The sequence below is a fragment of the Amblyomma mixtum genome, chromosome 5 (assembly GCF_055824585.1).
Source record: "Amblyomma mixtum isolate Tamu chromosome 5, ASM5582458v1, whole genome shotgun sequence".
Classification (NCBI taxonomy): Eukaryota; Metazoa; Arthropoda; class Arachnida; order Ixodida; family Ixodidae; genus Amblyomma; species Amblyomma mixtum.
In genome coordinates, this window is record NC_143016.1 from 46,519,419 (window position 1) to 46,580,366 (window position 60,948).

At 46.4% G+C, this 60,948-nt stretch overlaps 2 protein-coding genes across 3 annotated transcripts in view; both read right to left on the minus strand.

The window, feature by feature from the left end:
• Positions 1 to 24,429, minus strand: part of LOC149341982 (arylsulfatase B-like) — a 26,613-nt gene extending 2,184 nt beyond the window's left edge. Inside the window, exons 1-9 of the mRNA XM_089544282.1 lie at positions 24,234 to 24,429; positions 18,138 to 18,246; positions 15,682 to 15,841; positions 13,192 to 13,304; positions 10,342 to 10,452; positions 6,186 to 6,311; positions 5,939 to 6,065; positions 5,405 to 5,698; positions 366 to 808 (exon numbers count right to left, since the gene is read on the minus strand). Of these exons, the coding sequence (XP_089400408.1) occupies positions 366 to 808; positions 5,405 to 5,698; positions 5,939 to 6,065; positions 6,186 to 6,311; positions 10,342 to 10,452; positions 13,192 to 13,304; positions 15,682 to 15,841; positions 18,138 to 18,246; positions 24,234 to 24,253 (1,503 nt within the window). The 5' untranslated portion in view covers positions 24,254 to 24,429. The remainder of the gene's footprint in view (positions 1 to 365; positions 809 to 5,404; positions 5,699 to 5,938; positions 6,066 to 6,185; positions 6,312 to 10,341; positions 10,453 to 13,191; positions 13,305 to 15,681; positions 15,842 to 18,137; positions 18,247 to 24,233) is intronic.
• A 7,649-nt stretch (positions 24,430 to 32,078) lies between these two features.
• Positions 32,079 to 59,192, minus strand: LOC149341983 (arylsulfatase B-like). Of its 2 annotated transcripts, XM_089544284.1 has the most exons (9): positions 58,974 to 59,192; positions 52,922 to 53,081; positions 48,158 to 48,270; positions 43,196 to 43,306; positions 42,117 to 42,242; positions 41,867 to 41,993; positions 37,671 to 37,964; positions 33,736 to 34,163; positions 32,079 to 32,346 (listed from the first exon to the last, which is right to left on the minus strand). In XM_089544284.1, the coding sequence occupies exons 1-9, from the start codon at positions 59,064 to 59,066 to the stop codon at positions 32,212 to 32,214; spliced, it is 1,587 nt and encodes a 528-aa protein (XP_089400410.1). In that variant the 5' UTR covers positions 59,067 to 59,192; the 3' UTR covers positions 32,079 to 32,211. The 2 variants fall into 2 exon arrangements, with proteins under 2 accessions (XP_089400410.1, XP_089400411.1); XM_089544285.1 differs by lacking the exon at positions 43,196 to 43,306.
• Between the last annotated feature and the right edge of the window lie 1,756 nt (positions 59,193 to 60,948).

Sequence of the window (60,948 nt, forward strand, 5' to 3'; positions counted from 1 at the left end):
AAATGCCTGCTTCTTGTACAGTGAACTTGTAAACTGTTTCCATTGTATATCTCTTTTGAAGATCTTGTAGCAAACATGTCAGTTTTCACCTCTTCCCTTCTGACCGGATGCATACGAACCGCACTTCCTGCTGTTATCAGGTTGGAATATGAATAAATCTCAGAACCGAAATGTCAGGTCACGTACTGCGACACCGTAAATACTGCATTTGCGACACATCCACAGGAGAATGCAAAGGAACGGTGCTACATTCACGCTCTAATTGTACTTGCAACAGTCTGCAGGGCTTCAATCAGGTAATGGACAAGCAGAAATGCCGTTGTATCTACAATGCGCCACAAAAAAACTGATTATTGGATGCTAACCTCCGGAAGAGAGTTGGCCAGATTGTTCAGTTCACACGGATCTTTCACGATATCGAAAAGGAACTCCGTGTCGTGCGGAGAAAAGTTATTCCTTGTCCGATGGCCGCACGTTAGGGTGGCTCGTTGCCTCCAGCCCCTCGGGAACTTCAGGCGGTCAGTCTTGTACAGATTCCTCAAAGCAGCCGCTGCTGTGGACTGGTCAAGCACTTTGTCGATGTCTTTGACAGGGTGGCGATGTCCAGGGGTTCTGTAGCGACCACTGTTAACGCCACTTTCGTCCAGGACGAATTTGTAGCGCGAGTCGCGTACTGCTGCCACCAATGATTCGGAATTCAGGAGGTCGATGTTGTAAAGCATATAAGTACGAGGTGACTCCCCTCCTGTCGACAGATGGTGCCACATGTCGACTCCGTCCAGGTCTCCCAATTTCGCCACATCGCCTCCTGAAAGCGCAGGCCGGGAAAAAGACAAATAGCATATAAAGAAAAAGTATCTGAAAGCTGCAAAGTGCTCAAATACTGCATACATGTACCTTGCAGATATCTCCATGATTAACGTAATGCTCGTAGATATGAATACTTCACAGAAGACGACCGACGCAGGGTAACTTGTTTACTTCAAGGCATGAGCGAATTATTTATGGAACACCGAAGGAACGATTAGGTGAAAGGGAAGGTCGCAGAACAGCACACGCACAAAAAAAAAAACAAAGGAATGATTTTGTCACCACTTGGACAACCATTTTAAATTCATTTTTTCTTACAGAGGCAATGACTGCTGATTTCAGTAGCCCCTGCCAAGTTAATTTACGTCTAACGCCACTGTGATTTCGCATCTGATCTGTGATTGTTGGCTGTCTGTGATCACAAAATTTTCAAGAAACCACAGCTGCGATCGACTTAGTGTGTTATTATTTATTTATTTTTCTGATACCCACAGCGCCTTTCGGCATTACAGTGGGGGGTTACAAACGCAAGAGTAATTAGCACAATGCAAAATGAAAAAAAAAACACGTCACATACAAGTGATGAGAATAGCACAAAACGTATGCAGCATAATAACAAAATAAGAAAGCAGACACGCGGTCATACAGACGAAAATGGGAACGTGCGCATGTGCTTACATACCAAGAGGGACAAGGCTGTCGACACATGTAATCGTTACGTATGCCAGGGAAGCCAAAGAAACTATGAAATGAGAACACACACGCATAGAAGCATAGGAAAATAGTTATCGCATCCAGGTGCAACCAGCAAACCCGTATCTGCAGTGAAATGGACTTTTTCCAGTTCTAGGTGTCATCAATAATATGGCGCACATCGGTGTAGTATGATCCATGGTGTTATTCGAACATGGTTCACTCAGACCAATGTAGTAACGACCGCATCAATTTGGTATCTTGTAAACAATGCCGTCCACAGATATAACGTAGTTATTTTAATGCTTTTTCTGATAACTCACGGGTTAATTCTCAGATGTAATCGTCAACTCAAAAAGATTGGCGTGTTTGTGGAGTCTGGAAAAAGTCAGTTTTACATTCATCCGCATAGAAGTGGTTTTAGAATTATTGAATGTTACGTGACTGTGAAATTTTGCTCATTAAACCGCATATTCTTTGCTCCTGCACCGATCACGGCATGCAAACTGCTGTCGCATATACAGCGGAAACGTTCGCAGTGAACCTTTTTTTTTTTCTCGAAGACAAGCATTGATTAGAATGGCATTCTCGAGTGCCTCTACCACAGTCGTTCTATATACTAAGACTAGAGTGAACTTTATTGCTTGAAAACTTCTGTCCTATTCTCCACTTTTTTTTCAAGTTTGTTGCCTTAATGGCTGCGGAGTTGGAATGATGTGGAGTAAAATATAAAATACCATTGCGCTAGGCGAACTCGGTGAGTACTGCCTGCGGAAGTATACTTTCGGTATAATAAGGGTGGGGATGCACTGTATGACGCCCGCGCGACGAGAACGAGCATTACCCGAAGTGCTAGCTGCTAGCAAGGCCCACGAATAAATCGGTCTTTTCATGACCAGGCTGCGCGCTGTTCTATCTTCTTCAATGACGATAGTATCAAATCCGGATATTTGATAATTAAAGGTCATTGTCGACCGCGTCTCCAAATTCGCGTCGCAAAGTACTGCTATAGAAACTTCAGAGGGATACCTAATTACATTACGTGTTGGCAATACGATACAGAAGCTCTTGAGCGTAGAAGCTCTAGAAGCTCTTCAGTGTAGAAGCTACAGAGTACAGAAGCTCTTAATGCCTTTGCATCGAGTTTTCCGTGATTCTTTCATAGTTGTTTGCGGACCCCTGACACGCCTGGTCTGCACACAGCCAGACATTTCTTCGGAACATCTAGCTAGCTTTTAATGTTTCCCCGATGGTGTCTACAGATGGCGACACTGACGCATTGAAGATACCTCTAAACATATAGTTGCCACATCTGGTCTGGCGGCATCACTTCTTGGGCAGGTTGTAATGGCGCGTTAAAGACATTGCAACGTTGGACAGGTTGTATTGACGCAACAAAGTCACGTGACCTAAGATGACGTGGCAAGGTCATCCGACCGGTCCATTTTCGACCATGGCGATCAGAACATTGTGCCCCAGGTTGGCCATAGAGTGGAAGCCCTACCCTACCTCGGCCAATTTTGCGCTCACAACGCCGACGACGACGCCGACAACGTCGGATTTTCTGCAGAACGGCAGCCTTAACGTTCTGGCGTTAATAATTTTCGACCTTGAAACGCGTTCTTCCGGTGTCAAATACGGCTATACTGCTTCAGGCGTGTCTGGCACGTTGTTTTCGTTATGCGCTTGCTCTGTGAGCTTAATTCCACGTTCGATATCATGAAACACAATATCGATTTGCCAATGTTAAAAACTGGGTTCACCTACGATGTTGAATGCGACCTACTCCGCCACATAATATTGTTCCTTAAAACTGGCGATTAACGGTTTTTGAGGCGATAGCATTAGAGTTCATATTCAGCAAAAATGGCGGCAAGTATCACGAAATTCGCTGATTGGTCGAGAGAGGTCATTCGAACTTGTGACGTCATCGCAATCTGCCCCCTGGGGTAGGTGACAACCGGCCCACCGCAATGAGAAATCCTTCGACTTCGTGACGTCATCATATGCTGCCAATCGGTGCAGGTAAGAAACAGCCCACCGGAGTGTGAGCGACCTGCCGATAGTGGCGAGTGGGAAATAAATTAATGATTCGTACAGACAGGTAGCATCACTTGGTGTGACGTGATCACAACCTGCTGGCGGAAAAAGCAGATGCAAGAAAAAAATGGTGGGAAAATCATGTCAGAACCAGTACTGGCCTTAGGCTACACCAGAGTATCCACACGTGGGATGTCTAAGGCTATCTCATTCCACTTTATAAGTTGCGTTAAGTGTTTCTGAAGTTTCTAAGAAATGATGTGCACATTTTAAAAGGAAACACATGCTATACGTGCAGCACGTGTGCATCTCTGTGGACTTCTACACAACGGTTCGGAGAGCTCGCGCTACTGCTTCAACCGTGGTGCGCCGCCAGACGCACGGGATAATCCGATAACAATATGGCGACCCACGACCCTCTTGCAAATGTATACGAGGTCTGTTAGAAAAGTATCCGACCTTTGGCCGTTGAAAAAAAAAACTTGCATAACTAGAGCGTTGCAAACCTAGTCATCTTTAAAGTAGTCTACTTGGGACTAAACACACTTCTCTCAGCGGTGCTGCCATTGTGGGAAGTATTCCGAAAAGGCCCTTTTCGGAATGGAGTTTAGCTCAGCTGTCGTTGCAGCCATAATGTTCTTCCTTGTCTGAAATCGCGCTCCTTTCAATTGCCTTTTGATTTTGGGAACCAGCCAGAAATCGCAGGGGCCATATCAGGACAGTAAGGAGTCTGTTGAACTACAGGAGTCTGGTTTTTCACCAAAAAATCCGATTCGAGTGCGAGGAATGTGCAGGAGGATTGGCGCGATGGGTGCGCCAATTTCCTGTTGACCTCAGCTCCGGGTTCTTGCGCCGCACAGCATCACGTAGGCAACGGAGGACATCCCTGTAGTACTCTTTGGTCATTGTTTGACCCTGTAGAGTGCGTACTCGTGGTCTGCCACACAGAGGGTGTCAAAGAAAGCAGTCAGCATCACTTTCACATTGCTGCGCAATTGGCGGGCCTTCTTAAGTCTTGGTGACGTGGAATGCTTCCACTCTGACGACTGGGATCTGGTTTCCGGGTCGTACCTGTACACCCAAGACTCGTCACTAGTGATTATGATGTTGATGAAGTCGGGGTCACTGTTTGCGGAATCCAGCACGTCCTGTGAGACTTCAACACGAAGCTGCCTTTGCTCCACCGTGAGCAGCTTCGGCACGAATTTCGCCGCAACTCTCTCCATGGCCAAATCTTCGGTGATAATGGAATGTGCGGAGAAATTGCTCATGTCCACCTCTTCCTCAATTTCTCGGATAGTCACGCGACAGTCCCGCACCACCATAGCGTTCAGTTCGGCAATGACCTGGTCATTTTGGCATGTTGATGGCCGATTGGAGCGTGGCTCGTTCTCCACCGATGTGCGGCCATCTTTAAAACAATTGTAACACTGCTTAAACTGTGTGCTGCTCATAGCATCTTCACCGAAAGCCGTCTGAATATTTCGAATGGTTTCCACTCGGCTGTCGCCAAGTTTATGGCAAAATTTGTTGCAGTAGCGCTGCTCCTTTCACTCCGCCATTTTCCTTGGAATAAAAAACCGACGAGAGCACTGCACACTGCCTCACTGAAACGCTGCTTCCCAGCGACTGACGCTATCGGCAGGCGGGAAAAAATTCATGCATGGGCATGAAGATTCAAGGTCATCTTATGCAAGCGCGCTTGTCTCATATCCATCAGGTGTTCGCAAAAAAAAAAAATAAAGTCGGATACTTTTCTAACAGACCTCGTATATGTTATTCAGCGTATAGATCGCATATGTCGAGTGTGTTCTGGGTTCTAACGTGTACCAACAAGCAAAAACGTGAGTGAAGCACCAACCGGCTAACTTGTACAGCGTGGTGAACCAGTCCGTGAGGTGCATGAGCTGATGGGACACCCTCTGTCTCCTGGCAAGCAGAGGACTCCAGACGAAGGCTGGCACCCTGGTGGAGCCTTCCCACACTGACATTTTCGTCCCGCGCAGTGGCCAATTGAAGCTGCGGCTGGAGTAGTCGCCAAACGGCGTGCCCCCGTTATCGCTGGAGAAGACGACGACGACGTTGTCTAGCATTCCTTCTTCGCCGAGAGTCTGGAACACTTGGCCCACTGACTGGTCCAATGCGTCCATCATCCCTGCAGTGGAAAAAGCGTGCATGCAAAGCCTATAGTGTCGCTGTGTTTTTAGGGCCTGAGCCATGCATGAGCCAGTCAGACAAAACACATGCTTTCGCAAGTTTACTACATTTCAGTATGTTAAAACACTCCCATTTTGTGCTCAGTACCCAAGTTGTTTTTTTTTGTGACTTCATTTTCGCTCCTAAGCAGTACATGTTTCCAGATGCAAGGCGACAACAAATTTGTTGACAAACTCACCTGCGTAAAGTTTCCTTTCTTTTTCTTCAATGTAAGGAAACTTGTCGACATTCTCCTTTGGCGCCTGAAGAGGCTCAGCACCTCCCGCTCCATGCGTTGCCTGGTAGCTCATAAGCAGGAACATTGGCTGCAGGATCAAAGAGAAAAACATCCATCCACCATACGTAAGCAAGCAATGATCGCAATAAGCAGTCCAACTGGACATATTGGCGAATGCTACTCTCGCTGCATTAACCAGTGTAATTACCTTGTCCTTTTGTCTGTTGCGGATGAGTTGCTGGGCCCTCCGTGTGTAAAGAGTGGTGGAGTACACTCCAGAGTCCGCCCAGTCGGGCTCCGTGCCTTTCCAAAAGTCGAGTCCAGTGTGGTTCTCCTGGGCAATCACACGACCAATAAACGCTGATCAGAGGTTCGAGTAAAGCGGAACTGCAGCATTGTTTTTGTTTCGAGTCTTTTTCTTGTTCCTTGCTTTTTTTGTACTGGGTACCAGCTACGTAGCCGTCCAGAGCTGTAACGAAGGCGTTCACGAAAACAAAAAACAAAAAAACATCGGCCGTTATAAGGGTAGGGAGCATTATGGAAACCGAAGTAAAAGGGAATGCTAGTCCTTTCGTTGATCGGAAATGGGATATCGTCTGTGAGGAACGAGCTGTTTTCGGCATTGTGTGTGGCAGCACGTAGGGCAGCACTGCCCTTATTCTTCCAGTTATTTTGGGTGAACAAAACGTGACAAAAAATGTGGAAATCTTGTTTCGAAGGATGCAATTCTCATCCGGATTTGTTTTGAAGTTATATTTTCATATCTTCCATTATTAGCTGGCTTACAAGCAGGTGCGTTCGTTCAACTTATTAGAAGTTACACATAGATACGGGTTGGACTTGAGAATTATCTTTTTTTGAAAATTTGGTGTACGTTTTTTGGTGTTTGTTTTATAAACCAACTTTTGTTTTTTTGTGACGAGTAATATTTTCTAAACACGCATTTTCATTTTCTTTCGGGGAAATATATGATGTTCCTGTGAGTTCAATAGAGACGAATAGCACATCTTGACATTCAGTTTTTAACCCGAGCGTCTGAAGCACCAGAAATTTGCATATGCTTGCAGAAGAGATGTTTACAATCGTAACAGAGTACAAACGTCGAAGGTAAATTATCGGACACTGAAAACGAAGGTAGTGTGAGTTTGCTCCAAAAATTCGGTTGCCATTTACAGGTTCTACTATGCGTTGGATGGGAAGGTGGTGCATCATGTGAGCCGTGTGCTGACGGCAGCGAGGGAACTGCCACTTAATTATCAGGGCAGCAGGTAGGTGGCGTTTTCGTGTCATTTATGCATGTTTTTGCTTTGATGGTTGCTGGCCACAGCTCCAAGAATTGCCATTGTGTCCATACATACTGTGGAAAAATCTACTTTACCTATACGAACGTCCTAAGCAGGTGATAAAAGTCAAGGCGACTGCGTTACGCCATAACTGGCAGCGCATACCTAGGATGTGGAGCCTCCAAATCTGCAACAACATATCTGAGTTCGCGAATTAATTGCTCAAGACTTATCACCACGCTAATAAATTCCAATGATCTTGTTCTAACCCCACGATTCTGGTTTAAGCACTTTCTTAATTCCCCTTGTGAACAACTGCAATTGTGACATGCATGGCAGGAATACTAAACCCTCTCGGTTAAAACTAGGTTTCAAAAAATAAATTTGGAGTAATTCTCATCTTGAGTTATCACTTCTCATCGGCATATCTGATATTATATTTTCATCACATGTGCCATTTCTAGTCGACTTTCACACAGTTTAGAGCACTGCCCATATTGAAATGGTCAAAAAGCGCTCACAAACACTTGGAATAGGCACCGGAACACCCTCAAGGCACTGGTTGAAGTTAGAAAAGGCGTGTTAGTGAGCGTCCTTTCATTATCTGCTTCTGTGTGAGGACCTCCCTCACCGCTTTACAGAGTGGCTGGCGTCCCTTTTGTTCGAAGTCGGGAGGCGAGCTTTTGGCGGCGTACTCGTTCAGCGGCATTGCCGGGTGTCCGAACTCAAGGAGAGGCCATTGAGCGCACCTGGGAACCCTTCGACATTTCATAGAAAGCAAGCCGGTGCGAATGTACGCGTGTCTCTGTGTTTCTTCTGTTCATTTGTTGTTTTTTTGTGTGTGTGCGTGTCGAAGCGCGCGGTTGTGAACGGCTCTGAGAAAACGAGGACAACAACGACAGTGTGAACTAGAGCGATGAGCGAGAAGCAGTTTGTGCGAGGAACTCGAGTGTGCAGACGCGCGAGCGGGATGCGTTAAAACGTCAACGTGTATTTAACTATGTAAGCCTGCTTTCTTTATAAATATACGCTTTACAAAACAAGCGGCAGGTTGATCACCTGTATTTTCGTGACACGCATTGACTGACGCCAGGACTTTTCTCATGAATGGTACTTCTAATGAAATCGTATTAAAACTGTCTGGTGCTCTACGGCGTAGCATCGTGCATACTTGTCACCGATGTCTTGGTAGGTGGCAGTAGACCCCTGCCACGGTTGGAAAGTGACAAACTGGGAAAGGAGAGGAGGGGAAACCGGAAGCTGGTTGCCAATAGAAGAACACCCCCTCCCCCCCCCCCCCCAAGAAAAGAAAACTGCAAAATTGATAATGACTAATAATGATTCGGTTTCGTTTATGGGATGTAACACCTCAATGCGACTCAGGAACGCCTTAGTGGAGGGCTCCTGATAATTTCGGTGACTTGGAGTTCATTAACGTGCTCTGATATCGCACACTACACGGACCTGTAGCATTAATGGACACAATGATAGAGCAGATATGAAAATGACTAATCATAAGTCGTCAGAAATTAACTACGAATGACTCAGCAGAGAACACAGCAAGATTGCTCATACCCAACAATTCTGGACAAAAGCAGTTTTGAACGGGAAAGAGTTTATCAGCGCAATCGTTTCTTATATTGTAAGATTTCACTATAACAGTGAATCTATCCGCTGATCTCCCGTCAGCATGCTTTTTCACTACACATGTTTTTGCTATCGTCAAAAGCATTTGGTTTTCTTTTGCAGTGTTAGGTGCTCGATGCGAGCGATAAAGAAAGAATTTGCTACGTATCGGAAGAATGAATTATTATCTTTAATGTTTCTACGCCAGTACCTTACATTTTTTCAAATTTTTTGTCCAAGAATGGTGTACATGGAGGAGTTGAAAGACAATGTGGAGACTGCGGTGTGGTAATTGTGATAACTGTATGAAAGTAAACAAACAGCAGTGATTGTGCGCGAAGAAAAACCTCTGAAAGGGGCCATTAACGCGATGAATGGAGGGGGGGGGGGTGGAATGCAGTCCATCTTTTCTATGATTAGTTAATTATACAGAAACACATCACCACCATCATCATCAGCCTGACTACGCCCACTGCATGGCAAAGGCCTCTCCCATGTCTCTCTAATTAACCCTGTCCTTCGCCAGTTGCGGCCACCGTATTCCCGCAAACTTCTTAATTTCAGGAGCAAAAATTTGGACCTCGATACGAATTGATGGTTTGGTTTGGTTTATGGGATTTAACGTCCCAAAGCGACTAAGGCTATGAGAGACGCCGTAGTGGAGGGCTCCGGAAATTTCGACCACCTGGGGTTCTTTAACGTGCACTGACATCGCACAGCACACGGGCCTCGAATTTCTCCTCCAAAGAAATTCCAGCCGCCGCGACCGGGATCGAATTGAAATAGAGCAAGCTGGGAATTTTTAAACTTATGCGCAAGCAACATTTTCTAGGAATCGAAGCAAGGCTACGTTAGTTCCCTTCAGTATGTGTGTAACGGCTTACCTGCATGTTGTTATTTGTATTGGACCGGTAGCTGACTAGCCTCATTGGCTGTTGGTCCAAATATGCGCGTAAAATTTCGTTGTTGTTATTGAATGAAATTTCTTGAATCTTCAAGCCTTAAAGAATAAATCGTCTGCACTACTAATATTCTATTCTACGTTCATTCGAGTATGGCTGAGGAAAGATAGGCCTCTATGGAGTCTTGCAGAGACCCCCATAAAGCGGGACAGTATGTCGATAATATCCATGGAGCTCGCTGTGAGGAGACAGAACTGGTTTCTGGCACGTTGCGCTAAGCTTTGTCCAGCGGTGAGATTTGCACATTCCTTAAGGAAACTTTGGCTAAATCAATCGAACTGCCATTCTTCCTCCTCATCTTCCGATGTTTACCGCGAAAGGTTCCTGCTATCTGTCGATGCCTCCATTACAAAGTTAACTGTTTCAACCCGACATTTCTAACCTTCAAGACCAAAACCAAACCAAAAATATTGCCCTCTCTGCACTAGGATTATCTGAGGCAAATCGCCATGGCATGCGGACTCAAGCTCGTTAGAGAATTCAGCCTACATACCACAGTGTAGCTGTGGCTGTAGTAATCTTCTTCTCCGTAGTAGAAACCGTAAAAGGTGTCGAAACCCCGGTATGTTGGTGTGGCGGCTTTGGTGTAACAGCCAAGATGCCACTGTAAGAAGAAAGGAGCATCAGCGCAGATGTGACTGTCCAGGATAAGCAATTTATCGGAGTGTGCTACGTATCGGAATATTCAATTTCGATCCAACACCACGCTGGTTTGTGTTACTTGTTCCTTTCCTGCCTTTAGTTCTTTTGCGCTGTTGCACTCAAAGGGAACTACTACGAAGTAGCCCAGTTGTCTCCCATACTATATGGCAAGATACATTTTTACATGGTTATCATCTCTTGCGTTTACACTCTCCATTTTTAGCCTCTCCATTTTTCATAGCCCAAATAGGCTATCCTAAACCGGAACTTTTTATCACAACTTCCATTCTTCATCAAGCAAACCACATTTACATTCGATAAATGCAGTTCGCACCAGAGTACGTCGTGCACGCAATGAGCTGAAATAGTTTTATATTGCTCAAAACTTATAATCTGGCATGACGCTGAGTTCTGAATAAGGAAGGAGGGCTGCACTCTGTCATAATTCTGGAACATGCACGCCATCCAACGAATCTCGTGATGTGAACAAATATGCAGGAAAAAAAAATTCGTGCAGACTTAAGCTTCGCCTTAAGGGGACAACATGGTAGCTTTAATTGGTCGCTTCTGCGGCCTGGGGGGTGGGGGGGGGGGTTATTTTTTATACATATCAAATCGCAGACACGAACACTGATGTTTAATTTATTATTTTATCTTTCTATTTCATCTGTTTATTTAAATTATTACTGTTTATTTACTATTTATTGTTCTTTTATTTACTATTTATTGTTCAATTTCTAATACCTTGATTGTTTTATTTAGTGTTTAGCAACCTTTTATTTACCAAAAGACACACAAGACCTTCCTTTAAGCAAATGCATCGAACGTCCCTCGATGGTCTAGGGTTAGCATTGAAGGAGGGCAAACAGTTGGGCAAGTTGGTAAACACTCATGATGGGTTCCAAAGTGCGTGATGGGTTCTTTGAGTTTTCTGTGACCCCTATTCATTCCCAGCGTTGCAATAAACGCTTTTTTATTGCTAGTAAGCGTTTGTCGTGTGTGTTCTTTTCCTTTCGTCTCCGTCTTGTCGCGCTTTGGAACCAATCATGGATAGGGTTAACATGTCTGAATCGCTATCAAGGGTCCCTGATTGGACTCCCATCTCACCAAATTTTTCTTTACGCCGCAGTTAATTTAGACGATAATCCTACATGTCATAATGACGTATCAGTCATGTTGCAACCGTATAATCACATATTATGTCATGCTCCAATCAATTTCAGTTCCGTTTGTCGGCTCGACAATGTGGATCATCGACCAACCACAATTTCCTTTCTCACACCCCCGGGGGTTGCCGCTGATCGCACGCTCTAACGCTATCAGATTCGCATCGCATGTGTGCCTCTGCAGTAGTTCCCAGCAGAGCTCAATCACAGTTGACCAATAGCAGCGGGATTGCGTTTTGAATTATAGATTTGTAAATGGTTTCTTCCTCTTTCGCGAGAAAGGACCCGTGTACAGATATTCCCTGGGAAGTACTCTTCCCGCTTCGGGTTCGAGTGATTCCTATATAAAAATGTGTAGTCTGTCTGCTCGTTCAAAAGTACAAGCAAGCACGAATTGCTTTGCAGGAAAGCCGTACCACAAGGGGAAAAGACTCATAGGCGGTGGTGGGTGGCCGCGTTTGGGTATGGCCGTTTACTTCGGCTGCAGGACGTGCCGTGGCCTTCACTCGTTTTGTTCCTCGAGCCTTGCAGCACGCGTAGTCTGCCCGGCAGCTTTCGCGGTGTGAAGAACCGCTTCTTTTCCAGCTGGACAGCGTGGTCTGTGTTCGTTGCCGCAAATCGCAAATCAAAATTCACAAATCGAACTGAACAGATCTTTCATTTCTCTTCTCCCTTTTCTTAATCTCCCTTTATCACTCCTCCACACGTGCAGGGTAGCCATGCGGGTGTTGCCTGATTAACCTCTGTGCCTTTCATTTTGTCCTTCTCTTCCTTTTGATGACGAGCGCGCTTATCGTTTATCGCTGTTTTCGTTGTCCCATGCTCAATCGCGATCGCCCGATCTTCGGCCTTGACGATTTGTTCGGCTTGATTAGTCGCCTTCTCATTTACATGTGCAGCTACAATATAAAGCCTTTTGTCGGTTTAACGCGCTCCATTGCATGGCCACTGCGTCGGCAGCATTCGGAATCGCAGAGCGAAACGTAGAAAGATAGCTCTCAAGACCATTTAGCCGCTTGCAGGGAAGTTTTCTTTTTTTTTTTGACGAAGGTTTACCATTAGAGTCTTGTGAATTTTGTGTAGCGGCGTCACTTTAGTGAGACATTAAAATGATCACCTAGCCTCAGGCCTGAAATGTTACTCCAGATGAGGGCGGATCAGGGCAGCGAGTTACAGGGACGATCGTCCTGGCACGATGGCACACATGCCATCAACACAGACTAGCGCCTCTGTTGTCTTTCTCTACTCTGTCGTCCTTGTGTTTTCTTTAGCGCTACTACTATGTCCTCTCAATCCAAACACCAACTAGCCCAGCTTTCGGCCTTAAACACATGAAAAGCAGATTTCGTAGCTTCAATGCGTCGACTCGCCTTCAAGAAATGTATCTTTTAGAGGCCGTTTTTCTTTTCATTTCTGACTACTCAGCGATGCTGGTAATAGAAAGTCGGACATTAACGCACTCTGGATCTAGTCAGTTGAATTTAATAAACGAGGGTAACATGAAGAAGGCAAGGGAAGAGTTAAATAGTCGTTACCTTCCCAACGAGGTGAGTTGAGTAGCCCAGCTCCTTGAGGTACTGAGGTAGAATTGGCGTGTCCAGTGGCAGACTCCGAGGTTCACCGTTTAGTATGGGCATTCCCTGCATGCCTAAACGAGATATATACAAGAAGAGAAGGTACCCGTCAATATTTGTGATACTGAAACTGGCTTTGCATGTTTGCTTCACCAAAACTCCAATCCTTCCACAGCAGCATCTGGTTTCTTCCAAGGCTATTTGATGACATCATGATCCAATGAGACACTTACTTTCTAATTAAAGCCCTCAAATCATTGTTGACGCCGTCTAAAAGAAACCCAAAAATTGGTGTATTTTATTATGGCTCTCTTAGTACGGACCCTGTCTGCATCTGTGTAGCCTATATATACGACAGACGTCAGTAGCCTTGCAAACCAACGCATTGCATTACTTTTCGAAGTCCTATAGACAGGATGCATGTTAACCAGAACCGAAACAAACTCATCTCCTATTGATAGAAACGCCAGGCTCACGCCATCTCGTCCTAGCCAAACTGCAGACGGTGTGACTGCATTCAATTCCTTCCACGCCAGTGTGCGACTTGTACAATGGCATTTTGATGACACAGCGGCCCATTGAGACTCGTGCCTAGCAAGTAATGCCTTCTCCTCTGTATGTGGCACTTTTAAAAATAGCCGAAAGGAAGCAGCTTTTCCTCTTTTTGCTCTGACTGTGTGGGCGCTGCACATGTGGATCCTATAAGTTCAATTCTCCTTAGTAGCCTCGCAAGCACTTACGTTGAATTGCTTTCCGATATTCTGTAGAAAGGAGGCATCTTGTGCAGAACCAAAATGCAGTAATGTTCGTGTGAAGCAAGCACCATACTAACACAGCCCAGACGCTAGCAAGACTACAGATGGCTCGGAACACGACTGGTTTTAATGAGGATGTGGTTCCGACATAGGTCTATAACAGCTGCCCTCGAGTCGAGGCAGGATGACTGAAGGTATTCCGTGAAACGTGTGGTTCGCCGTACGCATTCAGGGCGTCAGGAAAAGCTCATACTCAAGGTTGAAGTTCTGACCCTGAATACGAGGGGGTACCCAAAAGAAACCGGAATAATTTTTTGAATCGGCAAAGCTTCTGTGGTACCGCGTTTTGCCGCTAGGAGCGCATAGAACGAACATTTCAGAGTCAGTAAGCCGAGTGCCGTCGCTGATGGAGGTCAGACTAGTTTAGGCAGAGTTTTAGAGTGACGACTGTTTTGTGTGAGCGTCGTTTTTGCAATGGCTGATGTTCGTTAACAGCGTGGGCCGGTGAAATTCTGATTTTTTCTCAGAAAAAGTGGAACGGAAACTCTTGAAATATTCAGAAAGACGTTCAAGGACGATGCTATGGGGACAACTTAAGTGTTCCTGAATTAAATCCTGAACAAAGCAACAGTCATGCCAATGGAAAACTTCAAATTCACCTCGCCTCAAGAAAGCTCGTCAGGTGAAACCAAACCTCGAAACAATGGTGATTTGTTTTTTCGACGTGCGAGGAGTCGTCCATTAAGAATTTGTTCCGCAGGGTCAGACATTTAACCAGGCTTTCTGCTTGGATGTTTTGAAAAGATTGGGCAACAGTGTTCGGTGGAAGCGGCCTGATTTGTGGCAGACGGATGACTGGTTTTTCCACCATGACAATGCCCCTACTCACACAGCCCTGTCTCTACGACAAATTCGGACCAAAAATCGCATGACCTCTGTTCCTCAACCCTCATACTCACCCGACCTTGCCACGTGCTACTTTCTTTGTTTCGTAGAATGAAAAGACAGGTGAATGGAAAGCGTTTCGCTGATGTTGCTGAGGTGAAGAAAAAAACGACGGAGGGACTGTCAAGCATCACAAAAGATGAATTTAAACAATGTTTTGAAAAATGGAATGAAAGATTCGACAAACGTATTATTGTAAGTGGAGAGTACTTTGAAGGATATTAAAGGTCTGTGCTTAAAATGTGAACAAATAAGTTCAAACAAAAATAAGTCCGGTTTCTTTTGGGTACCCCCTCGTATGCTTCAATAGAACAATGAACTTCTCAAGATGAAGCTTTTGATGTGCGACACGTATGCGTTTCTAGGTTTTCTCGGCTGGGGCACTTCCAGCGGCAGAAATCACATCCCCTCCTTTGATGTAACAATGAAAAATGTGGCGTGTGTGACTCGTCCGCAGTTTAATTCACTAGTCTGGTAATGTATCGTTTGTATTTTTATCGTCGCACCTCACTTATGAGCAAGTGAAATAATTTATGTCGGGCTCATACAGTACGCTTCAGTTCCGTCTACCGTGTTGTGCACCCACTTTCTTAGTGCATTGCCTTCAGTGTGCGCAAAAATAAACGAAGTCATTAACTGCTACTTATCCTTCTGCTTAGTAGGAACACTGAAGGCTGTAAAGAATTCAGCCTTTCTAAGCGCTTTTGCTCTTGTGAAAATTGGTTGCCCTCCTTGTCTCTCGAAACCTCACCCATTCGTATTGGGTAGCGTCCGGTCATCAATGCCACTCTTGATGGGGTGCACGTAGGCAGGGCGTAGAAAGAGTTCAGTATAACGCCGTCTGCTGCTAGCGCATCCAAGTTGGGTGTGGGAATTTGAGACGAGCCATGAAAGCTCACATCGTCCCATCCCTGAAAAAGAAAGCGATGTCCGTTGAGCGTTAGAATGAGAGTGTTGCGTGCAAAGGTAACTTTAAGGATTCCGTCATGTTACGTTCCCTCAAGGAAACCCTGGCAGCACCACGTCGAAGTGCGTTAGGTGGGCGTGTCTTTTAAGCAGCAGACTTCGCAGTGAGTCAGCTTCCTTTGCACCGATGATGACACTGCATGACGGCTCAATGGCGTCCTGTTAGAACTGGTTTTGATGAATTGAAAGGTATCTGTGAAAGGCTTTGTCTGTGATAATCTCCGATTTTACGTTTACTGGAAACAGAAAACATGAAAGCGATGTCTTCGGTTCTATTTGCTACACCTTGGTTCGCAATCCTCATAATGTGCGAGCTGCCAAAGCACACGTTTAAGAACTGATGGCATTTTCAGGAACCTGCAGCATCACTATAGGCTCAACCAGGCGGACGAAAAACCAGTTCCATAGATTAAGGGTTGAAACTGGGCTCACATTTTTAAAACTATGGTATCTTGGCGTCAGCAAAACAAGTACTGAGCGGCTGAGCGCCAGTTATTTTGATTAACCTAAGCGGCGTGTTGTGAGCGACGTCACATAATGTTGTACGCTTGAGTGAATGGTTACTTAGCTTCTTACGACCTGCGGTGCAAATCTCCGCTTAGCCGAGCCATCACGACTCCCCTTCGGCGCTAAAAATATATTTTATTTTTGCGGGAAATGCCGAATCGAGCTCCATAAAGTTAATTGTTTGGCTTACTTATAGCACGCTTAGCTGCGGTCTTGCCTAAACCCAGCGGTGTTTGTGCAGAGCAACAGTGTTTCCCAGGACCACTGCTGCTTTTCGTCTAGGCTATACTGATCCTCTTTCTTCTTCTCCTCGTCCATTAATAAGAACGGTAAAAACAGCTCCCGTGAACGAAGACAAAAAGAAATGCAGAACGGCACCCGATAATTAGAAATTGAGAATGGCGATTCCTAAGCATCTATAATTGCGCATCATGCCTGTCCTTTCTCAATGCCCAGACTGTTATCACTTATGCTGTCGGATGTTTGAAACGAAGGAACAGACAAAACAAAGAAGGGAGCCCTTGCGTTGGTCCATCACTGTCACGTGATTTTGGTTGCGCAAGCGATCAGAGTGGTAAGTACCGTGTAAGCTGTAAAAAAACACTTGATCCATTGCGGAATACAAGAATACAGTAAAATATAATAGGCACAAATGCCCTTTTTATTTTTTTTTAATGACTTGGTAAAGAATCTTTTTTGCACAGGAGGCGCTGTAATGCAACACACGCCAATACAATACAATAGACCCTGCAGGAGGAAGTCGATAATATCAGGTACAGCCAAGAAATGCGACCATAAAATAAAATTGCTGCATAGTATTGTAAGGGGTGAGACCCACTAGGGGCCTCTCCCCGAGCACCTCTCTGTAAAATACTAAATAAATACTTTTCACCACCACCACCACCACTCTGACGTAACTTCTCCGATCATGGCTGGTAGAAGTTAACTTCTGTTTGCGAGAGCTTTGCACTGCTCAGCTTGTACAGGCATGCATCCGTGAGGACCTTCAGTGCAGTGAACGCCTCGCCGTATTACTACCTTCATATGCACATGTTATTATAATAAACTAACCAAGCATAGAAACAGTCTTAGCTTAATCACCAGTTGAGACTTATTGCTTTTAAATGGAAGAGAACATTTTAAGAATGTGAAGCGAAAGCATCAACAACAAGTATATATGCAATAATAAAGGTATACCACTTTTAATTTTGTTCTCCACTTACGTTCCAAACCATGTATCTGTAACTAACGAAAGCATTGATACTACGGCCCCGCTGCGGTGGCTCAGTGGTTACGGCGCTCGGCTGCTGACCTGAAAGGCGCGGTTTCGATTCCTGCCGTAGCGGCCGAATTTCGATGAAAGCGAAATTCTAGAGGCCCGTGTGCTGTGCGATGTCAGTGCATGTTAAAGAACCCCAGGTGGTCGAAATTTCCGGAGCCCTTCACTACGGCGTGCCTCATAGGCTGAGTCGCTTTGGGACGTTAAACCAACATAAACTAAACCAAACCAGCAATTGATACTTCGCGCATAAACTAGGCTAAGGTCGTTCAAGGGAGGACAGAGAGTTTCGCGATAACCGAGCAGGTGTCTGCAGAAGCGCTCCGTTTTTCACTTAAGCCGTCTGTCTTCACTGAGAGACGCATACATAACCACAAAGAACAATAAACGAATTACGCCTTCAGGCAACCATCATCTAAGTAGAGCAAAGGACTGGGTCAGAATCGCTCACTTACCATGTCATCAGCGAGGAGGAATACGATATCAGGCTGCGATTTAGTACACAGCACCGCTGCCATGGTCGAAAACAAAATTGCAAGACAAAACATTCTTCTCTCTGGGATCCTAAGGAAGGAACGAAAACAATGTATTGTCTGGCGACTGCCTGTCTCTTGCGATAGTATTTCGCAGTGTATTTTTGCTTGCGATTCTAATATTTTATCCCAAACGGCATCCTTTTTTCAGAGCTTCTCAAACGAGTATTACATGCGGGTGATTGCAGTGAATTTTCACAGCAGCAGTGTAGCGCACATACATATATAGGTGAACGTCCTGCAGCCGCTTGACCAAGTCTCGATAAGGACGGCCACCGTCAACTCGCACTCTCTATTCTTGATGCTACTTGGGGCTGCCTATTCTAAAGCTCGAATAATACCCCTGTCAGTCTAGCAGATTTAATGTCATTCGAACCGAATGGCATTCGAACCGCCGAATGTCATTCGGTCTCTTTCGGTGCTACACGGTAAAAAATAAGGTCATTCGAAAATGGTGGCCGTGGCGATCAGTGAAAAAAAAAAATATAGTGCAATTGAAAGACGTCAGCGCGCATGAAGATATTGTTGTGTAGTGTTTCAAGAGCGGGTGAGAACATTTCTGTGTAATATTATAAGCTTAAAATATCATTTCCGGCCATTCTGCACCACTTTAGCTATCAAAAGCCAAGCCAAGTATAAAGTCAACCACATATTAGACAAATGAAAACAAACAAAATGGCTGACACGGTGGCGCGCGAAGGAGCGCGGAGCGCGGAAATCACTTCCAAAAGGTGAACTTCTCAGCGACTTCTTTAAGTACTTCCAAGATAAACGAACATGGAGCGCCAGCCGGCAAGAAACACGCAACCCAAAATGATTGACGGTTGCGGGAAAGGCCCTGCTTCACGCTCGCCGCTCGCGTTGGCTGCTGCTGAGACCGAGAGTAAAAGCTATCCACAAGAGCCTGTAGGGTCAACAGGTCCTCACCAAAATTAACATTTTTTAGCAGAACTAAAAGAATACAATTTTTAACTTTGGCAGTGAGCTCATTATTTTTTCGCGTCGCTTTCTTCTGCTGCATATCTGGTGTCCAGAGCAGACATTCGGTTCGAGGTCGAATGCGAATGAGTTCCCCAAACTCATTCGATGGCGAATGACATTCGAACCTAATGAAATTAAATGTTCTCGTGTAGCAGCCGATTAATGATATTAGGAGCCAATGCCATTCGATGAGAATGGCATTAAATTTGCTAGTCTGACAGAAGTATAACCCCCTCTATTTCAAGGCGGAAGCCTTTAATGCTTCGTCGTTGTAAGCAGTTGTTGTCGACAGAAATGTCATGTGTTTCAATTGGTCGAAACGGTCGTGACGTCACAGTACGCGAATTTCAAACGGGCCAATTGTAGTTTGGCTAGTAACCATGCAACCAATTAAAGGAATCGTATAATGATGCTCCATGTAAGTTAGAATGAGTTTAGTTAATTGCTTAATCATCCAGTTAGCCTAACTAACCTGCCTAATCAGGCTAGATAAATAAATAAAACCGAGTAGGAAATTCGTCAACGTCGGGAATCGAACCCCGCTCTCCGGAGTGCGAGACGAGCATGCAAACCACTCCGCCATGCCAGCGCGATGGTTTGGAATGAACAAAGGCGCGTCTAGTGAATACAGTGTCTTTGTTCACTCCCATCTTCCTCCCTTCCCGTTACGGCGAGGTTCAGGTGTCCACCGAGGTATGCGAGACAGATACATTTCCTTCCCTCAAAAACCAATTTACCGTCGAGCAAGGCCTAGAACCGAACGGGCGATGGCGTTCTATAAACTCCCTGGCAGCGCTGGAAGACGCTGTCGCGTTTCACTCTTAGAGCCGAAGCTTAACATCTTAACAACACATCAGTGACACAAGCAGCAACACCGCGCTCAAGGATTTCGCCTCACCGCACTTTAGGTCAACAAAGTGCCCCCCTGAATTCTTTCCATGCTTTTTCTGGGCGAGTACGAACGACTAAGCCCACGCTGTATGTCTCAGTGTGGACCTCCATTTCTGCGTCGTCATCGAAATTCCTGAGGACTCTAAAGGGCTGTAATTGGCGCTAAAGTTCTCTCTATAGGCTTCACGTGGCAAATCATCCCATTTAAAAGCCTCGAGCTGTCTTCTTGCTGCTCCACTTCCGTTGCCGCCACCAGGTTCCCCGTGTTGGCGACACCTGCAGTGCAGGAAGAAGTCAGCACGAAAGTTTCAAGGCAGTCTGTTTACTGGGCGAGCCTGCGCCTTCAAATGAACGGAACTCGGCGGTAGGAGCAAGTGTTCTCGGGTGTCGTCGAAGAATAAAATCGCCACAGCTCTCGGGGGCGCTCAAGTTATAGCTCGCTAATAATTTTCGATATAAGTTCAGGAAAGCTCCTACAAAAATCTTGAACATCGTAGAAATAGTTTGAGCGCGGTTATATTCTTGTCAGAAAAATCTGGCTGCCTCGCGCTTCACAGAGTGATAAGGCTGAGAGGCGGTGGCATCGAGCACGAACAAACAAGCATCAAATATCCTCACGCCAATATAGTTGGGCTTGATTTGATGCAAAGTCGCCACGGAAACCACACTCCAATGTCCCGTGCACATCATGTGACTGCTTTCTCCCAATTCCACACTCTTTGACCAGCTTCGTATAACGCTAAGAACAACCAAGTTATCAATTATTATCTCTTTGCTGACTGCTCCCCTGTCTAAGCGACGCCGAAGAGACAAACGTCAGTCGAGTCTGCAAGCAAGACGGACGTTGACATTCCGTCACCCGCGCCTGAGTAATCTGGGTTAGTGTAGTCCGGGTAGGAAATGCTGGCCATGCCACGGTATACATGTTATATCGTAAGCAGTTACTTCAAGAATGAAATGCTTTTAGCTCTCGTTGTCGAAAAGATTAAGGCAAACATCACCCGGAAACCGCGGTAGGGCGTAAAACCGGACATGAGGTTGAACTTAGCCAAAAACTTAGAAATAACGATATCGCCACAACATCTTCCGCTTGCATCGGCTAACTCCTCCTTGGTCTTTCTTAAACGGAATCTTCAACACGTTCCTGCTCCATTGCGCGAACTTGCTGTCAGCTCTTTGACCTGTCCTCAAAATAGAGCTCGGATCTGGCATCTCGGATCCTGTTCAAACTTAACATCATAAATAACATTGAACCTTTGCAAAACAGTGCGCTACGTTTAATTTATTCCGACTGTTAACGTCATACTAAGCGCAAAGCTTTGAAAACACGCGCTCGGTTACCGGAGCTGTCTTCACACCGCAAACCGTCACGTCTTCTTATATTTCACAAGCTTTATCATCGCTCATCGCTTCATGTCGGTTTCTTTCAGGAACCCATCGGTAATTTTCCACGCCTTGACCATCCTTGCATTAGACAGTTTTAGCTGAGCGTTTTTACGGTCAGCGGGGCGGAGCGGACGAGCGGATACACCAGCGGGGAGGCGCGCGAGAAAAGACATTTGGCCGCACAGATCGCCGGTCTTCTCGAGCGGAGTAGAGTTGCTTGCTCTGCTACTCCACCTATTGGTCACAATTCGAGTTAGAGTGAAAAGAACATCAATTAGGCCTGCTAATATTGCGCTGAAACTGTTTAGTAAAGGTAGGTTCTGTGTTTTTAGTTAATGATTTGGTAAGTGTTGCGTTTTAGATGTACAAAAGAGGCTGCCATCTTGAATACCCATACACGCCCGCGCGCTCTTACGCTCAGCCTATCACTCCTCTGAAGAGGGCTTCCCAGCGGGCGTAAGCTTCGCTCCGTAAAAACGCTGGCCGACCCAGCGACGTGCGCATGCGCAGTAGCGTCTGAGCTGGTCCGCTCCTCTCCGCTGGCCGTAAAAAACGCTCAGTCAAAACTGTCCATTGTTAAGCGCACTGCATGCCACAGATCCCTTTTCACGAAGTCATTCATACCACCTACGATCATCGAATTGAACTATTTGCCATCAAATATCAGTACCGAATCTCGAACAACTATATTTCAAAAGCTAACCTACGGCTTGAATGAGATCTAACTATACCCACAGTTCTAACTGCCATTCTTTCTTTCGTATTTGTTTTTTTTTCTCATGAGAAGATGCTCTTGATGAGGCGAATCACAATACACCGCGAAATTATACTGCTACGCATCCGTTCAGTTTTAGTGATTTATCTGTTCTCATCATCGCATTAACGCGATAACATTAAGGAGCTGGCGTCGCAGAAAAGCCAGTGTCGGCGTTGTTGCCGTTTTTGGCACCTCCAAATACAAAAAAAGTCTTGTGTAGATACGTACAATCGAACCCACGTGTTTCAGATGGCGAGGGCAGCACGTGCAGAACACGCTACGAATGCTCATTGGTTCGTACTCAATAAAGTGGACCTAATGAATGCATTGTGGTCTTTGACTTTGTGATGTGTCTTCGTATACTGATACGTACATGAGTAATACCTTGGCAGCGCTGCAACACGCTGTCGCGTTTCACTCCTAAAAGCGAAGCTTAAGCGTCCTCCAATTTTTTTTGTTGCGCCAATGCTTGCGCCGTAATTTGAATTTCTTCGCAAAATATAGTATAATATTGTGCGTCCTTTCTTCTTTTATTTTTAGTGTTAGGTTGTAGCCCTGCAGCGTTCCGCGTCACTGTTGAAAATGGCACTTCAAATCAACGATTTCCTATGAGTACAAGCCAGGAGCGTCACAACCAAGATCACAAAGCTCACAATCTGTTTTCAGTAACCGGTTCTTTTCAGCTTTTTTTTTTTAAATCCGACCTAACCGAACCTATTTAAATTTCTATGCTTCACCCTTCCTGCTTAAACATCTCCCAAGCTGCACATAAATGAATTCCCCTTGTGAAACAAGACTAGAAAGCTATATTTACTCCTACTCTAAAACACTCATAACTAATCAGCGCAGCATTTAGCGCCCAAAGAGCCTAACGAGGTTGTAACTTAGGATGGCTACATTCGTCATTACACGCAATAGCATTTCTTTGATTATCGAAAGAGGCTAGCTTTACGCAGCAAGAGATGCATCAGGTAAGGAGAGCCGAAAAATACGTCGATTCGGTATACATACGGGCATGCGAATTGGCTTGGATACGTGTATAGGTGCAGGACGTCGGCGCAGATGGCACAGTGTCTAGTAAGCTCGCGTTTTCAGTTATGCGAGGTACCACTGCAGGACTTCTTTCGATACTTCTGCTCGATCCTGAGCTATCATTACGGTTACATACACTGTTGAAGTCCCTCATCAAAACAATGTGACGCTCAGATTCAAGAATATCCAGGTGTTCAAAGAAACGTTGCTCTCTTTACCTGATTACAGACAGCGTAAACGTTATGCAACCGCCACAACTCGTCATACATCCGAGAGTCGCAACATATGAACCGCCCCTCTGCTCGGTTTCTACTCGGTACACAAGATCAGAATAGGGTACGCCGGAAGACCCACAGAGTGTGACACACAAACACTGTAATCTGCTAGAAAAGGCTGAAATACTCTTTCTGTCATCGTCACTGTCTGCTGTATTCGTGTCCTGTACAGCGACGAGGTCGAGCCTACTGCTCCAAAAAAGGCGGGGCAGTTGCACCTGTTCTTGCCCAGTACAGAGTTCACAGACATTCAGAATGGCGAAGTTCAGTTGCTGGGCGGTCACCACAAACCCTAGTCACTTCTTTGCGAATAAAGGGGAACTTAGTGTATGCGTTTCCTTTACAACTGTATGCTTACGAGTAGGTGTGTCATTAGAAAGGAAGGAATCATTAATAAACCTGGCAACAGAGCTAACCATATGATGGTGCTTTCGAATTTGAAGCACGTAAAGTCTTAGATGCCCTCCCTAACTTTTTAAAAATCATGATCAGTTTTAGCTGGGACAGCTGGTATAATGGAGCTTCAGTAGAAAGGCTAACTCAGAGCACCATTTCCAATCAATTGTAACCCAAATTCGCCCTTTTAGAAATGCGCTAAGAATACAAATATCCAAAGCCTCTTCCAAGCAGCATCTAGGGCCAGAGATGTTTTGCAAAGAATAAAGTTCCAGCTCATTTACTCGCTTTTCCACTCACCCACTGAAAGCACCGGCCATTCTACAGGAGTGATTGTGTCTAGTTGTACTCTGCGCTTAGTCCCACAGGCGCAGATGTGCTTTGTGTTGTCGACCTCCTCTTGCTGTTGTCCACGACGTCTGGCGCCGCGCACGGTTTGAGTGAACGGCCACTTGCTTTACGAGAAAACGAGAGCGGCGTTATCAGCCAGGTCCATACGCACAGGGCAGGGACGAGAACGTTCTTTACGTAAGCCAATTACAGTTCGAAAATTCAGCGGGGCTTGCGGACACGCTGCTCCGAAACTTGACAGAGCTTATTCGGAACTGTCCATAAAGAGTCGAGGCCATTACAGCAGCCGTTTGACAGGTCGGAGAGCACATTCACAGCAGAAAACAATGATCGCTGCTTGCCGCTAACTAGGGCGTTCTTTGCCCATCTCCGGTCGGGTCTTAAAGAATATACCCGACGCGAAGTTTCAAACGTTTTCCGCGATGCCACTGACTTATGCCACAGTCAAACTCCTGGGTGGACACTCCCCTTTTATTAATGCGAAAGCACTACTTGACTATGCTCGCGGTTTCGTGTCCGCAAAAAGTGGACGAAAACGTGTCGGCAGCCCTTACGTCTTTCGAGGGAGAGAGTAAAAGAATGAGTTCGTGTGATAGAGGATGTTGAAATGTCGATGCACGTCAAGTTTGATTCATGTGGAATAATTAGTTAATTAGAGGCGACAAAGTCATTTAGCCGTCGATATAGCCATGGACGTCGATATAGTGGGTGGCTATCAAAACAGCCTTGTGGGTCGAAATTCTGGGAAAATACGCAACCAAGCCGGATGAAGGTTTGAAATGAAGTGAAAGATGATTAATTATCAATGATTAATGAAACAACACATTGAAACGTGTCAATTAACATAATCAGAAACCATTAATTAATGAAATGTGCCGAAAGAAAACTGGTACACTGCAAATGCGGTGGCGGCGAACTAACGGGGTTGTCTTGATAACACGCGACGTCATGCCGTCTCTTTGAAATGGGGTTACCGTGACGTCACAGGAGAGTGCGGCGGCGTGATGTGGTGTTCTGTGGCGCGATGGAAGAACCATGTAGAAAGTTCATGCGCGTCGACTCCGATTCGGGCGCTTCCGGCTTGCGTCAGTCGTTGCCTTGCCGCCGTCAAGTGCGCGCGTTCCTTTCGTGTGAGTCAAATAGTGCAATATCTCGTTCTGTCATTGCATGCGCGTTGACGCGTTTCCGGTCAAGGACGGGACACCTAAAGGCCCATCTCCATGGACGCATCGGAGGCGCACAAGCGCAGCGCTTACGCGCCCAGCGCCGCACCGCGACAAGCGTCGAAAAACACATGCAACTCGATGGCCTGTCGCGGCTACCGCGTTCAGCTGGGCTTGGCGAAGCAAACGGCGCGAAGGGGCGTACCGGATGCCGAGAGAACTACGTTCTCTGATTGGTTACACCGACCGCAAACCAGCGAGTCACTTCCGGCGCCGGCGCGAGCGAGGCGCGAGCGAGGCGCGAATATCTGACATGGACAGATATTTGCCAAGCGCCAGCTCCGGCTCGCGTCGGCGCGTCGCGCATGCGCAGTCCGGCTCCGGCGTACGCTGGTACGCGTAGGCGCTGCGCTGGTGCGCCTCGGATGTGTCCATGGAGATGGGCCTAAGTCGTCAGACGGCGCTCCTTCGAATCCCACCAAAACGTCAGCAAAAAAAGGAAACGTGTGAGCGAACGTGGGGGAACGTAATAACGAAGCAAAGCGTCTGAAACGTGCTTCGCAACTCAAGCGAAAGGAGCCCCAGTCCCCACACACTCGCCTCCGGAAACATGCCGAAGCAAGACGTTTGAAACGTGCTTCACAACAGACGCCAAGAGAAGCCCAGTCGTCTGACGCGCGTGTCCCAAATGAAGCAAAGAGAGGCAAAGAGTCCCAATTGAAGTTGGTTTGGTTTATGGGGTTTAACTTTCCAAAGCGACTCAGGCTATGAGAGACACCGTAATGAAGGATTGCAGAAATTTCGGCCACCTGAGGTTCTTTAACGGGCACTGACATTGCACAGTGCACGAGCCTCTAGGATTTCGCCTCCATCGAAATTGCACCGCCGCGGCTGTGATCGAACCCGCGTCTTTCGGGGTCAGCAGCCGAGTGCAATAACCACTGAGCCACCGCGGTGAACCAAAGAGAGGCAACAAATGTGGAACAGGCGACAATGCTCTCGCATTCCCCGAATGCGGGTCGCCGCAGTGATCTCTAACTTTTATTAATGTAGAAGTTATATTACCTAATTTGTACGCGCCGGGTGGAGCACGTAATAAATGCAGCGTTTATAATATGATGGATGACGAATTTTTAGCTCAAGAGCAGCTGTGGCCAAAGGGGACCACAGAGTCTTTTCTTCTAGTCAAGGCGGGGTCGAAGACCCATTCCAGAAGCATTTCATCCTAACGAAGGCGAGCACCAGGCACGGGAAATCTTGTGCCCACTGTATCACCGGTGGGTACCCAGCTTCACCGGGAATCGAACCCCGCTTCTCCCGCATGCGAGGCGGATGCTCAAACGACTAGGCCGCCGCTGCGATCGTGTATATATAGGTGTCATGGGCAACTAGCTGCTTTTAGTGCAAGGATACCACCGGGTCGGCTTTATAGGGTCCTTTGTCATTTCCACCCTTCGGTAACGCTATTCCAAAGGTGGTGTACAGACATTAGTCGACGTAGTCGCACCGACTGAGCGTCAGGAGACTACAATGGGCACTGAATACGCGAGCCTGCACACAGACCTGTTGCATACTACTTTAAATGACTGAATAATGCTCTGATGCATGTAGGTACAAGCGCGCACAAACACACGCATGCGCTGCAGGCACACGTCACTATCTCACGCACTATCATGCAAATTCGAAACTACCTAAACCTTAGTGGCTGATGCACCCCTGAAACAGGCTAGAAGATTCGGAGTCAGTTATTGACGCAACGCATACAGATATCTAAAAAATTATTCAGAAGGCTGTCTCCTAGACCGTAGAATGTAATAATCGGACGACCTGTAGTGGTAATAGTAGCAGTGTTTGTAAGTTTTTCACCGCCTGTAAAAATTCTGAAAAAGGAATATGAAAGAAAACAGACTTCGTTACGCGAAACGCCAAAGCATAACTGTGTTGCTGGCCAAGGGCACAATTGAAATCAAACCATTTTTCAGGCACAAGCTCAACGTACAGCTTCAGAGCTATGTTTGAAGATGGAGTGGAAGTGGAGCACGCAAATACATCCGCTGTGTTATCGACTGACGTTGGTCGTTCTCGACACTGACACTATAAAGGAATAGCCAACAGGATTGGCAAAATTGCTTTCCAGCCAGCAAAAAAAAGCTTTGACAAGTCTAACGCGGCTACGTGCGTGTGACACTGAAATGTACTTACATTGGCTTGGACTGCCAGTTGCGATGTGTCGTGGTTGAGGTAAATATTCAGTTATTCGCTTAACCGGACCAAAATTTCAGCTGCAATAATCATCGTGCACCCCGAAGCGCGGCTTCACATTGTTTTTGCCTCGGCAAAATTGCAGACTCCAATTAACACAGTGGGCGCTTCATAACAGCCCTTGTGTCATGCGTTCTGTCAGTGCTATCTCTGTTATGCAGCATCTGGACATCGGAGGCAGTCCACTGGACGCCATGAACGAATGGTCGTTGTCGTTTCATTATTTTTCTTTGCTTTTATGAAACACGCCTCGAGTAATGGCGCAAAGTTTTCGCAATTTAGAAATTGTCAGTTTTCATATTGTCCTGACCATGTCCAACTTTCTCGGAGAAACAAAATTGAATATTGCAATATTGTAAGGCACTGTTTTGTAAATATTGAAGGTAATGGTCCATTGTTCCGATGCGTAGCAAAATTTTTCTTTTGAAGTTTTTATATCGTTTGCATCGAGTATTTAAGACTGCCTGAGAAAACCAACGGGGAATGTTTGTGAGGATGACAAAAACATTAACTGCAAAAAAAAATGCAAGCATGCCGAGTTGAGATCTGCGGCTGTATTGATTGTTATAGTGAAATCTTACAATGTACGAGAAAATTGCGGTCATAAACTATTTCTCGTTGAGAAATGCTTTTGTCCGAAATAGCTGAGTATGATGTGAGGGGTGTTTAAAGTGAATGCAAAGCACTGTCTTGTAACGCTAGCGTAATACCGATCACTGTTTAAAAAAGCAGATCAAGCCACGTAGCTGTCGATATTATTCTGAGTGTCAGGCACTTCAGTACGGCGTGAGAGACAAGCATACGTAAAAATCCGTTGACCTCTACGAATGATTGGGCTATGATGTGTGGCTTGTGCGGCTTATGATAGCGCGGTATGAAATGCCATCAACTTTACTCATTAACTGAACCAGCGCCAGACAGCTAAGATTGTTAACGCTAAATTAAATCGCGCTGTTTTGTGAACGCTGGTGCCTCCTTTTTGTGTGAGGATGCAGACTAAAACGAGGTTACTGCTTTGGGGCTCTTTACGTAAGGCTTGCACATATTATTGTGCAAGTCCTAGAAGAACTCAGTGATCGTGAGAACTTAACTAAAATGGTATGAAGAACTTGACCTTCTATGCTTTCGTCCGTGTCATGTCCGTTGCGCTTTACTCTTCCCCAAAGGAATAAATCAAGTAACTCCGCCAGAGGTTTTTATTACATCCCTGTTTGTTCAGCGCAACTCCTCCTAGAGAACTAGGCCAACGCAACCTGAGTCGCAACAATTAAATGTCAGCTGCACTATTCACTTGTCAAACAGCAGACCCGTACGTTCCATGGCCCATACGACTGCGACGAGTGTCACCTACACTGGCACGGTTACTATCTGACATTAGCTTCATGTTCTGTCAGACCTCGCTAGTAAAAGTAGTTGATAAAACTGATTTGTATTGTTCTTTGCTCTGGCAAATTAATTCTCTGTCCTTGTTTGCTTTCGCCGCAGGGTTCTATTTTAGAGGGGTAAGCAGCCGCCAGTGAGATCCATGACAGGCAATTTCAACGGAGTAGGAATGGCGAGTTCATGGTTGCATGTGTTTTTTCGCTGTCAGCAATAAGCATAACGGTAGTAATCTTAGCATATAATATAGTATTCACCAATGCATCTTACCGCAGCGGTGGCCTAGTGGTTGAGCATCCGCCTCTCATGCGGGAGGTAAAGGGTTCGATCCCCAGTGCCGCCGGGTACCCACCAGTGATACAATGCGCACAGCTTAACTTTGCCTGGCGCTCAGCTTAATCACGGTGAAATGCTTGGGAACTGGGTCTTTCACCTCACCTTGAGCAAACGAAAATACCTTGTGTCATGGCACTCTTTGGCCGAAGATGCCCTTGGCCCACAACAATTCACTGTCATCATCACCAATGAATCTTAGGTGATTTGATATCGCGCAACTTCTACGTGGGAGTTTCGGTTGACTGCAGTTGGTCACGTGACTCCAAGGAGGTCTCCATGTCTCCTTACGCGTTGCGTCTTTTGCCTCGCACGCAGGCCGCAGCTGCGGCATCAGGCTGTCCTGTCAGAAGGCGAATGCTATGACCACCAATTTGGATACATTTGTTGTGGAGACGCAGTCTGAAGGGGTGTTCTGCTGGATCCTATTTCATGTGTAATGCTGATGCCGCTTGCAATAGGCTCTGGAATCTGGGTTGCGCAAAATAAATGAAATAACATTAAATGAAATAGAATATTTTATCCGCGTTCCTTGGCTTTGCTGCTTTCCTGTACACAGTCTAGAACCGGCGTTATACCTCCGCAAGCCTCTTTTTTTTATTGCGAAAGCAATACTGCTTGGACTTTCAAGAATGTGCCGTGACGCGGCGGTGCCATGAACCCCGTGTGACGTCATGCGTGACGTCACGCCGAAGAGCTGGGCGACCATCTCGCGCCGTCGGAGGAAGCGGCGTTGCCTTCACCGGCGCCTAGCTCCCGCGCTCTCCGCTAGGAGCGCAACAGTTGTGATGTCACGCCGATGAGCTGGGCGACCATCTCGCGCCGTCGGGGGAAGCGGCGGTGCCTTCACCGGCGCCTAACTCCTGCGCTCTCCGCTAGGAGCGCAACAGATGTTGTGATGTCACGCCGAAGAGCTGGGCGACCATCTCGCGCCGTCGGGGGAAGCGGCGGTGCCTTCACCGGCGCCTAGCTCCCGCGCTCTCCGCTAGGAGCGCAACAGATGTTGTGATGTCACGCCGAAGAGCTGGGCGACCATCTCGCGCCGTTGGGGGAAGCGGCGGTGCCTTCACCGGCGCCTAACTCCTGCGCTCTCCGCTAGGAGCGCAACAGGTGTTGTCACGTCACGCCGAAGAGCTGGGCGACAATCTCGCGCCGTCGGAGGAAGCGGCGGTGCCTTCACCGGCGCCTAACTCCTGCGCTCTCCGCTAGGAGCGCAATTGTGGCGTTACGCCGAAGAGATTAGGCTCAACTCACGTCGCTAGTAAGCAGTAGCTGTGCCAACCACCAGCGGCTTAACATTGCTTCGCGACGATGCCGCCCACCGCTAGGGAAGCTCGTCGCAATGCGCGTAAGAGACAGCAGCTCGAGATATTCATCCTTCTCTCAGGTGCAAAAACAATAGCCGTCTACGCAGAGCGGCGGTAGACACGGCGGATGCGGGCTGAAGAAACGGATGAAGTTGCTTTCGCAATTTCCGGGCTTAACCAAGCTGAGCCTCTGCCAATTTTTATAGAAAGGAAGCGGACCTGCATCAACTCGTTTAAGGCAGCACTACTTCAAAGAGGCAGATAAAGAAAGGCAGAGTAGAAGCCTCTATTAAGAGCTGAATTGCACGGTCTAGGCCTGTAGGTTTCTGTCCCAGTGTCCAAATTTGTGCACCGCTGGTCATACAACGTGCAACTAGAAAGGCGATTCTGGACTTTAAGCTGTGAGCGTTGTAGGTGACAAATGAGGAAATGCACGAGGCATTGCAAGTATAACTGATTGTAGAGAGAGCTGAGGAGGATATAGAGAATAGTTTAGTCTTCTCGCTGAAATCAACTGCTTTGAAAGCATCAAGCGCTGCGTCGTCCTTCAACGTGCGAACCCTGCGTGTGTTCTAATTATCTAAAACATGTTTCACTCGCTATGCTGTGTTCAGTCGAGTTCATTGGTGAAATGTGTTCCCGAGGCCAATTTCTGAATTGCATCAATACTTGTAACTTACTGTTGGGGATTTAATTTAGTTACTAAGAAAGCTGCCAACCTTTGTCATGATACCCAGCTCCAACGGGAATACATTTCCGGCAACAAATATCAATGCCATGATCTTGATCCCTGCTTCCACCTGTTAAAGGATACCGCCAAATTTAAGACATGCCCCTCGGCTGCTGAACAGAAAAACACGGTTTCAGTCCTGCCTGTGGCGGTCAAGTTTCGGTGAGGCGAAATGCCAGAGGTCTGAGTTCTGTGCGATGGTAGTGCACGTCAAAAAACCTCAGGTGGTCGAAATTCCCGGAGCCCTTAATTCACTACGTCGTCCCTCATAGCCTTAGTCGCTTTGGGACGTTAAACACCAATAAACCAATAAACCAAACCAAGACATGTCCAGAAACTGGGCTGTCATAAAAAAAAGCGTCTTCAGCAAAAGAGATCAAAATGAACAGCCAGCCAAATGCAATGAAATCAACCAGGCTACAGTCTGTAATTTTCTCTCCTACACGTAGAAAGTAGAAAAATATAAAACGCGGACACGTATGAAATTCAGAACGCATAAAGTGTTAACATTCAGATCATGTACACTTCTCAGAAGTGTTTCACAAACGTTCCAGGAAGCGTACCTGAAGCATTCTCAGTTGCTCGCGGAAAATTAATTTTTCAGAAAAAAAAAGCAACATGCGCCGGAGTGCAATATACGGATGCCGTGCTGTTGGGTGCACATGACACTGTCGTGAAAGTGTATATCTTCATGTCTTGACGGTTCATCGCTAGTCTTGAGGACGAGTAATTGGTCGAAATGGCTGCGTGCGCTACGATGGCTCAATCCACGGCGCCCAAGTCCCATTGTGTTTCTCAGGTAAGCTTGCAGGATCGAACGGCTTGTTTTTCGGGGGTACAGAGACTGCTGCGTATGCGTCTATGCGCTTCTTCAAGGCAGATACAACCTGTGAAAGAAAATCAACATACCACTATGAAAACGCAGTACGTTAATGTGAATGATTAGAAGCCCAGGGTGCACTCCAATTTCGTAACCACTGCTCAAATGGGTTTACAGTCAGCGTATATTGTGAGTGGAGAAGCAACTGCCTTTATATTGGGAAGTGCGTGAGGAGAGCTGTGGGCTAAAAAAAATTATGAGGCGCACCAGTTTTACTCAACGCAGAGGCACGGCGTTAATATGTGGTTCTAATGATTTGACGCTTGAAAGTAAATAATTCGTAGTTAAGAAAGAACTGATGCACAACAAAATTCTTCCCTGCAGTGAACCGGCTTCGAACCTGACTAGTTGCCTAAATTTCGACGCGACTTGTGCCCCTTCCTTGTTCGCTGTTTTGAAAGAGTGTTTTATTTAGCACGTCAATATCTGCAGAGGCACGGGCTTGTACTGCTAAATAAAGAAGGACCAATGGAAGAAGCAACATGCAGACTGGGCCCCTGAACTCTTTAAACACCGACTCGAGCAATACTCGTCATGGGAGATTGTACCAAAGTAACCAGGGACGAGGCACACTCGTCCTGCCCGATGTTGCGCTCCTCCGCCCACCAAAGACGAGTTACGGTCGGCAAATGCGTTGGTCGCAAATTTCGCCATTAAAGGACGGTAGTTGCCCAATGAAAAGTGTTTCGAGACTTTAGCGCGTGTTTTAAGCCTGACAGCAGTTATTTTCGTGAAAAATCGTCAAAAGATGTTGCTATTTTGGCACGCTTTTTGGGGAAATAATTTGGAGTTTAAAGGCTTAATACACTAGGCCGCCAGCGACTACATTTAATCAGTGACACGTAGGTACGTAGCAGCCACGTGTGACGTTCGAATACCGCACGTATGCATGCAGTACGCGAGGTTCCAGATCTTTTACTATTCTTATATCGGACAGCGTTTTTCATTTTTAGATTTTCTTTTATAAAGCATCGGTATTTCAGATAGAAATGTCCGAAGTTTTCATTTGCGCCTATTCAGTGATGCGAGAATTTCCTGTAACAGTCAGGCTCACATCTTTAGAGTAAAAGGCAGGATCCAAAAAGGCTTTCCAAGCAAATTACTTGTTCGGTTTCGAGCTCTCCGAGCTCTGCCACAAACGCGGTATTGACCTTCGTTTCAAGAAAAAAGCATTCAGAGTGCATTCAGCTTGTTCACTGTTCACTCTGAGCATTTGTGAAAGTGTCTGAACAAGGGTACAAAAAATAGGCCACTAGCAAAGCTTTAAAACTCACCTTAAGTAAGCGATACGAATGAACGCAAAATTGAGCCCTTAGAATCAACATTCATCTCATATTCAGTACTATTTGATATCAAGACACAAGCTGAAATGCAGCACATCGCTTTGGACACTGACCTCTGGAAGCGAGTCGGCCAGATTGTTCAGCTCACAGGGATCTTTGATGATATCGAAGAGGAATACACCATCAGCAGGAGAAAAGTTCTTGCTGCTGCTACGGCCGCAGGTAAGGGTGGCTCGCTGTCTCCAACCTCTTGGAAACCACAGGTGATCAGTCTTGTAGACGTCCCTCAGCACAGCTGCCGCTGTTGACTGGGCAAGCAGCTGGTCGAGGTCGTTGTAAAGGCGACGACCCCCAGCAGTCGGATAGCGGCCATTATCTTCTTCTGTCGTGTCCAGCACTAACTTGTACCGCGAGTTACGAATCGCTGCCGATGAGGTGTCAATGTTGTAAAGCATCTCCTTGCGTGGTGACGGCGCGCCTGTCGACAGGTGGCGCCACATGTCGAGACCGTCCATATTTCCGAGGCTGCCTGGGTCGCCCCCTGGAAGCACAGGTCCGTGACGTAGGAGGGAAGACAAGAAAATCTGTAGCGAGTTTCTAGACTGCATTTAGCATGGCAGCGCATTTGTCCCTGAAAGTGCGCACGCACGCATGCACACACGAGCACACACACACGCACGTACGCACAAACGCGGACACACGCACGAACATGGACTGATGGGCGGACGAACGGATGGAAGGACGGAGGTGCAGGCAAACGGGCGGGCAAACGGGCGGGTGGGCGGGCGGATGGGTAGGCAGTTGGCACCATGCTGGACTTACTTTCTTTATATTTCTTTAACTGCGAAAGAAATCCAGCTATAGATTCGCTTTTTTCTTTAAATAAATTTCTTGCACCTACACTTCTAACCTTAAGTCACCTCTGTGGTCTTGAGCCACGTATACTTCGAATAGCTTTTTGCTAGCTTCCGCCGCAGATTCATTCACATGACCATTTCTGCCTCTAAGCCTTAAGGCCTCAGGGAGAGTGACTGTGCCTACGTTGGCATCCGGATGGATGCCATTACATTCCTTTGGAAGACGTTCAATTCCTTCTGCAGATTTACCCCACCCTGCACATGTGTCATCTTCATGGTTTAATTTCTTTTTTTAGTTCCGCCTTCTAAGACACCCTGATCCAGCTTCAAAGAGTAGGGCTCTGCCTTTTGAGTTATCATAGAACGATTCCTTCCTGATGTGCCTTTTCCAGTTTTGGTATAGTTCTACGGTCCGCTTCTTTTGCATTGAATTAATCTAGTTTTTACCTTCTGCATTTTTTTACCCACCGCTTAAACCTCTACATTTTTCAGTGCGTGTTTGCTGCATACTTACTGGTTAGTTTCCTAGTCCTTTTCCGCCACTGCAACTCAACGTTCTTTCTGCATAAGTATCTAAATACCTTAGCTGCCAGCTGTTATTGTCCAGTTTCCTCCGGCGTTCTTCATATAGTAATTTACTTTGAACTTTTCCTGTTTTGAACGATGCCCAGCAAATATCGCCTTGTACTGCCTCGTTTGTGGTTTTGCCGTGGGCACCTAGTGCTTCTCTGATTTATTTTTAGTTTCGACAGAACTTTTGCTCTTTGGAACAAAACCGCATACCCGAAAGTAAGGCCTGGCATCATTAGTAAATCGCGCTAAATGTGAAGCCTAGAGTGCCTCCTTCGTCTCTACAAGAATTAACCAGGTTTCCAAATCTACCTGGCTATCTACTAACAGCACAATATCGTCTGCATTCATTGCACCGAAGAGCCGCTGCTCTACGGCCTTTCCGCCTAATCTGTTAACCGTTATTCTGATAAGTTTGATCTGTTAATAATTAACTGGATCCTTGTTTTGTTTGGCCTCCATTTGCCCCCGTCTACAGATGAGATACTGCTATCCATGTCTCATTGGCATCCACCCGAGCGCAGCCATACGGCCACAAAGGAAAGCTATACAGCTTTCTCAGAAACTTCGTAGTTAAAGAAAAATTCGTCCTGGTCCGGGGTTCGAACCCAGGACCACCGCTACACCGGAGCAGTCGCTCTACCAATTGAGCTAACCAGGACGGCAAGCTTATGGTAGGGCGAGATCGAATTGATCAATAACTCGAAGTGGGAACAGTGTTGGTCAAATGTTTAGGGGAATCCCCCAAGGTGGAGTAGATTTGTAATAAGGGAGTAATTACTCATTGGCATCCACCCGAGCGCAGCCATACGGCCACAAAGGAAAGCTATACAGCTTTCTCAGAAACTTCGTAGTTAAAGAAAAATTCGTCCTGGTCCGGGGTTCGAATTTTTCTTTAACTACGAAGTTTCTGAGAAAGCTGTATAGCTTTCCTTTGTGGCCGTATGGCTGCGCTCGGGTGGATGCCAATGAGTAATTACTCCCTTATTACAAATCTACTCCACCTTGGGGGATTCCCCTAAACATTTGACCAACACTGTTCCCACTTCGAGTTATTGATCAATTCGATCTCGCCCTACCATAAGCTTGCCGTCCTGGTTAGCTCAATTGGTAGAGCGACTGCTCCGGTGTAGCGGTGGTCCTGGGTTCGAACCCCGGACCAGGACGAATTTTTCTTTAACTACGAAGTTTCTGAGAAAGCTGTATAGCTTTCCTTTGTGGCCGTATGGCTGCGCTCGGGTGGATGCCAATGAGTAATTACTCCCTTATTACAAATCTACTCCACCTTGGGGGATTCCCCTAAACATTTGACCAATGCTATCCATGTCCTTTTACAGACAATTGTTACTTACACCCGGGGATGTTCTTTGCAAGTTGATTTTATTATTTGTAAATTCATTCGCTGGTGTACCCGCATCAAGGATGATACTGATCAATTCGCGCTACAAGGAACATACACACGAAGACACAAACGGAAGAAGCGCGTCCGTTTGTGTCTTGTCCGTTTGTGTCTTGTAACGCGCTTCGTCCGTTTGTGTCTTCGTGTGTGTGTTCCTTGTAGCGCGAATTGATCAGTATGAAGCACCAACTAGCCCCCGCTCTGGCATTGTTATCAAGGATGATGGTTTAAGGATGATAAATCAGCACGCTAAGCATTCTAGAATTCTAAAGTGGAGGATGTAAACCTGAGAAAGATTATATTTCCAGTCGTTAATCATGACCAACCACTGCAGCAGTGCAACTTTGAGGCTCTCACTGAATGTTGCTATAACGCTGAACTCGAATGCACGATCTGTAAATGTTTTACGTTCTTTTCGCATAATATGACCCAGAAATGTATACTTGCACCAAGGCTTCGAGAGAAGTATGTAAGCGGTTCGATGTGTATCGACGAGGGTTCAGTTCACTAGCTTTCAGATAATGAACAACGAAGCAGTGTCTCTTTTTGCTCTAGTTTTTATGTCTTAAAGACTGAGGACGTACGGTGGACTGGAGAAAAGAAGAAAGAAAGAGAGAAAACATTTTGCTTTTTGAGAAATCTGCTTGTTTACAGTGCGCCAATGCCCAGTTTTTACTCTTTTCTGGACTGTAGTCTTTCTTTACGGCAGGGTCTTACGAATACGAAATAGCGGGAAGTGTCACTGCCGGTAGCTTTCTGTATGCCTCATACAGGCGTTGCCACTAATGGCATTCTATACAAACCATACTATACCACTAAAGCGCAGGGAGATATGCCAAGAAATTCCTTCGTATTTTTATCAACCTAACCACCTCCTCCGTAGAACAAATGCCCATCCAAATGACCTCCTGTGCTGCTGCACCTGCGACTTCCGACTCCTTTATCCCTGTAGGCCCCCTAATCTCGTACGCCCACCTGTCTTTATGCCACCCTCCTCTACGCTTGCCTTCTCTGGCGTTCCACTTACTGTAAAGAACAACCGGCTATCTTGCCTTCGCACTCCTGGCCATACTCATGCCCATTTCTTCTTGAATTTAAGAAGAACATCACGAGCTAAAGTTTCCTTCCTGACCAGCATTATTCTATTCCCTTTTTAAGCTCACGCCTATCATTTCCTTCCACGTAGCTTGCCTTACGAATGAATGAACTTTATGGCACCAACCGGCTATCCTGTAGAGTGTGGGCAACCAGTCCGTGAAGTGCATGAGCTGATGGGACACCCTCCGTCTCCTAGCAAGCAGGGGACTCCAGACGAAAGCAGGAACCCTTGTTGAACCTTCCCACGCAGACATTTTCGTCCCTCGCAGCGGCCAGTTAAAGCTGCGGCTGGAGTGGCTGCCAAACGGTGTGCCGCCGTTGTCGCTCATGAAGATAACGACGACGTTGTCTAGCATTCCGGCCTCGCTGAGTGTCTGGAACACCTCGCCTACAGATTGGTCCAGCGCGTCCACCATGCCTGCAGTAAAGACGGTGCACATGGATAGCATCACAGATGAACAATGAGAAAATCATCCCTCCTCAATGGTCAGACTACATGCAGCTCTTGTGATGAGCTGCATAATGTGACGGTCGCCAATATCCCACGTTTGTTCTAGAGATTGAACGTCTTGAAATTTTGCACCGAAAGTGCCCAAAGATAGCGCTGTAAGTTCCGTAGGGGGCCGGGAACGGTCAATTTCTTTACAAGTCATTACCTAAACCTTTTAGCCGAGCGGCTTCATTGCAGCTGGTCGTCTTGGAGAGACGGTAGCTGGACGAGCTCTGAGCTTAGTCCCGGGCTTACTTGACATTTAAAACTCTAAGGGTCCTAGGTATCAAGTTCAGAGACAAAGCTAGTGGTTAAACCCACCTTGATCATCTGATAGTTTTAAGAGTGCACTGACAATCTTTACGTTCGTGCTAAGCGGAATACTCCTTTGGGGGAAACGCGTTCGCTCATTCTTGAACCTATTAAAATAGAATATGCTCGCCATCTCCAAGTTTTCACTAAGATTTTGGGGACATAATCAGTGAAGCTGGTGCTGCGGCAATCCATATCTCATCTTTGAATATTTCCCGGTTTGTTCGCCTTGCTGGAGATATGCCCTGCACAGTGTGGACATTGAAGCGGCTTTAAGGTGCATAAGGTTTTGCCCGGCTGCGCCTGTTGTCATTATGACATATTTGAAATCTGTCCTTCAAAGCTTCGCACTAAAATGTTGTCTCCTAAATGTCTGTGCATGGTGCATAATCTTCACAGCAGAAACTACTGTATACGTTTCCAATGGGTACTATCGCACGTAGGTGTTTTGGGCATCGAAGTGGTGAACAGCCTCGTCTATGAAGCTCTGTCTGCGTGTCCATCAAAAAAAACTCCCTCAGGATGTCAAGAGATGCTTCAAAGAAACGGTCCTCAGCCATTTCAGATCCCTGGGGTGTTTTCCCAAACCAACCGCGTGTGACCAAGGGACTGTATAGACCTCGATTTACTTTAATGCACCCAATTCGCACGGGTTCGGCTCGTACTCAAGGGGCCTGGCGTCGTCTCCGCTGTGTTCTTCATGAGAGGTGGGCGGTGATATACAAATTATCGTATGCTCTGCCCCAGATTTCAACGCGTGAATATGTTTGCTACTCGCTTTCCTCAAGAGGGGCACGAGCGCCTGATTCATTTCTAGACCATGTATACCCGCGCGGATGCCCCTGATACAGAAAGGAGGCTTCCTACGTTCTTGCAAAATTTCTTCGAGACTGTGACCTAGTTTCCAGAGATGTAGGGACTGTGCGCATGCCGACGTAGATCTGTGAGGTCACAAATTTGTGCCGAAAACTGCCACTTTAGTTAATATCCAAGTGTTGCTACGATGGACCTATTGCGGAGAGAATAATTGCAAGGCTAATTCCATCAGCAGGTAACAACCACCTCGACCTCAACCTCATGCGAAACATAGTGTGGACAGCAATGGTAAGTGAGAAAGTCGGCTCTATGATATGTACTCCTCTCAGTGCAGATACTCGTGAATTGTTTGCCGGGGCATTGTAGTGAGCCGTCAGTTCAGAGGCCACATAGGCCCACTCTTCTGTAGGGGCAGTGCAGAAGAATGTAATCGGGTTCACCATGGCGGAAGCAGAGCAAACGCCGCTAATCAGAGGTCCACCAGACACGCTTTGTGCTAGGCGTGGCTAGTTGCTCCATGTTTGAACTGTCCGCTGGTTGGGGTCGCTGGGTTGACACTTAGGGTGGCTGGTTTGGGTTTGAGTATCTCTGGCTACGGACAGCTGCCACGTATGTCAAGGCGGCTGGTTCTACTGAAGTTGTCGCCTTTTTCGGAACCCCTAGATCTTGCTGCACCCACTCGCGAACGACATCAGCAGTCGCAGGGGCTAGAGGCCGCGCCGGTAATGGGCACATTCTGCGCAGCTTTTCGCGAATGATTTTGCGGATAACCTCCCACAAACTCTTCTTTTATGTCGTCAAGGACATGCATCAGACACATCTTCAGAAGCATGGCTGCTTGATGATGCAGCACCTCTAACGTTTTCACATGGTGGTGACAACACCGTGAACAATGGACGAGAACCTGAAGGGACGCTTAAACGAATTCTTTATTGTAGCGAAAGCTACATTGGCCATGAACTTGCGATTTCGTTGTGGCGGTGCTCTGAGGAGGCACAGAGACCGACCTTGAGCCGTTGCCTAGCAACCGCTGCAGCTGGCGAATGCTGCGCGCTCGACGCGCCATCTGGCATGACGTCACACCGCGCGCTCGCCGTGAAGCCGCCGCAGTCGTTTAGTATGACGTCACACCGCTTTCCTCGTCGTTGCGCGAGCCTTTCCTTGTTCCGCCAGCTGTTTCGCATGCCTGATATCAAGCTCTCGCTACGTACATCCTGGCATCGCCGAGCTAAGCCACTGCCAATTTTTTGGGATGACAGAAAGAACTGAACTTCCGTTAGTCTTAAGGACCATCCGGTATTTTGCCTTCGTATTACATGCCCTGCCGAAGTCCATTCATTCTTCTTGATTTTGACTCAGCTGTCAACTCAGCGGAGGTGACAGCAGCACACTCTCGGCGGTTGACGAAGAACAGAAACCCAACTGGTCGCGGCCCGCTGAACTTAAAGGCGGAAATATACCGTGGCAATCCCGAACAATATGCAAGCCCTTGAGCGTGGCTGCTATGATTCGAGGTACACCTGGTTGCTTTTCGCCTCACGATCAAAATGATGAAGCCGCGTGCCAGTGGCTTTGAGGAAGATCAAGCAAGCATGAAAATGCTTCTCCGCATTATGCCGTCTCTGCGGTGAGGAGAGTGTTCATAAGGGTGCAACCTTGTTTGCACTGCGTTGCCTGTAGAAATGTAGATCGTTACAAGCACTTCGTAGAGTTGACGACTGCGTTGGATCGGTTTCGTGTGGGAAATCCACTGATGCGGCGTTGATGACGAATTGTAAGTGCTTGATTACATTCCCGTTGAGGTCATGAACAAGAATGATTTCCCATTTGTGATCGAAACCGGTGAGGCAGGTCATGAAAATTTGAGGATGTATTCCTATGAGGTGCTCGTAAACATCTGGCACGCTTCTTCTAGCGACCGCGCGCCAACGAATGGCTACGAAGATAAAACGAAGCACAAGGCACGGGCAGCATGCAAGGGTATGTCACAAGATTGCGGGCCAGCGTGCACTCCACTAGATGACAACGAAGACAGCACAAGACAAGTTAGCCAACTACGCAGAAAATGCTCCCACATTACAGCATTGCGAAAGCAAAACGTCCACATACTATATCGACGTCCGCGGCTTTTCTTACGTCCATGTACTATATCGACGTCCACGGCGATTTGGACGTCTAAGTGTATTTTGTTGAGTTATTTTTGCATTCAATTAATTAATGGCACCTCATCAACCCAATTTTTTCCACAGCAACATTTCATGAGACACTATCTCACACAAACAAATTTCCGCACATTCAACTTCTGAGAACGACCTAATCCTGCGGAGAAAATTGCGGATACTTTCTGCTGACACGACAGAGCCATATAGTGGTTTCGCATTAATCATACCGTTGTGGTTGCATAATAGTGCAGTAATTGTTATAGGCACAGTAATAGTCGATTTTTTATGAAAGTGTATAGTTATTCGCAGTATTAGCACAGCAAGATTTCAAATTTGTATTCACAGTATTGAGGATTTATCACTGGTGTTGCTATAACTGCCTGCCGCTATAGTAATGGAAGCATGGTTCACGCAGTGTAAGTAGGCTTGTGACAAGCGATGACACCGCAGCTTTCAGTGCGCAGCGCCAGCACAAATTTACCACGCAGGTTTCACAAAGACGTGTGAATGGCCCTCGCAGTAACTACGAAGCTCACTAACCTGCGTAAATGGTCCGGCTTTCTTCTCCTATGTAGGGAAACTTGTCAATATCCTCCTGCGGCGCCTCAAGATGTATGGGGCTGTCCGTTCCGTGCGCTGCCTGGTAGCTCAGGAGAAGAAACAGCGGCTGCGGGATGTAAGGAAATACGCTGCCGCCTTTAATACGCAGCGTCATGCAAAACCTGTTAAATAACGCTTCGACAGACAGGAATAAGACACTCATCGTGAACCACGAGTTCGACTGCCTCACCTTATCCTTTTGTCTGTTGCGGATGAGGTACTGAGCTCGCTTGGTGTAAAGCGTCGTTGAGTAAATTCCATCGTCCGCCCAGCGAGGTTCCGTGTTTAACCAGAAGTCGAGGCCAGTGTGGTTTTCCTGCTCAGCAGCACGAATCAATCAGAAATATTCCTCACAGAAACATCTTCATTGATACCATAAAAACAAGTTGATTCTTTTAAATCCAGCCGGCTAGTACAAGGCTTAGGCCCTAGCAAGATTAAAAACGTTGTTTCTTTAGCGTGATAGTAAAAAAAAAAAACTTTATTCTAAAAATAGGTTCTTTGATGGTTTTGGGGGCACAGTAATATAAGTGCTGGAGGACGATTAGACACCCCCAGATGGACGAGCTCTGTCTGAAGCAAAGTAACCTAATAAGGCGAAAGCCTTTAATGGCTCATGCTCGCGGTCGCGTCCATCCGTGCGCTGGAATCATGCCAACTGCGGCCTCTCCTCCGCGCAGCGGCACAACCTCCTCCCCTCCTTAGTAACCGGCGTGCCAGTGGGGGGCGCAGCTGTGCATAGAAATCTATAGCAACCGTGACGTCACACAGGAGCGGTAGAATGAGCGCGCGCGCGTCGGTGGTGGCATCTACACAGCCGCTTCTTCGCCAGACGTCTGGTTGCAGTCGAGTGAGTGAGACGCATGACTCCGAAGCGGCTTAGAGAGTCCCTCGCTTACTACAAACACCTTTAGGTAATTCAGAGGGATATCGGCGAACACTGTGGCCATTCCACTGGGGTGCCATCTACAACATGGTATATGCACTGGGTTGACCACAATGCTTTCGTCAAGCACACTTTAGAATTTCTAAAATGTCTTCGGTAATTTTTTGTGACCTTCTCTACAACTTTGGATGCTTAACAGGGGACAAGAACGCGGTGCACCCTTGGTGACTGGCGCAGCGAAACATTTGTGCAAACCAACTGAACGCCACAACCGCTTTCGCTGCTTGGGCTAATTATTGTACACAGCCGGAAGTGAATAATTGCGGAGATTGCAAGTCAAAATATGCGCGCCCGGTCTGTTGCGGTAAAGTACATAGACTCACGCGAGTTATGCTGTGGGTGTAGTAGTCTTCTTCGCCGTTGAGGTAACCGTAGAAACTTTCGAAGCCCCGAAATATTGGCGTGAGAGTTTCCATGCAAGCGCCAAGATGCCACTGTAATAAGTCAAATGCACAGGTCAGTGTAAATATATGAGATAGGCGTGCAAAACATGCGTATATGAAATACCGTGAAGGCATTACTTCTGCCGAAGGAGCACAACAAAGAGATTCACGTTGGCGATTACGAGCTTAACAAACGTTTAAGACAGATGTTTTATCAAAGCCAACATTAAATGAAAGTAAGAATGCATGGGAGTTTTTTAAGTGTTTTTATCGATAGTAATTATTAGTGTAATCCGTTGGTGCTCGAAAGATAACTTATTACAAAGTAATCCTAACACAGTAATAGAAAACTAATAACAGCGTTATTTAGGTTCTACTGCAGAAAACAAACAGAAATAAGTGATTTAAGCTCTCAGAATTGAAGATAGTAAAATCGCAATATTTCAATAATACGAAAGAAGAAACCTCCAGTTACAGTAAGTGTAGATAATGGCACACGAACAAATTGATGGCATCGCTGGAGTAGTTTATGGTTTAACAACATCTTATTTCACTTGAACTGGCCGTGTAAATCACCAGTGCTCTGATCCTGTTCAGTTATATTAGTGGCCATCTGGTGATAGACTTTCAACCCATCGCATGTCTCGGGTAGAGAATGATTTAAAATAAGTTTATTATTGTGCGGGGCATCCGTTTGCTGGTGGACACAGTAGAACGCTCGGAAGGCAGGTGGTTTCAGCAGAGGATAGTGAACATGCCGTTGTGACAACGTTTCTCGCGGATTAAGCTCGGCTTAGAAATCTTGCTGCTCTGATTGGAGAGCGAAAGCTTAACTCCCAAGATTTTTAGAGCACGCTCTCGGTAAACAACGCAACCGACAGCGGCTGAGCGCTTGTCGAAGATTGCACATCAAGGTAGATTAGGTGAAAGGGAAACTTGTGTTCCCGAGCAGGCTTAGTTGGCTATATCGCTAACCACTTCGCTAAGTACTAACCTAGATGTTAACATTTCTACATGCGTGAGCCACCTGTTAATAAATGAGACAGCAGGTGTAGGTGAAGCAGGTGGACACCTGAAGGTGGACACTTATATGTTACTCGTCGATCACTTATCAGTTACTTACCAATAAAATTGTTGAGTACCATTTTGAATCTATGTTCCGCGCGTTGAGTGCGCAGTTGGCTTTTTTTTAATACTTTTTGGTCATGCCATGTTGCTTCTTTATATTCATTCATTTTGTACTTCAATATCAATTTAATTCATTTATTTTCTACTCGATGTTGAAGTCCTCCATTCGAAAAAGCTGTTCTACGACACCTTGAAAGGTACCTGAGGCCCATACAAGCTAGCAGTGGTTACAGACTAAATTACAGTGTGAGTACACATCTTCAAACAATCATTCGAACAACTATAGGGTACAATAATTAACAAAACAACCGTTGTTAAGGAGAATTTCAGGTGATCGGCGTTCTGCCTCAATTCACCCTGAACATCAGAAAACATTGCGGAATTCCCATATGTCAGTCGTACTCTAATACAAAGTTAGCATGATTATTGTACACAGGTTGTTTAGTAGGTTACAAAATATTGTCGCAGTTGTTTTTTACTGTAGGTCTCGAAATATACATCCTTCTTTTCATAATCGTTGAGATGAAATGGAAGCAGGTACTGTAGGGACTGGCAGAGAGAATCGGCACGCTGGTGTGGTACAAACCATGTGTCACAACTGCGAGTACGACCATCGCTTTTTTGTTTACGTAAACTTGCGGTACTCTTTAAAAACGTTTGAAGGGCATTATTTGCATAAAAGAAAGTATGCACTAAGCGAAATTCTAGATAATGTTTTGCTTTTATTATTTTACACTTCACAAACAATTCTTCTGTCGGTGGTAGTACGATACATTAGCAATATTACGAAGAGTTTTTTTCTGTAGAAGGAAAATTGCGTTAATGTTACTGATTGTTGTTGTTCCCCAAACAAGAGAGCAATAGTTTAAATGTGATGTGAATAATGCGTGGTAAATGTGAACCTTTATTTCTTCCGGAAAATAATGTCGGCATCTCGGAAGTACTCCCGCAGCCGATGATAGTGATTTGCGCAAGAAATCGATGTGGTGTGTCCACTTCAGATCAGACGAGAATGTCCCTCCTAAGATCCTATGTTGGTTGACAACTTCAATAGAAGCAGTACCGAGTGTTAAAAGACGATGCATTGTAGCCTGTTTGCCACTTGGTTTAAAAATTATGGTTTTCGATTTTTTTGCGTTAATCTTAAGACCGTTGCCATTGGACCAGTTGATTATCTTTGTCATCTCAGTTTCTACTTTAGTAATCTTCTCTTGTATGTCACGACCAGAAACAAACACGCTTGTATCGTCAGCGTAAAGAACATAAGCATCTGAATTGGGTTCAACAATATCATTGAGATATACATTGAAAAGAAATTGCCCCAAAAGATTGCCCTGTGGCACACCAGATGAAATGCTCTTAAAGGATGAGGTGTGGTCCCCAATACTGACACACTGTATTCGATCACTCAAGTAAGAGTTAAACAACACCAAAGATACACCGCGGACACCATAGGCACCAAGTTTTTTCAACAGAATTTGGTGGTTTAGAAAGTCAAAGGCCTTGCTGTAATCTATAAAAATACCGAGCGTAAGCGTCTCGCATTCAATATTTTTAATGATGAGCTCTTTCATTGTTAGTAGCGCTGTTTCGGTTGATTTGCCTCGACGGAAACCATGTCGGTACCCTTGTAATATGCTATGCCTGGAGAAAAATTTTTCTATGCGCGCCAATATTATTTTTTCTAGGCCCTTTGAAAACACGGATAATACAGATACCGGCCTGTAGTTAGCCGCGTCGTTTTCTTTGCCGCCTTTAAAGATGACCGATACCTTTCCTTTTTTCAAGCGACTTGGGAAACAGCCAGTTGTGAGGACGAGGTTAAAAATATATGTTAAGTGAGGCGCAATAAAGTCAATCACGAACTTGACAGGCTTTATCTGAAGATCGTCGACATCGACTGAGTTGGTGTTTCTCTGGTTAGGAATGCGCTACAAATTTCGATTTCCTCCGTTGGTTCCAAGAATACGGTGGCGTTTTGTTTGTCAATAGGCGTTGACCCTGTTGCTGTGTCATGCCTTGTTCTATTGCTTTTTCTTCCTTTTTTTTTCTTGCCTATTCTTCTGTTATGTATCCTCACCCCCCCCCCCCCCCCCCCCCTGCAATAATGCCTACGGGCGCTGCAGGTATTTCCAATAAATAAATAAATAAATTATCAATCACTCATCGATCACTTATCAATTACTTATGATCACTTATCAATCACTTATCAGTCACTTGTCGATCACGAATCGATCACGTATCGATCTCTCATTGATTGCGTAATCACCTGACTGAGGGAGTCTGCGATTAGTCCCAATTCCATCGCGCTTCATTCAAATTTTGCGCCACGCTTCGGCTCCGCCCACCTTTCCTGTCACGTAGGCCAGGCACACGGTACGTCACGTGGCTCCGCATTTCCGTCGATTCAAATTTCGCGCCACTCTCTGCCCGACCACGCCCACTTTTGGTCACTTTTTTCGCACTTATTAATTAAATAATGATCCGATCAGCACCAACATTTTTGTGCCGCATCCTCTTATCATCCTCCTACGATTATAACCACTTTTGAGAAGATATCTCTTTGGAGTTTCCCACAATCGCCGCACAAACGGTTTCGATGACAGAAAGCCTCCGACATAGCCTAGTAATGCCTTCGCATTAATAATTTCAACCACTTGGGGATCTTTAACGGGCACTGACATCGCACGAGACCAATACACTCCAGTGCCAAGTGTGTGCCTCCATACTGACGCTTGTCCACACTTGCTTGAACTGTCCAACAGCCAACATCACACAATGTCGCTGACTCTCTCACTACATACCCAGGTGGCAGGCCTGGATTGCCCACCTCGGCCAAACGGCCTCTTCATGGGGCAGTCTCCTGCAACAACTGCCCATGATGGTGATGGTGTTGATGTCCTCAGGCTTAATGGCACATACTCACGGCGGGGGATTGGGCAGGGTGTTCATCGTCCTGGGGGAGGAACTTTAACTTCCTCTCCCAAGAGAACATGGACCCGTTCATGGGTCGTTCTAATAAATGTTTTGCTTTCTCCATCCAAACGCGGCCGCAGCAGTCGTATTCGAACCCGGATATGCCGGCTCCGTATCCCAGCGCTCTGACTACACTGAGCCATCGCGACGGTGCTTTCAGTAGACGCAGAAAAGCGCCACGGGGATAAAAATAAAGGAGGAATAAAATCAGGAAAGGAAAAAAAGGGGTGCCGCAGTAAAGGGTTCAGCCGGAGCTTCGGCCAGCCTCGGCACCTCTTTCTCTCTTTTTTCCTGCACTGGCAATTTGCTTTGGAAAAAATAAGAAAGTGATTGGCACATTTTATGCGGAGCGCATGCCTCTTTAATGTCATAAGGGTTTGTATAAAAAGTAGCTCGCAATACTTCAAGGAGTTGGATGAAAAATGCAAGATTTGTAATCTCTTGGCGTACATTCCTTGGGTGTTGTTATAAGTACCTAAGTGGCTGCAAAAAAAAGGGCATGCTTTAATGGAAATACGAAATAGCCACCAGGCCCACAATTGGGCTCTAGATGACGAAAGCGAAAACGGAGCGGGGCATCGTGCTATATGATTAAACGATTTGTCCAACTTGCTTTGTTAATCCGCACGTCGTGCTTGTTGAGTTTAATTAATATTGCCTAGAGCATAGTATTTAGGTAGTTCGATTTACGTGCTGTAATTCAAATAATTCACTTTGATGGATACAAATTTTACTTAAAATCGAAGTAAACACAATGTTAAAGTAAACTGCGCATTTTAAAGGTTTTCTAGGGATCACCTTTCCAACCAGGTGAGTTTCGTATCCGAGCTCCTTGAGGTACTCGGGCAGAATCCGCAAGTCGGACGACAGTCCCCAGGGTTCACCTACTTCGATGGGGATGCCCTGCATGCCTGATCGAAATATAGAAATAGATTCTTTACTGAAAATGCCTCAGATAGGAGTTAATTACACATCCTGAATAGCTTGATTCCAAGCTGCGTAGCAGCCCCATGATACACTGTTACAGCATCAACAAAAATACATCCATTCACAATAATGATGCATGGTCCAAGCAACAGTCCATTGAGAGAATTCATGAGACTTTATTAACAAATCAACAGCACCATTAAAGCGTGTACAGGAGCTTTGACACTCGCTGTGGCATCTTAGTGGCTTTGGCGTTCGACTAAGACTGAGCTCGACGGATTTAAACCCGGACGCGGAGGCTGAATTTTGGTAGAGTCCAAATGCAAATATGTCCTAACGATGCGCGATGGCAGCGCACATTAAAGGGACAGTGAGGAGAGCACTATTAATAAATTTTATAGCAAAATCCGATAGTTCGGCATTTCATTGCTTTGTTGCCACTTGGCCGGCAGCGAAAGATGCATTTATTTCTAAGACATTTGGATTCGAAGTTGAAAAAGTTTTTCCCGCCGCTCTGATACAAACTTGGGATTCTCTTATGACGACACAGGACTAAGTGACGTGAAACATGACGTGCACATGACGTAACGCAGACTCCGTGATTTCTGGCCGCCAGCAGTGCGGCCTAGCAGCAGCCGAAAAGAAAGCTACCGCCGGCCGCACGTTGAAGGCATCTATCGGCTTTTGCGGCCGTCGGTACCGTCCCTTCGTTTACGTTTGCACCGGTGTTTTGCCAGCGTTACGATGGATCCCGCTCTCGAAGTCGTCAACGAAGTTATCGCAAATAGACGCCTTTAGCATACCGTGCACCTTGTTACCGTTAGCTGAGTACCGGGAGCGCCGGTCAGCTGGCGCTGATTGGTCCCGATGCTGCAGGCGCGCGCGTAGCTGCCGGGCACGTGGCGCCATCTGGCGACGTCAAGGAGATTTGCGCATGCATTGGCCGCGCCTCAGTGATTCGTAGCTCCTCGGGTCCTAGTGTTGCTAACACTGTTATGTCCTATGACGTCATCACGCTTGTACTTGCGAGTTTGGCCTGTGGCGGCGATACCTGTATTTTGGTTCTTGCTCTTTTCTACGTTACAAGAGCTTTGTTGCCAGTATGAGTGGCGTTTTTGTAATCAGGAGCTGGTATTCTGTCGATACAAGACAACTTCAATTTATCCTCAGTGTCCCTTTAAAGAACTCAAGTTATCTGCATTTACCCCGGACTTTCCACTACAGACTCCCTTGTAGCCCATGTGTCGCATCGCGAAATTCAATTTCGCAATTTACAATGTCAAACTGTACGTGATTTAGCTGCCCAGGTGGAATACACAGAAAATGCGCGCGGGATTCCAATCCATTCATGCGCACCTGTTATAACGGGCGTTTCAGCTAACACTTTCAAAAATTTTCAAAATAGTCTGTTTGGGGAAAAAATACGGCTTTGAGGCATAGTACTACCAGTGTTGGCGGACACCACGAAACCAGTGAATCGTCGTAGGTAATAAGCTGGTTAACTAAGTTTTAAAGCTGGCTAGTAAAAGCTATATCAGTTTTTAGAATTCCATTAACGCGGTAACCCTCGCCGCTGTGGCTCGACAAAATTTGGCTTTTCGGCTAGTTACGTGCATTGGAAGGGTTGCTTTGCCTGCTTGCTTTCGAAAGCGCATGCATTTTTTGCACGATGTAGGCAAATTTCTTCGAGCCGCAGCGGCGAGGTTAATCATGTTTTCGAAATTCTAAAAACTGATATCGCTTTTACAAACGGTCGGCTAAAAATCTGTGCTTACCTTGCTAACTGTACAGGTTAAAAAGTCAATTATTAAAAGTTAGTTACCCAGCTTACTACTTCACACGATTCCCCGGTAGTCTGATGTCCGCTAACACTGGTGTCTGCGGTAACACTCTGCCGCTAAAGCGATATTTTTATCCCCAAGAGCCCGGTACGAAAGTGCCCTGTACACGCTGTGGTTTCGTGTGCGAAAGATCTGGCCGCATTTCACTCTTCGCGTTTCATCATGCGGCGCCGTCTACAAGAGAAACAAAGGAAAAAAAACAGGGTCCTTTATGCGCACAAACCATCTTTCCAAACTGGCCGCCTTGCACACGGCGAAATACTCACAAAAAATATAGGTTTGGGACGTTAAGCCCCACATCCTATGCTACCATAAGCCTTGTCGTACAGCACTACCAAATAGATGTGAGGACGTATATAACGATTGCGCAGCTACCATAGTCTTCCACCGAGTCAGCAATAGAATTACAATAAGAAGAGGTGTCAGGCAGGGAGGCACGACCTCGACAATGCTATTTACAGCCCTCTTACGGGAGCTATTCCGGGGCCTGAAAGTGGAAAAGTTGGGGGTAAGAGGTAAGTGAGAATACCTAAGTAATCTGCGATTCACTGATGACATTGCCATGCTAAGTCACTCAGGACATGAACTGCAAAGCATGATCCATGAGTTAGGCAGAGCAGATCGGTGGGGCTGAAAATGAACATGCAGAAAACCAAAGTAATGTTCAACAATATAGCAAGGGAACCGCAGTTCGCAATTGGTAGCGAGGTGCTGGAAGTAGTAAGAGTATATGTCTACTTAGGGCAGGTAGTGACCGCTGGTCCGGATCATGAGAGGAAAATAACTAGAAGAATAAGAATGGGTGGAGAGCACACGTCAGGTTCAAGATTATGAATGGCAGTTTGCCAATATCCCTCAAAAGAAAATATACAACAGCTGTATCTTACCGATACTCACCTATGGGGCAGAAACGTGGAAGCTAACAAAGAGGATTCACGTTAAGGACAACGTAGCGAGATATGGAAAGAAAAATGATAAGTGTAATGTTAAGAGATCGGAAGCAGGTGGAGTGGGTGGGGGAACAAACGCTGGTTAATGACATCCTAGTCGAAATGAAGAGAAATAATTGGGCTTGGGCAGCGCATATAACACGAAGGCAAAATAACCTCTGGTCTTTAAGGGCAAAGGAGTGAATTCCAAGAGAAGGCAAGCGTAGCAGGGGGCAGCAGCAAAGTTAGGCAGGCGGATTAGATTAAGAAGTATGCGGGGATACGGTAGCCGCAACTGGCAAAAGACAGGGTTAATTGGAGGGACATGGGAGTGGCCTTTGCCAGTCAGTGGGCGTAGTCAGGCTGGCGATGATGATGATGATTCAGGAATAAATTCTCATGTTTTCAAAGCACCAAAAGTGAATTCGCGAGTCGAATGTTCGAGAAAGAAAGTTTACTCCTTATCGGAAGTAAGACTTTATTTTTTGATGGGAACACGTACGTATTTAGTCTTCAAAACCTGCTTATTTTACGTACTGCATTTTCGTAAATTTCTTGCTAAGGCTGCCAGACCATGATAATAAATTGATAATACCTGGAACCGGGCAAATAACATTTTAACGAGTATCTCATTTCATGCTTTGATCATTGGCCACCTCATCGCTTCCGGTTCTTCCCTCTGCTTGCCGAGGAGCTGCGGAGTTTTGGACAAAAGAAATGAGTTTGTGAATGTTTAGGGCGCGCAAGCCATCCCTGAGCATGAACTTCGCAAACAACCACAGAAACAAATGAAATCATTATGAGCCACGTACTACTATACAGATGGAGGATTCGGAAGCGTACTTTCCGCCACCCTAACACCATGCAACTTTTTTGGCAGACATGTTTCCCGGACAGCCGCAACAGATAGTCACAGCAGGTGGGACTGCGATTGTTTTAGCGAACACTGGGTCGCGACAGCGGCTGCAAGCGCTAGGTCACGGATCCCTCACTTACAAGGTCAAGCAGTCTTCCAACTACTTCATCCAGTAAAGAGCACCTGTGAATGAAGCCTGCAATAACTTGAAAACACAACACAACGAAAGCAACACAGAACAATATTCAACGGCCGCATTTGCTTTGGTGAGTTGTGTCTTAGACTTTTGTCCTGTGTTTTCAACTTACCGCGAGCTGAACCCAGAAGTCTCCATCTACACCTTCGCTTCAGAAGGTTCGCATGTTACAAAAAAAATTAAGCCTACTCATTGAAACATGCCACAGCTTGAATGATAGAAAAAAAAACGAAAGAAAACGGGAAAGGCAGGTATCGTTAACAGTAAGAATAAGGCACTTACCTGGTTAAAGGTAGACGCATACAAAGCCAAAGTTGTATTGCAAACAGAACAGAGGCATCATTTTGGCCTTTGCAGACTCTATTAGCATTCGCGGCGAGCACTGTCACCAATAAATCGTCCCACTGGCGTTCGCACCAAGAGGGTCCTAATAGTGCAAGACTATTTCATTGGTTCTCTACGATTGTATTCTTTATTTTCTTTTTACGAATGACTGTCGTGCCATGTACGCCTAGAGGTAATACGAATCTGAACTCATCATTACCATGATGTGAGTGATTACTGCTCAAATACCAAAACATACCGTTGTTTCTTTTAGCGGATTTCTTACAGATGCATGATAATATTTTTGCATGATAGATAACGCAGAAGAAAGTTTCGTTATTAAAAGCGCATCATGAATTCCGTATCAGATAATTCGCGTCTCAACGTTTCTTCTCATTCCGAGTGTCTTTTCTTCGGCGCAGGGCTACCAATGTTTTGAGGCTTTCAGAATTCCATGCCATTCTCTGTGTTTCTCTTTCTATGGTTCACCTGTGCGTATCGGGTAGAGGCCGGTCATGATTGCGGATCTCGATGGAGTGCAGGCGGGCTGGGCGTATAAACTGTTCAGTATGACACCGTCTGCTGCTAGCGCATCCAAGTTGGGGGTGGGAATCTGAGAAGACCCGTGGAAGCTCACGTCGTCCCATCCCTGAAATAGGACATAAGGATATTTTCCGCACGCTCTCCTTGTAGCAATGCGAATATCAACAACTGCTTAGTGGCGCGCAAAGTTCGCGTCAGTCCGAATGTTTAGTTACTGTGGGCCAAGTTCAGGGATGCCTGTCGCATTTATATGGTGCTACACTCTCATTAGCTCCATGCGTAAGTTCCAGTGAGCGCCGTTTGCTGCCTTGTAGTAATAGTCGGGTGCAGTCAGCAGCCATGTAGTGTGGGGTTGGCCACATGGACTGTGAGAAGAGGGATTAGTTTGGGTGTCCGGATGACGCCGTGATTTCTACGGACGGGCCCTATGCAGCTCTTAATGTGGAATAAATCGTGACCGAGAAGCATAAGAATGAAGAAAACGTCCTGCATTCAGCGGCCTCTTAAGTAGTATCAGTTGCTGTGGACAAAACTGAAAATGGCTATTGTGTAAAGGAAATGGCACAGTATCTGTCTAACATCTCCGTGGAGGCCTGAACCGCGCCGTGAGGGAAGGAGCGGAGGAGGGAGTGAAAGAAGGAGAGAAAGAGGTGCCGTAGTGGAGGCCTCCGGAATAACTTCGACCACCTGGGGATATTTTACGTGCACAGACATCGCGGATCACACGGGTGCTTTTGAAGCGAAGAGCTTCCCTAAAGGGGTCAGAGCCGAGCTTCGCGTATGCCGCCGTGAAACCGAATGGCAAGTTCTGCGCATGCGCGAAACCAAGGATGTCACGCGCGGCGCAGGTAGCCGCAGCGGTGACCGCCGCCGCCGGCGACTCCACCGTCTGACCTTTCGGCGCAGCCGTGCGCTACTGCGCATGTGCGCCGCCTACTCACCGCCGCTACTACTGCGCGCTCGCCTCCTCGCCACCGTTTGACCTTTCGTTGCAGCCGCGTGTCTACCGCAATTACTGCGCATGCGAAAGGAGGGCTATATAACGCGCTTGCCTACACCGTTATCGTGGTGCTCCCAGTGCATTGTGCGCGAACTGCGACAGCCATGACGTCAAACAAAGCATAACTGCAGCTTTTCGCTTGTATATCCAGGCTTAACCAGAGCTAAGCCACTGCTAATTTTTTTTAGTTTCGCCTCCCTTGAAACGCGGCGGAAAATTGAACTGATTTGCGCCTAGATTACCCCAGTGCTGACATGCATGCCCGCTGTTTAGTTTTGCTATAAGCTTACCGCAGGAACAACACAAGGAAGTTGGTGAGGATAGAAACCTCTATTCACTTTTTTTGTTACGCCATTTGTGAGCCCCGAGCGCTGATGTAGCATGTACGGCATGCCAATTTAGAGTCATCGCCTGTTGCGTCTGTTTTTAAATTCAAGGTGGCCGAGATGGCCTAACAGAGTCTGGGCGACGAGACTTTTAGGTCATCTCGTGAGGATGTTGTGCATGCTTATGAATGCACAGTATCTTCACGGCATAAACTAACATACTCTTCCTCCGGTTTTTGTTAGGTCATCTCGCGAGGATATTGTGCATTCATAAGCGATAAAATTTGTATTGCTTACGGTGCCTTTATATAAATTCGTGACTTCTTTCTTGTGTTTAACTCAGTATGATATAACACCTAGTTTTTAACAACACTGTTATGAGTGTCATCAGCCAGTGTGCTTTGCGTAAGCCTCTATGATCTGCGTGCCATATGACCGGGAGCAGATGGGAAATTTGTAGTAACGCGATGGCATGAATAAAGGCATAAGGCTTATATTGCGTAGCCCCGCGCCGCACCCTGGGGAACAAAGTAAACAGATTAAATCTTCACAGCCGGGATCCGGATTCGAAACCGCTCCGGTGCGAACAAATCCGTTTCGCCCGCTGGTGCTTGAGGCAGCTGCGTCGTTGCTGTACCCAAATATTCCTAATTCTAAACAGTCAGTCTCTCAACGCAGTGATCCGCATGACGTAGTCTTTATGGAATTCCTGCAACCTCGCCGCCTACGACGCCGCCAAAAAGCCATGTCTGGCTCCTTTTGCTACCTCAAAGCAGGCTCGACATTGTCTAGGCCCTGGCTAACTTGACTGCAGCTATGGCTTGGGCGGACGTGGTAGCTGCAACGCGCCCAATCAATCAGTATTTTTTTTTCCTGAAGTATTGGGAGAGTGTGCTGCTGCAGTTATCACTTGGACTCACCTGGTGCCTGCGCCGCGCCTATTCTTTCCCTATTATTAGTGGCTAGCGGTTTGCGAGGAAAGGAAATGGCGCAATAACTCTCACTTCTTGGTGCACCCATCAACCGTGCCATAAGGGAAGATAGGGAGGAGGCGTGAAAGAGGAAATAGAGAAAAAGGTGTGGTAGCGGAGGGCTCTGGAATAATTTTGACCCCCTGGGAATCTTTTAACGTGCAGTGACATCGCACAACACACGGGCGACTTGGCCACTGCAGTCGAGTTCGAAAGTGGGTACTCCGACTCATAGTCGAGCGCACTAACCACTGAGCCACGGCGGCGGCTAATGCAATATTAACCCTTTCCGGTCAGGTGTAGTTTCCCCATTGACTACTGCACCGGTCAGTGTTCTTTTGAGCCTTCTAGCCCCTAGAAAAGAAAAGGAGTTCCGCGACTTGATTTGATTATAAAAATTTATTGAAAGCATTTTTCTTAGTTGCGCTAGAGCTTCAGCGGAACTTCTTTGAGCCGCCGCGGTGGCTCAGCGGTTATGGTGCTCGGCTGCTGACCCAAAAGACGCGGGTTCGATCCCGGCCGCGGCGGCTAGAATTTCTTTGGAGGAGAAATTCTAGAGGCCCGTGTACTGTGCGATGTCAGTGCACGTTAAAGAACCCCAGGTGGTCGAAATTTCCGGAGCCCTCCACTACGGCGTCTCTCATAGCCTTAGTCGCTTTGGGACGTTAAACCCCATAAACCAAACCAAACCAACTTCTTTGAAGTACATGGAACCTCTCGAAGCGTTCTCCTGGGTGGAGGCCAGGGTTCCTCTCGCGCGTCTTGCAAAAAGAATATAGCCTGCCTCTGTTTGTCGTTCTGTCACTGCAGACAGCGTAATCTTTGATGCTGCGGCCTTCAAACCTTCGTTCAAGTCATTAGACAACTTTCCGTAAAACGCGCCTGTCGGATTGAACTCATGCCGCGGGTTTTGGCGCATATCCAGGGCCTGAAAACCACGTGATCAATAATATTTTTTTCTGCGGTGTGGGGCTGTCATCCATTGAGAGAAAAGCCAAATAGCCAGTTACTAGGATACAACGAGTCCAACCAGATGGCGCCGAATTTACCTACAGAAAAAGCAAGCAGAATGTGTCGGACCATGCACGACAACTGACTGGACGCGTACTTGTCCGCTGTCGGGCGATGTCCGACAGATGACGGGAAATTGTTGATGCAGGAATGCATTTAACGGCTACACTTTCACCTCTATGTGTCCGCAGATCTGTGCTCGTGCGCACCACAGTTAAAGGCCGAATTCCAACTGGACCACCATCACTGCTGCGTGTAGACAGAAGGAATTTGAAGGAAACGTACGTAAAAGAAAAAAATACGCGGAGTAATCCGTGCTTCGCCTAGACTACTCCAATGTAGGAGTGGATGTGTGCTGTCCCGTGTCGTTAGGTAGTAGCAACACAGTTTGCGAGTAAGATTTTCGGAGGCGAGTCAAAACGATCCTTCCATCTTTATTTTGTTTATCTACAAATACTGCTCGCTCTAGGGCCATTATAGTGGTGTGATGTAACACGTGAGGAGTAGCATGTTCACTCGCAATTGTACAAAAAGTACAAAGTACACCTTCATCTTCAAAATCGCATTTCTTGCAACGTAATGTTTGTTTAGAGGTGCAGTGTTAGTGCGGAATCGCTTCAAAATCTTTTAAATCCCACAAAAAAGGAAAGCATTGCTACATTTTCGGTGTTAACCTTCGGTGAAATACAAATTTTATTTATAAATACTGTTAGCCTGGGACCATTATTCTCAAGCTCTGGATGAAATCTAGCACAACTGGGACTAACTGGAGTGTACGCAACGAAAAATTTCTAAAGAGGGCGTCACCCGTGCGGGCAGCTGGCTGCACAGACGTGTCGACGGACAGGACGAAAATGCATTCCTGCATAAATAGCTGTGCTGAGCGCACACGGACGAACTACACAGAAAGACTAGACACGAGTACATCTGACTAGCTCAACTTGTTACCCTTCTGCTGTGCGAAGAGGTTAGAGTTCCCAGGGTGCTACCACACGAAGTCACAACGTAAATCGCCTATACGCGCTCCCTCGTGGCCAGTTTTACTGCTGCTATTGTAAGCGTAGGATGACTCATTGCATATTATCAATCGGCAAATACTGGAGCCTGTGGGACCTGTCACCACAAAAGGGAAGAATTTCAAGCCGTATAGCTAAAAGTTTTCGAATATAATAAGCCGCACTTTTATGAAAGCTAGTAATGCATCATCGCCTTTGAACATTCTAAACGGAAAGAGATGGGAGGAAGTGTGTATGTCGACGCAAGGTGGTCACGTGACTACAAATGCCGCTGGTCGACGGACCACGTAGTTTGTGTACTTTTGAAAGGAAATAAACTGAGTTGTTTTTCTTTTTACTTTGAGGCGTTTATAAATTGCTCTGTTTTGGCATTGGCGGCACTCATACAGCAGAGCGCATTATGTTTTCAAGACTCTTCGACTATCACCGCTTCCTGAATTATAGCCCAAGGGTCCGCAGGCACGTTTACAGTGTGTAGGCGTAGGTTGAGTAATGACACGAATGTCATCAGCACATGTGCGTTGGAAACGCCATTGCTTCTCCCAAATCGTGTGTAGTATGTACCACCTGTCCTTATGGCATCTCTCAGCCTCTTCACATTTCCCTTCACGGCGTGTTTCTGCGACTTTCACAGCGCGGTGGTCACTCAGTAGGACTGTTGCCCTTCTTTTTTTTTCGTAACGCAAGCTAGACTAAGTGAACCAAACTTAACCTAGAAAGGCTCCTTAAATCTCTCCCCTTCTGGAAGTTAGTGGCCGTGAGGCGCTTACCTCTTCAACAAGCGAGTAAACGTTGACTCAACAACGATGTCGCTTGGTATAAGGCGTGTACCATTTTTTTACTACGGGTTGTCGCAGTAAGTTGAGTTCTTTCATCATGCTGGAACTGCCGTGCACCTGAACATTAAAGTTAGGCAAACTGTGTGTCACTTCAGTCAAAGCTTTTGTAAAAGACTCGTGCAATGCACTCTTGCAGCATTGCACCGCTTTAAGAAGACGTCTCCACGTAAGGATAGAATTTCAAGCTCTATAGCTAAAATCATTTGAAATGTAACGAACAACACCTTTATGTAAGCTAGTAATATATCTTTTCCGGCAGATATCTTAAACAGAAGCGGATGGACGAAGGTGAGTAGAGAGTCGACAGAGGCTGTTCACCTACCTTTACAAGGGCCGCTGTCTCACAGATGGCGTGTATAAAAGTCATTTAAAAGATAGCTACAGCAATATAATTTCAACAGCATTTTGTAACGAAAGTGATGCCTCACGGATCTCCAGATCCATAATTTTTTATTTCATAAAAAAGGCTCGTCAGCCGCAGGTGCACAATTGTATCAATATTTCTTTCAAGTTTTAACAATGCTATTCCGCCCCGTATCTTCGCGCGATTTTGTGCCTGTTCACGGGCATTGCGGAGGTGAATAGTCGTCATCACAAAACGCCCCGCGTGGTTGCCTCCCAGTTAAGGTTAGCGACACAAACAGAACTGGATGCAGCGCCTGCCACACTGTCGTAACCCGAGAGCATTTCTGACTAACGCGCATGAATAGCCTCGTTCTTTACATACATCGTGTACAATAACGATCGAGGGAGCCGTTACCAACGTTCTATAACAAACTCTTAATTTATTGTCTCTTGTTTAGCATGTGGCTCTTTATAAACCCCAAACACTTACCATGTCATCTCCTATGAGGAACACGATGTGCGGCAGCTCTCCAGAGCACACAACCACTAGCGGAGCCGAAAGCAGAAGGACCAGATAAAGCATCCTGCCTTGAAGAGAGCTGGAGCTGTAATTGTTACCGAAAAAGAACACAGGCCAGCCTACACAATACCCACATGCCTTTGAAGCTAAAATTGGTTCAAAACAACTACACAGGCCAGCCTTGCTGGGTATCCAGCCTTCGAAGCTCTGCCGCTGAAATTGGTTCAGAACAACAAGTCGGGCCAGCCTTCACATCAGCAACGTCATGCCTACTACTTCTCTGGACATGGAATGAGCAGAAAGTGACATGCCAACCTTTTCTCTGTCAACATGTCACTCTCGTTGCATTCCCGCACACCATAGCGGTTGCTAACGCAGAATAACTGGAGCTGCAGAACCACCAGACAAGGGTGGGCAAATGTATGCACCTTACATTCAGCTCCTACCCATGGTGTGGGGTTGCTTTTTCTTCTACTTTCTATCAAATTGTATTTGCCAAAAAACTGATTGCACTACTTACTTATGAGTGCCACGTTTAATAACCACAACAAAAACGTTCTCGAATGATTTCCTTGCCTTCAATAAATGATCGCTGCTCCGTTGGCTGCGTATCGCAGCCCAGCGGTCAGGTTCGGTAGAGCGCTGGGACGCACCTCTCCAGTGGCTACATACCGCAGTGAATGCCCGCAAATGGTGAGGTTCAGTCGCCAACCACCAATAGCCGGGTCGCTTTCCACAGGCGCTTGAAAGCCGCGGGCACATCTAAGTGACCACTGACAGTGAACCATAGGGACGCGAAATGCCATTTTGAAATAGAAAGCTTATAGAATACGCCTCCTGCACTCCTGCCGAAAGAACGGTCAAATGGGAGTAAAAGGATTCTCCTGTAGCGCACACCCAAAGTGAGGATTTATGTACTCCACATATATATGGAGTATGTTACTTCCTCGCCATGAAAGGAGGCACTTAGGAGTACAATGGAGTAAAATTCTTCCTACCCAAAGAAGTGAAACACAAAAAAATTGCCGACGATTACTTTACTTCCTATTGCGAAATTTGAGCGCAGCTCATCAGCCTTTTCAGCTTTTCGATGGATTGAGGCAAAGAATTCCAGCAAGACATGTGTACAATTACAGACAACTTATTTTTCACACATACTCCTTTCTCAAGAAACACTCCGCTAACAGTTCTTGATTGTCGTGAAGGAAGCTTTTTGGTGGAGAAATAGATACTTGCTGCACCAATGCCTGAGTCTAAAAGATGAGGTCTATGCAAGTATTAGTATTTGGCAAGGTAGTCACAGCCGTGGAAGGCGTTACGAACGAGAGGAACGGGATGTTCTCTCTCATGAGTGGTAAGGAATTCCTGTTTGTTTGTCTTCATATATATTTAAGTCCCCACCCACTCTGCCACCCTGGCAGGTGGCAGCTAATGGTTGACCGCGAGAGTTCGCTCACCGTTCTCAGCGCTAACGCGTACCGCCCACATCTCTCTCTCATCACCCCCCGTACCTAAAAGCGCGATTCAGGCATCCACAGACCCAGGGATCCAGTTATGTGCACTTCCTTTCCTTCAAATGACCGGAGTTAAAAACGTTATCGCTGCCAATGCCAATGAACACAATTAACGCCGACGGCCTATGGCTTCAGCGCCGCGTTTCTGGCACAATGTTGTCAATTCCTGCAGCCCACATCTCTCGCTCATCACCCCACGTACCTATAAGCGCGATTCAGGCCTCCACTGTCTGAGGAGGTGGAGCGAGCGCGGCTTCGGCCGTTTATCTGTTTTTATTGCGAAAGCAATACTACGCTAGGTTTTGAGCCGTCAGCGTGGTCCCGGCGGTAACCACGTTTGACCTTTAGACGATCCCCTAGTGACGTCACACCGAGCGGAGGAAAAACTGGAGACCAGCTCGGCTCGTCGGCGCGGTCCCAGGGTAACCACG

What these genes read in the sequence shown, in the direction of transcription:
- LOC149341983 (XM_089544284.1), bottom strand. Translation starts at nt 59,066, where the DNA reads ATGCTTTATCTGGTCCTTCTGCTTTCGGCTCCGCTAGTGGTTGTGTGC. An exon ending in AAACTCACCTGGTTGGAAAG is followed by an intron (nt 43,307 to 48,157) that starts GTGATCCCTAGA and finishes GACTTATTACAG; the next exon opens with TGGCATCTTGGCGCTTGCAT. An exon ending in TGGCCGACTCGCTTCCAGAG is followed by an intron (nt 32,347 to 33,735) that starts GTCAGTGTCCAA and finishes TTTCTTTCACAG; the next exon opens with GTTGTATCTGCCTTGAAGAA.